The sequence below is a fragment of the Mus musculus genome, chromosome 11 (genome assembly GCF_000001635.26).
Source record: "Mus musculus strain C57BL/6J chromosome 11, GRCm38.p6 C57BL/6J".
Taxonomy (NCBI): Eukaryota; Metazoa; Chordata; class Mammalia; order Rodentia; family Muridae; genus Mus; species Mus musculus.
Genome location: NC_000077.6, coordinates 24,591,646 through 24,663,734, shown reverse-complemented (window position 1 = coordinate 24,663,734; position 72,089 = coordinate 24,591,646).

Genomic DNA, 72,089 nt, shown 5'->3' with positions numbered 1-72,089 from the left:
ACCATCACTCTGACTTTATTCCCACTGTTGATCTGTTTCTCAGGCCTCTGCTCTAAATGTGGTTTCTTTGATTATTTTTAAAATCTGTTTGGGCCTTTCCGGTTGGTGCCAGCTCCCTGTCACCTTGGGCATGAACTCAGTGGAAAGTCCCACAGTCCCCAGAGTACTCTCCACGCCATCTTAGGATCACTGGTGAGTACAACACAACATTGGTTCCAATCCAATCATGCCAGGCCTGTGCCAGCAGTAGAGAAGAAGAAAACCCGCTGGACCAGGGGCACAAGTCCCTTCCGGTCAGCGCCAGCTCCGGGTCATCTTGGGTGCAAACTCAGCCGAAGGTCTCACAGTTCCCAGAGGACTCTCCACTCTCCTATGATTCCAGGATGTTTTGATGACTGGAGAGTGGAATACAACATCTGTTACAAACCAATTGTGACAGGCCTGTGACAGCAGGAGCAAGGACACTGGAGCCCTACCTGACCAGCAGCTCAGGTTCCTTCTGATCAGTACTGGTATACCTTGGTTTCAAACACACTAGACAGGCCCACGGTCCTCAGAGGAGAAACCACTTCTAGGCACTGTAATACGCCCAGGATCTTAGGATTCCAGGATACCAGGATACCAGGAGCTTGGCCACACCAGGATCTCAGGGTCTCAGAGGAAGCTTGACTGCCAAGAATGCTAACACACCCAGAATCTCAGGTTCACAGGAGCCCAGAATCACAGCATCACAGGAGGAGTCCTGAATCAACCAGGATTATAGGAAGGACAGGCTCCAATCAGATAAATTGACAGCAGCAAGCACTTGAGATAATCATATGACAGGAGGCAAGTATAAGAAGAGAAGCAACAGAACCAAAGTTACTTGGCATCATCAGAACCAAACTCCCCCACGATAGCAAGTCCTAGATACACCATCACACCAGAAAAGCAAGACATGGATCTAAAGTAACTTCTCATGATGATGATGGAGGACTTTAAGAAGAAAATATAGAAAAACACAGGTAAACAGCTAGAAGCCCTTAAAGGGAAGACACAAAAATCCCTTAAAGAGTTACAGGAAAACACTACCAAACAGGTGAAAGAATTGAACAAAACCATCCAGGATATAAAAAGGGAAGTAGAAACAATAAAGAAATCAAAAAAGAAGACAACTCTGGAGATAGAAATCCTAGTAAAGAAATCTGGAACCATAGATGTGAGCATCAGCAACAGAATTCAAGAGAAGGAAGAGAGAATCTCAGGTGCAGAAGATTGCATAGAAAACATGGGCACAACAATCAAAGAAAATGCAAAATGCAAAAAGATCCTAACTCAAAACATCCAGAAAATCCAGGACACAATGAGAAATCCAAACCTAAGGATAATAGTTATAGATGAGAATGAAGATTTGCAACTTAAAGGACCAGTAAATATCTTCAACAAAATTATAGAAGAAAACTTCCCTAACTTAAAGGAAGAACATACAAGAAGCCTTCAGAACTCCAAATAGACTGGAACAGAAAAGAAATTCCTTCTGACACATAATAATCAGAACAACAAAGGCACTAAATAAAAATAGAGTAGTAAAAGCAGTAAGGAAAAAAGGTCATGCAACATATAAAGGCAGGCCTATCAGAATTACACCAGACTTCTCACCAGAGACTATGAGAGCCAGAAGATCCTGGACAGATGTTATACAGACCCTAAGAGAACACAAATGCTAGCCCAGGCTACTATTCTCAGCAAAACTCTCAATTACCATAGATGGAGAAACCAAAGTATTCTATGACAAAACCAAATTCACACAATATCTTTCCACGAATCCAGCTCTTCAATGGATAATAAATGGAAAACTCCAATACAAAGAGGGAAATGATGCCCTAGAAAAAGTAAGAAAGCAGTCCTTCAACAAAACTAAAAGAAGATAGCCGCAAGAACAGAATCCCAATTCTAACAACAAAAATAAAAGGAAGTAACAATAACTTTTCCTTAATATCTCTTAATAACAATGAACTCAATTCCCCAATAAAAAGAAATAGACTAATAGAATGGCTACATAAACAAGACCCAACATTTTGCTGCATACAGGAAACCCACGTTGGGGACAAGACAGATACTACCTCAGAGTAAAAGGCTGGAAAACAATTTTCCAAGTAAATGGTCCAAAGAAACAAGCTGAAGTAGCTCTTCTAATATCGACTTCCAACCCAAAGTTATCAAAAAACAAACAAACAAACAAAAACAAAAAACAAAAAAACCAAAACAAAACAATACAAAACAAAAAAACAGGGCCACTTTATACTAATCAAAGGTAAAATCTTTAAAGACAAACTCTCAATTCTGAATATATATGCTTCAAATGCAAGGGCAGCCACATTCATTAAAGAAACTTTAGTAAAGCTCAAAGCACACGTTGCACCTCACACAGTAATAGTGAGAGACTTTAACACCACACTCTTATCAAAGGACAGATCCTGGAAACAGAAACTAAACAAAGAAAGAGTGAAACTAACAGAAGTTATGAAACAAATGGATTTGACAGATATCTACAGAACATTTTACCCTAAAACAAAAGGATATACTTTCTTCTCAGCACCTCCAAAATTGACAATATAATCGGTCACAAAACACGCCTCAACAGATACAAAATCAACCAAGTAGAAACAAAAAGAACTATACAAAGAATTAACCAAACCAGGAGCTGTGGGTTTTTTGTTTGTTTGTTTGTTTGTTTTGTTTTTGTTTTGTTTTGTTTTGTTTTTTGAGAAAATCAACAAGATTGGTAAACCCTTAGCCAGACTAACTAGAGGGCACAGGGACAGTATCCTAATTAACAAAATCAGAAATGAAACGGGAGACATAACAACAGATTCTGAAGAAATCCAAAACATCATCAGATCCTACTACAAAAGGCTATACTCAACAAAACTGGAAAACCTGGATGAAATGGAAATTTTTCTAGGCAAGTACCAGGTACCAAAGTTAAATCCAGATCAGATTATTGATCTAAACAGCCCATATCCCCTAAAGAAATAGAAGCAGTTATTAATAGTCTCCCAACCAAAAAAGGACCAGGACCAGATAGATGGGTTTAGTGCAGAGTTTTATCAAACATTCAAAGAAGACCTAATTCCAATACTCCTCAATCTATTCCACAAAATAGGAACAGAAGATACTCAATCCTATTTATTCTATGAAGCCACAATTACTCTGATACCTAAATCTCATAATGACCCAACAAAGAAAGAGAACTTACGACCAATTTCCCTTATGAATATTGATGCCAAAATACTCAATAAAATTCTTGCAAACCAAATCCAAGAACATATCAAAATGATCATCTATCAGGATCAAGTAGGCTTCATCGCAGGGATACAGGGATAGTTTAATATACAAAAATCCATCAACGTAATCCACTACATAAACAAACACAAAAACAAAAAAACACATGAGCAACTAGTCATATGCTGAGAAAGCATTTGACAAAATCCAACACTCATTCTTCTTTTTTTTATTACATATTTTCCTCATTTACATTTCCAATGCTATCCCAAAAGTCCCCCCCCACTCCCCTACCCACCCATTCTCATTTTTTGGCCCTGGCATTCCCCTGTACTGGGGCATATAAAGTTTGCCTGTCCAATGAGCATCTCTTTTCAGTGATGGCCAACTAGGCCATCTTTTGATACATATGCAGCTAAAGTCAAGAGCTCTGGGGTACTGGTTAGTTCATAATGTTGCACCTACAGGGTTGCAGATCTCTTTAGCTCCTTGGATACTTTCTCTAGCTCCTTCATTGGGGGCCCTGTGATCCATCCAATAGTTGACTGTGAGCATCCACTTCTGTGTTTGCTAGGCCCCAGCCTAGTCTCACAAGAGACAGCTATATCACGGTCCTTGCAACAAACGCTTGCTAGTGTATGCACTGGTGTCATCATTTGGAGGCTAATTATGGGATGGATCCCTGGATATGGCAGTCTCTAGATGGTCCATCCTTTTGTCTCAGCTCCAAACTTTGTCTCTGTAACTCCTTCCATGGGTGATTGTTTCCAATTCTAAGAAGGGGCAAAGTGTCCACACTTTGGTCTTCGTTCTTCTTCAGTTTCATGTGTTTTGCCTTATATCATGTGTTTTGCCAAATTGTACCTTATATCTCGCTATACTAAGTTTCTGGGCTAATATCCACTTATCAGTGAGTACATATCATTTGAGTTCTTTTGTGATTGTGTTACCTCACTCAGGATGATGCACTCCAGGTTCAACCATTTACCTAGGAATTTCACAAATTCATTCTTTTTAATAGCTGAGTAGTACTCCATTGTGTAAATGTACCACATTTTTTGTATCCATTCCTCTGTTGAGGGGCATCTGGGTTCTTTCTAGCTTCTGGCTAGTATAAATAAGGCTGCTATGAACATAGTGGAGCATGTGTCCTTCTTACCAGTTGGAACATCTGGATATATGCCCAGAAGAGGTATTGCGGGATTCTCCTGTAGTACTATGTCCAATTTTCTGAGGAACCGCCAGACTGATTTCCAGAGTGGTTGTACAAGCTTGCAATCCCACCAACAATGGAGGAGTGTTCCTCTTTCTCCACATCCTCACCAGCATCTGCTGTCACCTGAATTTTTGATATTAGCCATTCTGACTGGTGTGAGATGGAATCTCAGGGTTGTTTTGATTTGCATTTCTCTGATGATTAAGGATGTCGAACATTTTTTCAGGTGCTTCTCAGCCATTCGGTATTCCTCAGTTGAGAATTCTTTGTTTAGCTCTGAGCCCCATCTTTTAAGGGGGTTATTTGATTTTTCTGGAGTCTACCCTCTTGAGTTCTTTATATATATTGGATATTAGTCCCCTATCCGATTTAAGATAGGTAAAGATCCTTTCCCAATCTGTTGGTGGCCTTTTTGTCTTATTGACGGTGTCTTTTGCCTTGCAGAAGCTTTGCAGTTTCATGAGGTCCCATTTGTCAATCCTCGATCTTACAGCACAAGCCATTGCTGTTCCATTCAGGAATTTTTCCCCTGTGCCCATATCTTCGAGGCTTTTCCCCACTTTCTCCTCTATAAGTTTCAGTGTCTCTGGTTTTATGTGAAGTTCCCCAACACTCATTCTTGATTAAAAAAAAAAAGTCTTGGAAAGATCCTGAATTCAAGGCTCATACCTAAACATAATAAAAGCAATATACAGCAAACCAGTAGCCAACATCAAACTAAATGGAAAGAAACTTGATGCAATCCCACTAAAATCAGGGACTAGAAAAGGCTGACTACTCTCTCCCTACCTATTCAATATAGTACTTGAACTCCTAGCCAGAGCAGTTAGACAACAAAAGGAGAATAAGGTAATACAAATTGGAAAGGAAGAAGTCAAAACTTCATTATTTGCAGATGATATGATAGTATATATAAGTGAGCCTAAAAATTCCACCAGAGAATTCCTAAACCAGATAAACAGCTTCAGTGCGGTAGCTGGATATAAAATTAACTCAAACAAATCAGTGGCCTTTCTCTACACAAAGGATAAACAGGCTGAGAAAGAAATTAGGGAAACAACACCCTTCACAATTGTCACAAATAATATAGAATACCTTTGTGTGATTCTATCTAAGGAAGTGAAAGATCTGTATGATAAGAACTTCAAGTCTCTGAAGAAAGAAGATCTCAGAAGATGGAAAGATCTCTCATGCTCATCGATTGGCAGGATTAACATTGTAAAAATGGCTATCTTGCCAAAAGCAATGTACAGATTCAATGCTATACCCATCAAAATTCCAACTCAATTCTTCACGGAGTTAGAAAGGGCAATTTGAAAATTCATCTGAAATATCAAAAAACATAGGATAGCAAAACTATTCTCAACAATAAAAGAACCTCTGGTGGAATCACTATGCCTGACCTCAAGCTGTACTACAGAGCAAGTGTGATAAAAAAACAAAAAAAACAAAAACAAAACAAAACAAAACAAAACAAAACCAAAACTGCATGGGGCTGGTACAACGACAGACAGGTGGTAGACCAATGGAATAGATTTGAAGACCCAGAAATGAACACGAACACCTATGGTCACTTGATTTTTGACAAAGGAGCTAAAATCATCCAGTGGAAAAAAGACAGCATTTTCAACGAATGGTGCTGGCACAACTGGCAGTTATCATGTAGAAGAATGCAAATTGATCCATTCTTATCTCCTTATAAAAAGCTCAAGTCTAAGTGGATCAAGGAACTCCACATAAAACCAGAGACTCTGAAACTTATAGAGGAGAAAGTGGGGAAAAACCTCAAAGATATGGGCACAAAGGAAAATATCCCTGAACAGAAGAGCAATCAATGGCTTGTGCTGTAAGATCAAGAATCAACAAATGGGACTTCATAAAATTGAAAAGCTTCTGTAAGGCAAAAGACACTGTCAATAAGACAAAAAGGCCACCAACAGATTGGGAAAGGAAATTTACTAATCTTAAATCTGATAGGGGACTAATATCCAATATATAAAAAGAACTCAAGAAGATGGACTCCAGAAAATTAAATAAACTTATTAAAAAATGGAGTACAGAGCTAAACAAAGAATTCTCAACTGAGGAATACTGAATGGCTGAGAAGCACCTGAAACTGATGTTCAACATCCTTAATCATCAGGGAAATGCAAATCAAAACAACCCTGACTTTCCACCTCACACCAGTCAGAATGGCTAAAATCCAAAATTCAAGTGATATCCGATGCTGGGGAGGATATGGAGAAAGAGGAACACTCTTCCATTGCTGGTGGGATTGCAAGGTGGTACAAACACTCTGGAAATCAGTCTGGGAGTTTCTCAGAAAATTGGACATAGTACTACTGTAAGATCCAGCAATACCTCTCCTGGGCATATACTCAGAAGATGTTCCAACTTGTAATAAGGACACATGCTTCCCTATTTTCATAGCAGCCTTATTTATACTAGCCAGAAGCTAGAAAGAACCCAGATGTCCCTCAACAGAAGAATGGATACAGAAAATGTGGTACATTTACACAATGGAGTACTACTCAGCTATTAAAAACAATTAATTCTTGAAATTCTTAGGCAATGGATGGGTCTGGAAGATATCATTCTGAGTGAGGTAACCCAATCACAAAAGAACACACATGATCCGCACTCACTGATAAGTGGATATTAGCCCAGAAAATTAGAATAGCCAAAATACAATTTGCAAAACACATGAAACTCAAGAACAAGGAAGAACAAAGTGTGGATACTTCATTCCTTCTTAGAATGGGAACAAAATACGCATGGATGGAGTTACAGAGACAATGTTTTGAGCAAAGCCTGAAGAAATGACCATCCAGAGACTGCCTCACTTGGGGATCCACCCCATAAACAACCACCAAACCCAGACACTAGGCAGATACCAACAAGAGCCTGCTGACAGGAGCCTGATATAGCTGACTCCTTCGAGGCTCTGCCAGTGCCTGGCAAATACAGAAGTGGATGCTCACAGTCATCCATTGGACAGAGCACAAGGTCCCCAGTGTAGGAGCCAGAGAACTACCCAGGGAGATGAAGGGGACTGAAGCCCCATTGAAGGAACATCAATATGAACTAACAAGTACCCTCAGAGCTTCTTGGAACTATACCAACAATCAAGTAAACACATGGTGGAACTTGTGGCTCTAGCTACATTTATAGCAGAGGATGGCCTAGTCAGTCATCAATGGGAGGAGAGGCCCTTGGTCCTGTGAAGGCTCTATGCCCCAATATAGGGGAATTCCAGGACCAGGAATGGGAGTGTGAGGGTTGGGGTGCAGGGGAGAGGGAGGGAATAGAGGATTTTTGAAGGGAAAACTAGGAAAGGGGATAACATTTGAAATGTAAATAAAGAAAATATCTAAGAAAAAAAGAAAAAAAACTGTTTAGACCTATATCAACTCTTCAGAGGCAGCTTTAGCCACTAAATAGAGTGGGGATCTTGTTGAACAACAGCATGTATGGCCCCATTCCTGAAGAAACAAGCAGTCCCTGAAAGAACTATCCCTCATATATACCAGGATAGTCTTAAAATCATCTCAAACATGAAAGTTCTCAAGAAGAGATAGTTTTTGTAACCCAAAGGAGAATAGAAGAGATTAGGCTAATTGTAATGATCAGGAGGTAACCCTAAAAGCAAAATACTTTTGGAAGGAATCTTGTTTCGTTTATAAATAAATGTATGATTGCAAAAAATAAATATTCTCAGCCAATGCATAGAACTTCTTCTTGATAATAATAACACTTAGCACTTAAACAAGCACTCTACATCTGCAAACTACTTTACAAACATTAACTAATTAATTGTTAACAACACCCCAGTGAGACAGGTAAGTATTATTCAAGTATTCTCTTGAATGTTCAGGCCAGAATTACAGCAAATCCAGAGTGGGCTGTTATTGCTAGTGTGTGTGCCTGTGTGTGTCCAGCTCGATTCTTACTAAATGAAGGACTTAAGAATATCTTATAATTACAAAAGACTGGGAATGACTGAAGCCTTTCCAGGACTCCCCCACCCCCCAGCCCCCGCCCCCGGAGTTTCTCTAGTAGAAACAAAATAGTCTCAGAGATGGCTTCTCTGAACTTGCAAGGGTTTGATATAACTGGGTAAGGACCAGGTGGGAGTCTGAAAGCTAGCCAGTTGCTCTCCACACCCTCCACCTCTCTTCACCTTTGATAGGAAAGATAAAACTCACCTCAAAAAGGACTTTTATCATTAGTGACAGAGCTAGTTGACACAGAAAACATCTCAGACCAGGAGAGACCGTCATTCTTTCAGACAGCAAGACATGTGCTCCTAAGATGGCAGGCCCATCCCTGCATGGGATTGCTGGGAGCTAAAGCAATAAGAACAAGACAAGCAAAGAAAGGCCATGTAGGGCCTTGCTGGGGCTATATGTTCAAACTGTCCCAACAAAACAGCCAAGGTGGATATTCTAAGAAACTGTAGGGAACACTGCTCTCATACTCTCTTTTGGCTGAAGGGCTGTAACCTCTTCCAGTGAAGGCCCCAGCATTGGTCTCTGTCCTGGGTTAGATAACTTAATGGCAGACATGACCTTGGGTCTCCATTGATTCTTTAAATCACTCATTAATAATGGCTGGTATGTACTGAGTGTTTCATCTGTGAAGGTCACTCTGTCAAATTCTTTAGTTTTATTTGGTTATTTAATCTTCACCACAATCCCCTCAGGAATGTTCCACTGTCAACCACATTTGAATCTCTGTAAAATAAGGACTAGAAAGGTAGCTGAGCTGGCCAAAGCCACACGGCTACTGATATACTGAGATATTGCACTAAAACTTGCACTCTGAGATTCTTGATTTCACTGTTTGAACCATCTTTCTCAGTACTTTTTAGTATATTCTTAGCCTAGAACTAAATGTTGGGGATAAATAGTGAGCCAATAGACATGAGTTTTCAGTGGTAGACAGACACAAAAACAAAACCTCCCAATTCAATATGTCATTTCAAACTGTAACTGAGATTGTAGAAGAAAAAAGATGAGAGTTTTGAGAGAGAAGCAGAAAACAGGATGCAGAGGAGAGAAGCTGAGCACGCCCCTCCCAATAAATGACACTAAAATTCAGACCTGAAAGATAACAGGGGTGAGCCAAGCAGGAGGTGTAGAAGAGCATCCAGCCAGACAAAGATGAATGGAAGGCCCAAGGTGGCAAAGACATCAAGAAACTGACAGAAGACCAGTGAGTGGAGGTGACCCTAGGTGAGGTCCACAGGAGCTGAGGTCAAGAGGGGGGAGAGACAGGACTGTGGAAGCCATAGGCATCAGCAAACATTAAGTTCAGCACCTGAAAACCAAAGTGTTCAGCAAGAGCGACGTGGAGAAAACAGAAGGGTATTTTTCTCCTGTAAAAGAAATCCAGAGAGGGACATCCCATCATCATAAATAGAGCTTTATGGCCTGCAGGACTGGGCTTTCTTTCATCTTTCTACAGTGTCATACAGCCTGTGATAAGTCCTACATGAATTATAGAAGAACAATGGAAAGCCAGCCCTCAGTTTGGCATTCCAGGTATTTAAGAGGTGAGAAGGAAGGACAAGCCAAAAGCATTCCCAAATCAACTGCCTTGAAACTCCTTCACGCCTCTTCCAAAACTTTCCCTCATTTAGATCTTTTGTCATATGTGTTAAAGAGCCATATCTGTTTACAAGGAAGTGGGTACATAGAATCCAGCACAAGGCAGAGCCTGCCGCTAGAGGAAGGGAGAAGGAGCATTAGGAAGGGCTACAGCAGATGCCACATCACGATAGTTTGGATTCCGTTGAAAGGATGATAGCCCGTGAAAGTTTGGGGTATTGTTGCTTTGTTTGTTTGTTTGTTTGTTTGTTTAAGTAACCTCACCCAGTGAACATCTTAGTATCTCTGGCTGTCTCTTTTTGTAAATAGACTAAAGATCAAGTAAGAGCTTGCACAGGACATGAGCTATAATGACATAAATTATAGGCCACTGTGGTTGTCCAGGGGAGGGTAGAGGTGGCATGGTTTTGATGAAAGCAGATCTTTCAAAATAAGAAAACACGGTGGAGATTGAGATATATGTTGAGAGCCAAAGAGTGGAAATGTTTATGAATTTGACAGGGGCCTGTAGCTGTGGGGCTCTCCAGGATAATGCCTCAGTTAGCAGTACCTACACTTATGGCAGAAGGTGCCAGTCACAGAGGAGAAACACTAGAGGCAAGGAAGACGTGGGTGTGGAAGGAAGGGAGATTTTAGTTCTATATATCTTAAATTTAAAATGCAAGTGAGAGATCCAACAGAAGATGTAGACAGTCGACAGTTGGACATGCAGGCCTAGAACTCACAAAAGAAGTGATAACTAGAGATAAATATTTGGGAGCCATTGCCTATAGCTGATGTTTAAATCACTGGGATTAAAATAAGTTCTCTTTAAGAGAGAATATCAGATACAAATGGTAGAAATTATAGAATCCAGTGGGAGGGAAGGGCTGCACTCAAAGCCTGAAGAAGACAGAAAAATGAGATACAAAACACAAATGAGGAAACCCATTTCCACTGAAAAGGCCATTTTCAATGGCACAGGTAAGAAGATAAGAATAAGTATGAAAGAGATAAATGTGTGAAGTCTTCTTCAGTGGCTTCAGTTGTCTCTGGGGGAATGCAAATTTCCACAACAATAAGAAGTGAGCTTACCCCATCTATCCCATGAGCAGAGAGGAAAGAGGTGAAGAGCATGCTGGGACAGCAAGCCTGAAGATGGAGGCATTCTTGCACACTGCGGAGGGAGTGTAAATTGGTGTGAACTCTGTGGAGAGGGATTCAACAACATCTATTAAACAGCAAATAATGCACAATTTGCCCCATCTACAATACTTTTAGGAATTTATCTTGCAAGTATATTAACACATATGTGCAATGGCATAGCTATTAACATAATCATTATCACACAATTTATAATAATAAAACATTGAAAATAACCATCACTAGTAGGCTGCTTGAATAAATTCACATTCACGTTTTAGTGGAATGGAATCATATTTAAAGGAGTGAGAATGCTAGGTATTCTGAAGTGGGTTTATCTATGGTTCAAGCATAATTAAGAAAAAACTAAAACCAAAATCATATCACATACGTGACAGTAAAGAGAATAGGAAAATATACACATTTGTTTTTATATTCATATTATCTCTGGAGATGTAAGCTAAGAACTTTAGTAGTTGTTTGGGAAGAGAGCTAGGAGTTTGTAAGATGATACAATGTTGATTCTCAGATTCTTTGAATTTTGATTGATTTCATCATCTAGCTTGGCTTAAAATCAATAGTATTATATTAAAGTTAGATGGAGAAAACCCTACATTGTGTGTTATAAGTTTTGGTAATTCATTGAGGTAGAAACAAGACAGTATAGAAGTCTGATGGTAACACTATTTATCCATATTATAATAATCTCTCTCTCTCTCTCTCTCTCTCTCTCTCTCTCTCTCTCTCTCTCTCTCTTTCTGCCTTTGTAATGGCAGATATAAAGACAGTAGGTTTCTATACTCCTCTAAGATATAACTTCTTGGCAAGTTATGAATGTTTTATGAATTGTGAATATATTAAGATAAGTAAGTGATGTGTGAGATGAAAGGCAAACATGGAAAAAGAGTGATAGATACAAGTCATTATGAAGTCCTAAGACTTTAGTGACGTGCAGACATAAACAGGCATGCTGTAAGCAGAGGTTACACTTTCTGATCCCTGAATTAGCCAAGAATATTTTTTTCTGCTAGAGGAAGTAATTAATAAGAAATAATTACATTAAAAATAACACAAGTAAAGGACTTATGGTTCAGTAGGTAAAGGCATTTGTTCTTTAAGCTTGAGTTTGATCCCCAGATCCTTGTAAGGTAAAATGAAAGAACTGATTAAACAAAGTTGTCCTCTGAGCTCCACATATACATTGTGGCACACAAGTCCCTACCTACCCACACAAAATAATAATAATATTTTAAAAATAATATCACATAGAGTGTGAGGAGAAAATGGAAGAACAAGTGAGTCATAAAGACATGGCTGAAGAAGAGATGCAAGATGAGAAGAATCAATTTTGTTTATTGATTTTTTTAATGGTGTGTATATGCACATATGAGTGCCAGTGCCTGAAGAGTTCAAAAGAGGGTATTAGAGTGGAGCTAGAGTTACAGTCAGTTGTGAGCTGTTCATTGTGGGTGTTGAGAATCCAACTCCGGTCCTCTGGAAGAGTAGTCCCTGCTTTTAACAACTAAGACATCTCTTCAGCCCTACAAGGTTCTCCTGAGGAAGTTGAGGCACTTCTGTGGATTAATATCACAGACAGGTATCCTGTCTTCAGACACCAGAGCACAGACTCTGTAAGACAAGGCTGGCAAGGCTTTGTGCTTAGAATGAGTAGAGCTCAGCAGCTCAAGTGGAATATAGGAAACTGATCTTTGCCAATGCTCTGGGCATAGCATTTCCTTAAAAAATATATTTGGAACTATACTCTAGTCCACTGAAAGACTAGCAAGTGTGCTTAACCTTTAACCATGACAATTTCTTTATTATGAATAAAATCATTGGCTTTTGCTCATGAGAAAGCACCCAGAAGAAATTCTTCTGAATATATTGTCCTGATAACCACTACCCAATTCACAGTTCTGAAGCTATGATAATCCTGAAACCCCCAAATACACAGGCTTTCAATGCCTCTAGATAACCCATAGAATACAGACTATTATGACAAGAAGTCCTTCTTCCTAGATCCACTTTTCTCCATCCAGGGTCAACAACTCTAAATATCTTCTTACACTCAGGTGGATGAATTTTTATGGCTAGAATATTTGTCTTATGCCTGCTTCTATAATTATTCTGGCAGGGAAAAGGATATTCTAAATAGAAACACTTGTGCCCCTCCTTTTGGCTATAAGACTATCAGTAGGGACCCCAGGGAATTGAGAATTCCCCAGGAGCATAATCCTAAATAAGAAAAAGTCTGGGGCCATGATGCCAGACGTAGTATACGATTTCATACAATTCTGACAACTTGTCAGGCCATCTAGCATAAAAGACTAGAGACCAGAGAATGACAGGTCAACCATGGCATAGTGACCATGACCAGGACTGCTTTGGTATGCATACCTCTTGCCCTCTGTGCAAACATAAACCTCACATTAAAACGACAAAGGTGAACTTGGACCTCAATGAACCTCTTTATTTGTTCTTTCTCCCAATGTGGCCATGTTCAATACAACTTTCTTTTCATTCACTCTTATGTATGAAAAGTAAGATGGGGGGAGGGAAGGAGGAAGAGAGAGAGAGGAGAGAGAGAGAAAAACCAAATTTAATTGTCATATCTAGGACTGGTGGCCATGAGCACTAACATTGCCTCATGCCTTCACATTTTACTTATGACCCTTGCTTATTTAAAATAATCATGCTTTCTTCTACCTCAAGTTTAAATCCATCCTTCGTATCTAGCACCTCCTATCCAGACATGAAGTCCAAGAATACAAAAACTTGCTAAGCTTCCAGAAGGGGTGCCAGAAACCAAGGAAGCAAACTCTACTCCTTCATTTGTGTTGAAAGAAAATCAAGCACTGTATTTGGGTCCCCCAGAGGCAAGAGAAGGGCTTTCCATTTTTAGAGGCTCCTGATGATCAAGTTTAAACAATTTCCTGACCAGTTCCCCATGACTCTAGCCAGGTTCAAATACTCTGGAAGTCTCAAATGTAGTTTCTGAATTAATAATTTCTCATAGCTTTGATGTCTTCATTTGTGAGTTTCAGAACAAAGGTGTGTTTGTTTGTTTGTTTGTTTGTTTGTTTGTTTGTTTTGAAATGGGAGAAGGTATGCTCAAGGGGGGCATTATGACAGAGAGACAAGCTGTAACTTTCAAAAACGCATCTGGTTGAATGAGACTTAACTTCCTCTGACTAAGGTCCCTCAAACACTAAGCTAATGATTAAATTAAAAAATGCAAATCCCCAAGATGTCATATGCTGCTGGGAGAACCAAAGGAAAGGAGCCTTGCAAACAGCCCCTACATTGTGTGGTGAACTGAGAGGAGGTATGAATCAAAATAACAGAGAGCCATACAGTGCTAACCAATGGCAAGAGAGAGAAAAAAATCCCACTCAGAGGAGAGAGAAAACCTAAAAAAAACAAAACCAAAATGCAGTGAGCCTCCCCCACCCTTCAAATTCTGACAGTTCTCTGGAAATTCTTAAGTGATAAAGGATTGGAAACAGAGCAATTTGTCAAGAAGAAAACCTACAGTCATCACCCATGCAGACCTGCTCAGCAGGCAGTATGGCTTCCCTAAGCACAGAGACTTAGCCAGGTCTCTACACTCATCCTTTCCGTATCCTTGAGAAATGGGACCAGTCCTCCAAAATCATGTAGAACATAGTGATGGAAGGTTACCCCAGAATGCCCAAGTGAAGCTCACTTGGAGCCTTCTGTATCCTGATACCAACGATTTCTGTTTGGAAGATGCAGGAGAACTAGCTTCCTCGTGTCACCTTGGGGTCTAGAGTGGTTATGTCTTGAATTTGTGCTACATATTACCTTTTCATTTCAAACTATCTTGGAGCAAAGAGCTGATTGTGCTCTGTCTTCATCAGTGTATCTTTAACTATATGGCAGTGGTCCTCAACATGGAATTTAGGAATTTCTGGAAATTCAAGGATCTTCTTACATTATATACAATTTCTTACATATGTGGTATAGGCACTTTTGGGAAAAAGGAGTCATTGATTTTTGCTTAATTTTCAAACAGATCTATTACCAAAAAATTAGTTTAAAGCCACCAATCTGCCTCATGTAACCAAAAAATGGTAGTCTCAGTTGCACAGAATATGACATTATGCTTTCCAGATGTGTGAGGAACTTGGAGGGAACACCATTAGAATCTGGTATTTGGAATACAGAGACACCCACTTTATAGCCCCTCCTTTTCAGAGTAGAAGAGATATGATATACATTCTTCTCTGAGGGCATATAACTTGATCAGAACTGTGCTGGAAATAAAGGCTCTTTATTGTGGTCTTATTTCTAAGTGTGATTAATGAATGAAATGCCCAGACTCACCCAGAAGTCATCCTCATTACTTTATAAACACTATTAAATTACAGGCCTTACAGGAGACATAACAAACTAACAACTATCATTCAATGCACATATATCTTTGTAGTGTATTATATGTTATTAATATAGCCATACAAACATAGAAGAGACCACAGAATCATCCCCCTCATGGAACTGAAGAAGAAAATAAAAGCTGGGGTCACAGAGCACATCTTGTTCTAGAACATCGACTGACTGGGGCTCCAAAGAAGCATAGTCAAGGGTTTGGAGCTAGTGAGAAGCTGGGCCTAAGGATAGCCTGGCATTTGTTTCATGTGACACAGCTTTGTGCCCTTTCTGCCATATATAGAGTGTGCTTTCCCTAGACAAGCTGTGCTAAGCGTGACAAGTCAGTATGTAAGAGTGTGTCCTAGATTTCAATGCTTTCTGTCTGAAAACTGATTTCATGAAGAAGGTGTAGGTGATCTGGCCATATAATCATCTCCCGATATCCTGAAAAAGGTGAACAGAGAGTCTCCTATCCGGTGTAGGAGTCTATCTATCTAGGGTGTCTGCTCCTATTTTCCATCACCATGTAGGACTTCAGTTCACACAGAAAGTCTTGGGATCTTCCCAAAGGAAATGAGCATCCGGTCAACAGAGACCTGGCCTGATCTAGCTGCCAGGGTGTTCAACTGGGATGACAGTTTTGAAAAAATGTGGGTCAATTATTTGTGGACAGTTCCTTGATTTTGCTCTCACTGCCGTTTCTCATGGCCAGAACTGGATTATACCACTGAGGCAGGAATTGAGGCTTTGCTGTTGTTTCGTCCTCCTTCCAACATTCTCAGACTCAAGCTATGTATTAGGGCCAAGTGAGGTGAAACCCCAGGAGCCAGAATCCTGTAGCATACCAGGCTTCTCGCTCACTACTGAGAAATAAAGGTGTCCTGGATCTGAGCCCTTACTTGGGAGCCAAGGAGCTAAGGAGTTGGATTCTCAATTCCTTCCCTGTCTCTTGGAGTGTCTGCCCATCACCAGTGCTTTGCATTTGCAGGCTGGTAGATGACAACAACATCCACAGAGCAGTCATTGTTGTCTTGGAGTTACAGCTAGGCCTTGCATCCTGTGTCATTGACTGAGATAACATGGAAGTAAAGGACCAACTTGCTCCTGTCTTTTTCCTATTCAAACCCAGAAAGTTGAAGGGCCTGCAGGATGACCCTTGGCAGGGATGGACATCTACAGTCATCTGAGTAACTTGCTACCAACCACAGATCACCCAATACTTCTCAGGCTTCCCAATCCATTATTCATCCGGCAGAACCAGCAGAGGGCCAGAAGGGGTCGGCTGGAATCACCAGAACAAACTAGCCTTAGGCAAAACAGGAGAAGCCAAATGGCTTGTTTTCCACGACCTCTGCTCTTGCAGAATACACTCTCCCTTTTCAAAACTAATTTTCTCCCTGGGGCCTTGGGCTCCCCAGCCCTTTCTGACTGAAACTACCTCATTCACACTAAAATGGTGTATGTTTTCTGCATATTCAGAGTTGTAAACACAGTTTTTAAAAAATGCCCTGGTATTTTTCTGTGGCACAATTATTATCTAAAATCCAGTTGAGACAGGGGGGGGATGTTTGGGGCTTTTTAAACACCTCTCAAATAATTCCAAGGATCCCGCCCTTGGACCACTGCTAGATGTCTCTGAAGCCACAGTAAGTGTTCCTCTTAGGAACCTCTCCCTCAGAGCTGCTGTTCTTTCCAACAGTCTCAAGTCCCAGAGACTCCTGCTCAGGAGTGAGAGGAAACATTAGCAGTGTACTCAAGAGCTCTGGGTTAAGCAGAGTCCACTCTGTAACTCAATCTGCCTAATATGTTGCTAACTCGGGATCAGTGTGACTCGTGAATGAGTATTTGGCTAGCATGTTGGAGCCCCGGATTTTATCTCTAGCACTGTAAAGTAGTAGAAAAACCCAAACAAATGAAAAAAATACAAAATAATGAGCCTACCAGTTTATCACACAAAAACTCTTCTGAATTGGAGTTTTATTGTTAGACCAACTATGATCAAAGAATTAAGAAAAGCTAAGAATGAGAAATTGAAGTCGCTTAAATTTGTTTTTCTTTGTTTTGTTTTGTTTGTTTGTTTGTTTGTTTTAAGACAGGGTTTCTATATATAGCCCTGGTTGTCCTGGAACTCACTCTGTAGACCAAGCTGGCCTCGAACTTAGAAATCCACCTGCCTATGCCTCCGAAGTGCTGGGATTAATGGTGTGTGCCACCCCTACCTGGCTAAAGTTGGTTTTTCTTAAGCACAATACTTCTACTGATTATTTGGAAATTTTACATAATGCACCCTAGCGGCATTCACTTCCCAGCCCCACACCCTACCCTTATGACAAAACAAGAAGAAAATAGCAAAATAAACAAACAAACAAAAAACCAAAACAAGTCCAATTTTTGTTGCCCATGTACTCACTGGAGTATGGTCAATTTCCCAGTGGCCAGCCCCTTAGTGTTAAGGCCTGTGGTCCATGCTGCCACGGGGGCCATGCTGATGTCCATGCCCAGCTGTGACCAGGAGCTATACTGATGTCTGTGGTCCATACCACCAAAGGCCATGGGGATGTCTACAGTCTGTGCTGCCACCTGAAGCCATGTTAATGTCCATGGACTGTGCTGTAGCCAGAAACCATGTGGACATCCATGATCCTTGCTGTCACTGACTGTAAAGGGCAAGCATGCTTCTTTTGCAATGGTGGCGATGATTGCAGACTCACAGTTGAGAATGAGAGACACTGAAGGATTCGGTGACTACCCCCACCCCCCAAAGAAACAGCCTAGACAAGAAGCCACTGAGGAAAACTCTTAAACATTGTGATAGGGATACTGAAGGGTTGTTTTTCATGGCTGATGGCTTCTGGCAGGTATAAAACAAGAGAAAGACTCCATTGTCTTTATGGAGCTTAAAGGTTTTTTTTTTTTATGTTTATGTTTATTTAATGGAGGGAGGGAATTTGGATGCTTTGGCTAAGTGAGGAAAACATCAAGTGATTCTCCAGTTTCTGTCCCATAGGAGCTGGGTTAGAGACATGCACAGTATGCCTTGCTCATGCATGAACAGTATGTTATGTGACAGTTGGCATCTAAACTCCAGTCCTCAAGATTGTTCAGTCAGTGAAGCTAACCACTGAGTAACCTCTATAGCCTATCTTGAAGTTTCAAAGAAAATACCTTGCATTGTTAATTGCTAGTACTACAAATGTATATGACCTATAATGTGTATTTTGAGTACCATGCCCATTTAAAATAAGCAAAACTGAGGTACAGTTTGCTTCCCTCAGAGTAGTGTAAAGTAGGAATCTTACCCCAAATGGGGCAATTGTTCATGGTCTGAAAAACCACACAATCATACCCTTCAACATCAAAAGATTTTTGCCAGAGAGGAATGAGACAGATTGAGTGGAGCTGAAGCCCTGAAGCATGCCGATGAGAAGGGTGGTCTAACTCTCCTAACTGAGGTTCATGCACCAGAGGGGGATGATGGCAAGAGATCTGAGCAGAGGGGCAGAGCCCAGGCTGTCTGCTCTGTGGAATTAGCTCTCTTGCTGACAGCTTAAATCTCTGAAAGCTGTGGATGGATGTCTGGGAGCAGAGCTACAGAGAGAGGATTCTCAAGTCAGCTCTACAAGCTTGTGCTCAAAGACCTGCACCCACCAGCCACTTCCAAACCAGCCCTTTCTGGACATCCACTGTGGGGCCCAAAGTCCCCAAGGACTCACTTCAAGGGTTGGTCTGGACCTTTTTACCTTTGGCGTTCTATCTAGACTCCACTACACATGACTCGGGCTCTTACAAATCTCCATAAAGAGCACCGTGAAAGTCATCCGGCTAATAAGCAAAGGCACGTGTGTTGTTGTGGGTTGTGCATGTTCATGGGGCTCTGCTAGAGACAGACAAGACACACAGGGTTGACTTAAATAGCCTGGAAGCTGGTTTAAAGCTTCCAATTTAGATAAATGCAGATGCTACCATGGTGTTTGCGAGGCTGTCGGTATCTTAAAATCGTGTTTTAGACTCATCTAACTTTTGCAGTTCTTTTTTTTTTTTTTTTTTTTTTTTTTTTTTTTTCCCCTTCTGGTTACAGTCTGGCATAAACGTGTCAGTTTGTTATGTGGGCGGGTAATGGTATGCTTTTAATTACGGAGGTAGAGACTAAATGAAACCACATCAAGTGGCTAGTGTTTCTTTAATTTCAGATTGTGTGTCCCGGACCCTGAGCACAAGGAGTTGGGCTACATCACGATTCCCCTTTAATGGTTATGGCTGAGAACTCCATCTCGTGACCAGCTTCATAATTGATTAAACACAACTGTGGACTCCCAAGATCAGGAAGTGTAATTTTGCCGGTGTCGGTTCAAGTCTAAAATACCTCCAGGGTAATTACAGGCTGTGAAACTACTCCGAGGCTTTGAAGTAGGAGAAGAAAAGCTTAGAGCACCCAGAGGATCTGCCTGTTCCTTTGTCCTTCATGGCAAAATCTTGAAAGCCTTTGGGTAAGATGCCTGTGTCTGGGGGAAGGGGCGGGCCCCTGGATCTGGGGCCCCTCTCTGGCTGCAGATGTGCAAAACAGGGCTATATCCCCACCATAGCAAGATGCAAGGGTCGCCATGGCACCCCCTAAGTTAGGTCATCTTTTCCTGATTGCTCCAGATGTTTTATGTAGCTCTGGCTCCCTTTGCTTTGGGACAGAGTGCCCAGCTGGCTGCCACTTCAGTTGTCCACTCCACTCGAGGCAGGGAGATGTGCACTCTGCCTGTTCATCTAAATTATTTACCTCCACAGCAATTATCAAACACTACAAGCCACACTCTAAAGGCCTCTTTTATTTGCAGCTCATGCAGCAAGGATATAAATCTCATTCAGTAGTGGAGAGAGTAGAAGACTGTTTCTTGTTTTTTAATTAATAATAGGTTAGAAATAAAACATATGGTTAAGGGCAGTCCACAATGGGAATGCAAGACCTGTGCTGCTAAGAGACCCATGGCAAGAAATGTTAATGAATGGAATTGGAAGTTCCTCGTAGTCAACCTAGAGACAACTAATGGTTTCCAAGTGGAAATGTGAAGAGTTACTAAATGCTGTATATTTATCGCACTAATAACCAAATTGCCAGAGGTGAGGAGAGATGCAAATATGGGTCCAAATCCTGTTGAACACTGTAGAAATGTAAGAGATTCACTAGGGGGAAGTTACTGCACACAAACATTTGCCAATACCACTGTGATGAATAGCTTGTGGATTAGGACCGTCACTGCTCCAATCCATTCCCATTTCAGCAGAGGATAGAATCATAACTTAATTTTTTACTGGGACTTGGAAAGAGATGAGGTTAATATTTCTGGCAGCTACCATTTTACATAGTCTGGCATTTTGGTTTTTTTTAGACATATAAAGCTTTTCCCATTGCCCAAGCTCTCTCCGAGGTGGAGGTAAAACCTCCTTAAATCCTGCCATATAGGGCAGAGCACTTTCTATTGTAGAAGACTTCCTAACCCCGGGTAGTACTGTAAAGATCTTCTTGTTGAGCTTTATGTGTCTAATCCTACTGCAACTTGACATGCCACGGTGGGTAGATATGCATGGGAGAGGCATCTTCTCTGGGGAGAAAAGCAAGGAGAGGAGGGTAGAAGAAAGGAATGAGGGAAGAGGAGGGGTGGAAAACTGCCACCCAGATGTTAATTAATTAGCTAATTCATTAATATTAAAAATGATTCCCCAGGTTGGAGGGCTATGGTGTCTCATTCCTTCAACCCCAGCATTCAGGAGGCAGATGTCTGAGTTTGAACCCAGCTTGGTCTACAGAGTGAGCTCCAGGATAGCCAGGGCTACAGAGAGAAATCTTGTCTCCAAAAACCAAACAGAGATAGATAGATAGATAGATAGATAGATAGATAGATAGATAGATAGATAGATAGATAATAGACAGACAGGCAGAAGACTTTCCAGGAAGAACAACTGACTTGACTTGGACCCAGACCTCATTGATCAAAGCAAGTGTGACACTAGACACAAATCTTTGGCAAAGCTGGTAATCCTTTGGAACCATAACTAGCTCACCTGCAAAATACTGTTACCTGGCTTTCAGGATCAGTCAAAGATTTCACATAAGATTATGAAAAGGACCTAATACAGCAGGTACTAGTCAAGAATTCAGGAGCTTTCTGGAGGATCAGTGCATGTCTGTGTCTTCTTAGAGCAATGGGGAAAGCAGGATAAAAGGAGGAGGGTAAGTTAGGTCCAGAGTTCCAAGAAAGCAGGAAACATATTTCTGGGTCTATCAGTAATTGACTAAGGCCTCCTCAAAGGAATTTAAATTTCTAGAAACTTTCCAACTCTCCAACCCTGAGAAAGTGTGCCTGGGATCGTTCTCCAGAACAGTGGTAATCTCTGCTTGTTGGCAGCAAAGGGTCTGCTGCTGTACCGAAGTGACATAGAAAGCTATCACAGCATCTGATCTGAGTACTAGCAACACCCCACGGTTTTATTGCCATCCTGAGATAAGTTCATAAAATCTTTCAGTAATCTTTCAATTGTGTCCAGAGAGACAGGCATCTTCCCTGGACTCAACATTTGCTGTGTGATGTCACCATATGAGGTTCTATGAGATACACAGAGGATGCAAAGGGTCCTCCCAACCCAGAGCAGAGAGAAAATTCTCATTGTTTGGGAGCAACAGAACAAAAGCAAGGTGCAAAGTAGTTCCTAACTCTGTTATCACCAGTGAGGAAAATTGAAAGCAGCAGAGGATGCACAGAAAGCAGGATTTGCTCAAAGGGTAAATGAAGTCTCCAAACCGCACCAGCCAATGCTATGTAGGAGATGGCTTATTGAAGCAGTAAGCAGAGAGTAGTGAAGCAATGCTCTCCTACTCTCATGGACAATCCAGTCCCAATGTCACTTCTGCCATCAAAAGCCCTACATGAAATGAAGACGGGAAGATTTTTCTTGGAAAATAATTATAAAGAATGAACATTTAGAGTTACCCACACTTGAAAGAAATTAGAGTTTCCAAATTGCAGGATCCTTAGAGAGAGTCTAGACTAAATCACTTCTTTACTAATAAGGAAATGAAGGATGGGGTTAGCCAACGTATGCTGCTACAAAACTCAAGTTAGAGACCATATCTCTCTCAAAGTAATGGTCTCTGTGTTATCCTGTGTGAAATCTAGAAAGACGAGAATTGCTTTTTTTTTCCCTTTTTAAAATAATATTTTTGAGAATACTATACATTGACACTGCATCTACATCACTTTCATCCCTCTCTCCCCAAAATTAATTATATCTTCTTTAATTGCTATTGCTATTTAAATATGTGTCTGTTTTATTCATTGGTTGGGGCTTTGTTTGCTTGCTTGCTTGCTTTTGGCATGTTTTGAGATAGTGTATCTGTGTGTAGCCTATGCTGGCCTCTTGATTTTATTGCCTGGGCCTACTGAACACTGAGAATAAAGGTGTTGGTCACAGTGCTTGACTATAAATACAAGATTGTAAGTGCTAAAGATAGAATCTTTCAGCCCTATAGGACAGAGGTCATCAGACTATGGCCTGCAGGACAAATCATGCTTATTGTTTGTTTTGGTAATTAAGTTTTATTGGGACATGTCTATAACTACTGATTTGTGATGGAAGAATTGAGTAACTGTGGCCAAGAGTGTAGGACCACCAAGGCCATAATCACTATGTCTACTGGCTCTGCCACAGTCTGGTAGGAGGTCAGCATTCCTGAGTATTCAGCCTTCTGTCCATGAGGGTGGGTCCGTAATTCAGGCAGCTGTTTAAATGCTTTGTGGGGTAGTCAGAAAAATGGAAAGTAATATGGTTGGTTAGTTGATTACATTAAGATGACAGTCTACCCTGCATTCCCAAGGACAGCCTCTCTAAGGAAGGGATGCCTCCCTCCCCACATAGGCTATTGGTTACTCTTTCATGTATAGAGCCCTCAAAAGTACTGTGTAAGTCAGCTTTTCATAGCTGTTACAAACACCTGAAACCATCAACTTATAAAATGAAAGTAATTATTCTGGCTTACAGTTTACATTCATCAGTCCATGTCACATATCTACTGATTTGGAGCCTGATGCAAGATGAGACAATATAACCAAATAGCTGCTTATCATGTAGCAGCAAAGGGCAAGAGATAAGAGGAAGGACCATAGCTAACCCTCACTTCAAAAGCATGCCAATGGCAGTAAGACTTCCCACTAGGTGCCACTTCTAACAGTCCAGTCCAGGAACCAAGAGACCAAGCCTTCAACATGTAGGCTTTCTAGCTCTGCCATCCCAATTCCCGTCAACTTCACCCCTCTTTTCCTCGCTCATGCTGCTTTTCTCCCAGTCATCCATGAAATAAAACTTAAACAGATCCATAAATGTGTCAAGGACTCTTGCTTCGGTACTGCCAGACTCAGGGATTCTATTCTCATAGAATAATTATACATACTTAGCAATGACTGTCTATAAATATAATTGTTCTAACAGGAAAAACAAATGACCCTCACTCAAACCACACAAACCCAAGAGTTTAGAGTTCAGATCTCTGAGCATTCAGTCTGCACAATAACAGTTCACATTTTGTCACAGCCCCAGATGCTGTTATCTTTCTAGCAGATAAATATGACTCTGTATTGAGAAATTATTGCACTTATGAGGTAGTTGTTAGTTGGTCAATAGGGTAAGCTCAGGAGCTGGGAAAAAACAAGCCATTTGCAGGTATCATTGTAGTTGGATTGTTATGAAGAAATGTTTTATTTGTCAAACCTAGAATACTCCTCCTCTCCATATATTAAGGAGAGTATTCCTTGGTTGTCTTGAAAATAGTATCATCATCAGAATTAGACAGGTTCTCTATGCAGTATAATTAACATATATAAGATATAAATCATATGTTCCTCATAGTCACAAATTTAAAGTGGAAATAATGAACATTTTGTCAGAAGACCAACCATTGCCTACGTTCGACTGAGACTCTGCTTTCAAAGGAAGTCTGGCATGGCCCCGCCCCCCAGCACCTCTGAAGATGAGGTCAAATGAGGCCTGGCAGCCTTAAGTGAGTCTCAGGTGGAATCTGCTCTCACACCCTCAGCAACCCTCTAACAAGACAGAACACAATGGTGAGTGGGAAGCTGACACTCTAAACGGGAGAGGGTAAGAAAATATCCTGCAGTCTCAGCCAGAAGGGCTCCTTGGAGACCCACGCCTACAGCAGCAAGCAGGGAAAAGCCAAACTCTTCTCAGCAACACTGATAATCTGCTATGTGCACAGCTGCTCCCCTGAAAGCCATGATGAGGCCTGGCAGGCTGGTGCTCTCTGGACTCAGCCACATAGGTACCAGCCCTCAGAGGTGTTGGTTGTCCAGCAGATTCACTAGTAGATGATGCAGGTAGCGCCAAATCTCTGGGACATCTAAATGCCTAAAACACTCAAGTATGCATATGCCTCCAATGCTGGGCAGTTGAATAAAGACAATTTTGAAGATGATGGAAATGACTTTTGAAGAAGCCCAGCCCCATTTGTACATGACCAGTTCCAGTGTTTCCCCAGAGCCGAGTACTAGTCAATAGATGCTGCTGGAAGACGAACATGAGGTTCTTCAGCAGGACTATTTATCAGAGCTTTTATCCAATTTTTTGGAGAAAACCAAGTCTTTCTCTATGGACAGTGAATTTGCCTTGTGGAATAAATACAAAGATTTCAGAAACCTGCCTAGCTCACAAGGTGAGGCTTGTGCTGAGTACTATCACACAGGATTCAAATGAGGTGAGGCCACAGTCATGAGTCTACCTTTCCTGATTGTCCCCTGTTCTGGTTCTGAACATGGGTAGGAAAGGCCATGCCCTTCATGGCAGCTTGAGCTTCTCCAAAGGCCTTGTTTTTCATTAGAGGTCACAAAGTCACAGCCTAAGGGGACAAATCCATCCTGTCAGATGACCATCATCTGTCTTATAAATAAAGCTTTATTGTAGCCTGGCCACACCTCTTTGTTTATCTATGAACCTCCACTGCTCTCACCCCACAATGGTGCAGCATTGAGCAACTGCCACAAAGAATTCATTGCCAGAAAAATCTAAAATATTTACTCCTGACTCTTCATAGGAAAAACTTAGCAACACCTGTCCTTTCCTTTCTGTTTGTGTCTGCTTCAGAGACTAATTAAAATAGGAACCTATAATGAGTCGTCTTTTCTCTCTAATCCTCCTCAGTAGCATTTGAATGTTTTTATTCCTAACAAAAGATGGTGACGGGGAACATGCTGTGTAATTGCGTCCATCGCCTAGCACCGTGGTAATAAATTATTATAACTGGGAGGCTTGCAGACCAGTTTCAGTAGCTGCAAGTCCAACCACAGACAGCATGTTGGCAGTGTGGCTAGTTACTCTCCTCTGTCACTGGGATAAAGATACCTGGGTACAAGAGCAACCTAAAGGAAGAGAGGTTTACTTCAGCTCACAATTCAGAGGGGCGCAGTTCATTGTGGTGGGGAAGACATGACAGCTGTAGTTGCAAGGACAAAGGCTTGTGTAGTGATGATTTCATCTCTGCGGGGATCAGGGAGTTTATGTTAGAACAGGCTAAAGTAACCTGAAGACCCATCCCACACAATGGCTCACTTCCTCTAGCTGAATCTCACCTCCTTCAGGTGGCAAAGCCTCTGAAAATAGTGCTACCAGCTGGGGATCAAGTGTTCAAAGTCATGAAGCTATAGGGGACATTTCATTTAAACCATAGAAGAGCCTGCTCCCTCTGAAGCTCTTGGGAGAGTTTCCGTTGCACCTCTCAGCTTCTGATAGCCAGAGAGTTTGATGCTTCATGTCCTGTAGACTCAGCACTCCAACTTCTCACTCCATCTTTGTTTATCTCCCCTATATCAGTGTCTCTGCATCCAAACTTCACTCCTCTAAAGACACCAATCACACTGGGCCTTGTTTGGTATCTCTGATTCTCTATGACTTCACCTTAACTAAATCATGTCTTTAAAGATCCTGTCTGCAACTAAGGTTATACCCACAGGGTCTGAATGGACTTAAATTGTGGTGGGGGGCGGGGCGGGAGGGAGTAGGGAGTATGGGTACTATTTAACCCTAAGCAATTTATTACTTGGTACTAAATATATGTTATTTCATGGCCCATCATGATATATTCTGACTAGTTTTCAAGCCAATTTACTCCCTTTGTCTCCACAGTAGTCCTGGGGTGTTGCCAGTTCCACCCCCACAGCAGTCTTGTGTTGTCAGCCTGCCCACCCCTACACACACAAACAGTCCTGGTTGTTGTCAGTCTGTCCTGTCTATTCATGCTTGCTTTCATCTACTTTGAACCATTTCTCTTTCCAGCCATCCAATGTCCCCTAAAGCAACCCTGTCGGGGGCGCTCATCCTTGGCATTCCTTTTTATTTTCAGTATTTTTACCACTCTGAGCTTTCTGGCCTCACTGGCTTCTTTTGGTTTATCTTGTAGACAAGACACAAAAACCTAGTGTATTCTTGGTATGAACCCAGCCACCATCTAACAAAGAAAAGCAAAGCTGAGACAATTCTCTACTGTTCTCTTTCTTCCTGTGATTTTATGGTCATAATTATTTATTTTGCATTTTAATAGTACTTGCCTTTGTGTAGTGTTATGAAGGAGTCATGAATGTTAAAGGAAAATCCTGTCTACCAACAGACAGCCTCAACCCTACCACTGACAGGTAAGGCAAAGGGCTTCCAGGTTAGCTGCAATTTTATACAAACAACAGGTAATTTTGTAGTATAACTATATTGTATGCAATATTTATGACATATTTATGCTAGAAATATTTATTGTTTATCTGAAATTCAGAATAATGTGTGTCACATAGTTTTATTTGCTAAGTCATAAATAATGGTCATTTGCTATGTAGAGGTACAAAGGATTTCACTAACTACTAAAAGACATCCACCTTCCTTCTACTGTCAGTAGCTTTGAGGGGTTGGTTTTTAAGGCCAGTTTTTTAGCAAATAACACTGAAGCCTGTATCTCTCTTTCTGAATCAGAGGAGATTTCTATAACAATTCTAGAAGTCTATAGTCTTGATACTAGTCAGAGACTCTCAACATTCAGTAGACATGTGACTTTGAACCAACCATTTCATCTGTCCCTCTGGACTTTGGCATATCCATTGGCAAGCAGGAATACAGCTGGCTGTGGTGAGGAGTAAATTTCATATAAAAGAGTACTAGTTTGCATATGGCAGTTAGAAAATACAATTCCGTGGCTTATAATTATCATCAGCCATTGCAACTGACTGCACGTGTCAGGGGTACATTCTGCCAGGACATCAGGTTGTCAAAGTAACCAAATATAGACTTTTCCAGGTAAAATTATACCAAATCAAGACAAAGCTGAAAGAACATGTTTACTGTATAATTTAAATATGTGTCCCATCACATTCCACAGATAACTATTTTAAGCCAAAGTCTGTGCTGACCACTAGTGAAAAATCTATAAATCGACCACCAAGAAAGATAATCAATGGCATAGTTCATCCTAACATAGAGCTTCTAGCCAATGACCACACAGGTATGTTTCATATGGGTCATGGGTGTGGCCTTGGAAAAACAGGTGGGACCAGAGCCCTGGACCAGTTCCACAGCCACAGACATCTCATTAATTACCAACAGAGTCATACATAGGAAAAGCACTATTTTAGCCTCCAGGGTAAGCTCATGGCTTTGCTGCCTCGGTTCTAAAAATCCACTTTTGATGAGGACAAGGAGTCTAAAATGAATCATAATAACTGGAGTCTTTAGTGATGTGTAACTGAAGACCCTCTTTCAGGTACAGCCTATGATGAGTGGAGTGGAGTGTAAATAAAACCAGATGGAGGGAAATCTTGCTCAATATGTGTCTAACTAGAGCAACTAGCCAGGTGCTTCTCACCCAGTACTGACTTAAGGTTGGGGGCCAGAGGGAAAGTAGCACCGAGATGGCCAGAGCTACATCCTTCAAAAGGAGACTTGCTTTTCCAACAAGCAGAGTTCCTGTTTCCAGGTGGGCCAGATCTGGCAGTGTATGGGCAATGTGGGTGGTGGATATTTACTGTCTCCCAGGCTCTAATCTCCTGAACAATAGACAATGATCAGGCATGCCAATGTAATGCTGTCGGTTGAGGGAGGAAAGCACGGGTTTAAGGCTCAAACAATTCTTCAGATAAAACCCAACATGAAAGCTGCCTCTCTAATTTGGACAGAGTCACTTAAAGTCTTTGAACCTCATCTCTTTCCCATGAAAAGTAGACATAATAGCACCTTCCTTGCTGGAATGTTAGAGGGATTTATGGAGTTAACATAAAAAAGGGAAAGTTAACATCATCCTGCCTGTCAGAGGGAATGGAGTGATGGCTTCCTGCTCCTTCTCAAAGGCGGGTTTCACTGGCCCACTGTCTCTGGAGGCTCCCCCCACCCCCAGCCCCCAGGTTCAGCCTTCCAGGAGTTCGACTTTGAACACTGCTCGAACACACACACATACACAACATAACTAACTCTCTCTTTCTCTCTCTCTCTCTCTCTCTCTCTCTCTCTCTCTCTCTCTCTCTCACACACACACACACACACACACACACACACACACACCATTCCCCCAGTGATTTGTGCTGGTAGTTTCCCTTCTCAGTATTCCCAAAGCAATGAATTTTTTCTGTCTTGGGTAGTATCAATTTAAATAATAATAAAATAATCACTCAAAATCTTGTGTAGACCTTACACATCCACTGTCTCTTCTAACATCACATCTGTGGTCTCACCTAATTATCCCCTCAAAGACAGAGGCTTTATTTCTTATTTGTCTCCATGCTCCAAGAGGTGAAACCATGTGTAATAAAAAGTTGATGAAGAAATGAATAAATAGATAAATCTCAAGAGATAATCTTCCATGAGGGGTGAAATGCAGTTAAGAACAAGCTCAGTGGTTTGAAGGATCCCCAAGCAGTCTTTAAAAGAGAGTGGTCTGATTATTTTAATGCTGTGCCCTTGTTCCCTACACGTTTAATCTCCACAGACTATGTTGAGGCTAGATGGAGGCAAGAGATGCCTGAGTTTCCAGAACTGAATTCTGAGTCTAGCCGAGATGGCACATAGCATCCTGGCATTCGTGAGCATCAAGCATTAGTGAGTCATGTCAGCGGATTCCATCAAAGTTCTGAGTGTAGAAATAAAGCTCTCCTTCCTCTACACCTGCCTATGAGATGACGGATTCCAAGATGGCTAGATCTTAAGCAACAGAGGGAAATAGAACTTTTAATAGGGTTCAATGGCTAATTGTTTCCTCATATGTAAAATGGGAATAAAATCAGCTCTTCCACCAGGTTCCCAAGAGAATTCAAGTGCAAAGGACTCTGTCCCCTTGTGGGACCACAATCTGTCCCAGTGGTGGCCGAGATATTATTATTAAAACATACCCTTAATGAGACAGTAGCCTGATTAGAAAGAATATACTAAAAAGACTTTAAAAAAAAGGAAGAATAAGAAAAAATATCCTAACTGCAATAGACTGTAAGAAGTGTGCTGACTGTAAATACCTAAGTTGCTTTGGAAATATTTCCAAGAATTGAGGAAATATGAGATTCTTTCTCTCTCTCTCTCTCTCTCTCTCTCTCTCTCTCTCTCTCTCTCTCTCTCTCTCTCTTATTTTTGTTGAAATAGGGCTTTTCTGTGTAGCTCTGGCTATCCTAAAACTTGCTCAGTAGACTAGGTTAGCCTCAAAGTCCATCCTGCCTCTTCCTGAGGAGTGCTAGGATCGAAGGTGTGAGCCAAGGTCACCTGGCTAGTTTCTTTAGAATTTAAACCCAAACCCAGGTTCTTAGAAGTCAGAGACTCTGGACAATTTTAACCTGATGAAAAGGGTCCTGTACCCCAAAGAAGAGAAGGACCCTTAAGCCCAAGCACATGCCTTCCGTATATGAAAACTTGAGAGCAAACCACTCTTCTCAGGAAACATGTTCATTGTCTGAGCAGAATTGTGTTCTTTTGGAATTAAATCTGTGAGTGGGAGTGCTTGCATCCTGGAATAGAGGCTTTTTTCCTCTAGCCACCATCCTATGTTCCTTGGCTACATGCTATTATGTGATATTCAGGACTGTCAAACCTTCTGGAGCCATAGGCATGCTTCAGACAACAAGTCTCGATATGTGTTATCAAAATTAGATCTTTTCTCTGAAGATGGCAATTATGTATTATATGGTTAGATGCTTATGAGTCTGTGACATCGTATTGTTAGGCTCAGGGTATTGACTTTTAACAATATGTTACCTTTTCTATTTGGTGTCACATTCTGCCTGGATTGCAGCAGCATTTGTCCCATGGCCCCACTCAGGCAGCAATTAGCTTCTCAGTAAGTGTCAAACAGGGTTGGGTAGGGGGAGAGAATTGGGTGAAAGGTAACTTGCAAATGTTTTTTGTTTTTTGTTTTTTGTTTTTCATTTTTATTTTTTTAAACTGTCACTTACTATCCTGCTTCTCCACAAAAGAAATTCAACCTTCCTGGAAAACCCAAAGTTGTGTGTTTATCAATGACATTGCCTCTGAGCAGAGTGGTGACTTCAGTTGGGAGTTCAAACATTTCAAAGGTCTTGGATACTACCCCATGGTCATAAGGAAGGAAGAGGAAGAAGAGAGAAAGAGAGAGAAAGAGAAAGAGAGAGAGAGAGAGAGAGAGAGAGAAACAAGAAATCCCTCTATTCATTTCTATAAAATAAGCTCAATGTAGTTTGAACTCATAAACATGCTAAAAAGAGCTAGAGGTAGCCTGTTACTTTGTCATATATTTTTATAGACCTTTCTGAATGGTTTCAGACTTGACATAGTAACTGCTTGTTACTAGAAATAAACTGTAAGTCAATTCTATGCTGCCATAATTCACTGCTCAGGGTTGTTCACAAAGATTTAGTGATGCCCATGATGGACATCGAGCCTCTTGATGTTTTCATTTTCACTTCATGTTTTTGTCATGCTTCTGGCTCTCTGACCTCAAGAAACCTGGAAGGAGAAGGCGTTCCCAAGGTGCCACTATTCCTACCCCATCAGGAAAAGACTTGTCCTTGCCAGAAAGCAAATGAGGCATCCTCTCATTGTCTCTTTGGGTCTGACTGCCTCCCTGATTTTATTTCTAGGGGTTGACAATCCTTGCTCCTATAGAGTGACCTGTTTCTGTGAGAATAAATTACAGCAAGGTCACACATAGCACCCAGCAGGAATTAGGTACCGCAAAGTAGCAGCACCTCATCTCCTTGGCTGGCATTTTCTCTTGGCTCAAGGCTTTGGCTGCATCTCCACCATGTCACGCACCCAGATGGAAAGTGAAAAATCCATTCAGCCATCTGGCTGTTTCTGTCTACACAGTGCCATGCATCTGGAGCCATCTGGGAGAAGGACTGGATTTTGTCACTTGCTGCCTGGTATTTGGTGTGGTGTAGATGCAGCCCTGTAGAGGACAGAAGAGCCTAATAGTCCCCCACCCCATGTGAGAGGCTAAGAGGAAGATTCTCGGATAATGAGGCCTAGTATACTATTCTGGAAAACAAATGAAAATAGTGGATTGCAGGATAATAAAGCAGTAGGGAATACTGAGTGAGTCACCATTGTTTATTAAACAGAGCAAACTCTGAGAGCTGAATCCTGCGATTATTTGTCAACTTAGTTTGTCCCAGACAGTTAACAAAATATTCCTGGGGGCATATTGTTACAATTCTTTTCTAGAGTTGGACATTACTCTAAAAGACATCTCAAATGAACTCTATGCTGGAAAGTATGACTGAGCTTTAAAAAGTATGGCTTCTAAGCCTTGATTGGATATCTTCCCTATTTCTCAGAGTTTGTCATAAAATAAATAATGACAACAATTATAACACCTCCCAGAGATGATGATCAGTGTTGGAGTTTCCCATTCAAGAGCCTTTCAGAAATCTTAAGACATTAGTGCTAGTGACATGGACATGTGGGTACAAAAGGAATGTGAATTCTGCTGAAACTGGAGTGGGAATTATACAAATGAGGGTTTCCCTGATGTTGTAATTAAACATATTGGAATTCTGGGGTTCTTCTTTCTATCCAACTTATCTCTGAAGCTTGTCTCAGCTGGGATTGGCAGATTTGGATTTGCTTCAATCTCTGACAGACGCAAACTTTCAATATTTTTATCCCATGCACAGTGAGGTACGATGTAAAACTGGTTAACAAAGAATAGCTCACATCTAAAAGAATCAAGATTAGAATCTTTGACCCAGGGAAGAAGCAGGGCAGGGGATAAGCTGGCAGATCAATGTAAGGTTCCCCAGGGTTTGAGCCCAACCTTACTCCTGAGACTGACCTGCCAGGAAAGGATGGAGTGCTCTAGGACACCAAGGAAAGTGAGGTCAGCACAGGTGGGTTCCAAAGACAAAGGAATCCTGCAGCTCCACCCACACAAACAGGAATCTCACTACACATTTAAATGCTGTGCTCATGTTTTATGAATCAGACTCTTAATTTTAATTGCTTCTTTTACTATAGGCCAATTAAGGATGGGTCTGGAGGGCAGGGATCATTCCCACAGTCTCTGGGTTAGAAAGAAAGGGCTGAATTCGCCTAAGGCACCCATTCACACTTCTATTTAAATTAAAAAAAAAGCCCAAGCACACCATTAAACACCTCCAGCAGGCAGGAGGGGATGCTGGGCTTATAAGGCTGAAAGCAAATACTAAAAACTAAAAGTTTCCCTTTGCCCCCATCTTTTGCTTCCAAATAAATCAACATTGCCCCTTGTCTGAATCCTGCAAAGCTAAATACCAGTAGATACAGAGCCAGCGCTGGGTCTTGAGAAACTGCCAGTAAATTGGAGAGTTCTCCAAGAGGGCCACTCCTTTTATCTATAATTGATCCCTCCATCTTCATACCATACTAGGGCAAAAGATTGAGAGTTACAAAAATATATACACATCCATATGGATATTTTATGTGGACGTATGATTCACATCTTGGTTTTTACAGAACAAATCCAGAACTGTGTATCACTGAAGTATGTACTGGAGAAAAGTAGAAATGGAAGGTCTGTTTTTAAGCTATCCATTATATCTGACATCCTTTGACATACATATGAACTATTTTTCCCTGTTTTGTTTTCAAAGAAAACAGAAACTCATGGAATGTATACAAATACTACACTCTGCCAAGCATTTCCGAAGCTTTTAAAATCAGTCCTAGACCCAACCATCAGAGTGAGTGGGACAGTCATCTGCACCCCATATTTCAGAGACAAACAAGTCTAAATGTTAATTTTGAGGAGCCAGTGGGGGGGGGGGGTGAGAGGGTCAAGCTAAAGAGTGTATGCACTAAGCAAGAGCAAAGAGCATTTCTCACTTACATCACTGGTTCAAATCCCACTCCAGTCAGCAGGACCCCAAAGCTGTGACCATTTAGTTGCTTGGGGATCTGGTGAGTTGAGTTGCTCCTGGAAGTCTAGGTACCATCCCAGCTGGATATCTAATCAGAGCAAACCGATTGTTCCAAACTCACCCCTGGTCACACACCTCCGCCCCACCCCCAGCTTCCTTCCCTTCCCCCATCCTGTCTTGGAAGTGTAACTTTAACCCAGAAACCCCAAGAGACTGGATCTAGAGCAGACACCCTGCCCTCGCATTTACAGAAGTATAAGTTATCAAGGTATGGAAACAGACAGGCACACTCATACACACATACACGAGTCATGTACCCCAGTCACTGTCTGTAGTCTCACACCCTCTGTTGTGAAATTACTACCTTCTCTTGACACCAGATTTGCTTGCATTTTTTTTTCCTCTCAGGTATACACATCATATCACTCTTTGGGTAACCAACCAATTTTATAATATAAAAAAGAACTTTTATAACTTAGGCTACAATAAAGCATCCTCACTTTCCCAATGAAGGAAGCAAGCATCCAAATAAAAGTAAAACTATTTATTAGATTTTTGTTCCTGCTCCACTGAAATAAAATAGTAAACCAGCTTGGCAGTTTCCACAGGGACTCAGCATGTGCTCATTAACTCTTTGCCAGGTACAAAGGTGCCCTAACAGCTCTGTTTTAATTCCATGATCTGGCCCACAATCTAGTGCTAAACAATAATTAGTATTGACTTGTTAAACAGTAGTGGAAGGCTTCTTTTAAGCACCTCCAATATGCTTTAAGTTCCACAGACAGAATCAAAGGGATGGGCAGGCATAGTTAGAGAAGGAGGGAGAGCATGCAGGCATTTGGAGTGTTTCTGACTGTGGAGGACAGAACGGATTGTCCTCATGCCTGGTCACGTTGCATGAATGCATGCATTCTTTCCAGACCTACACAGGCTCTTTCTCTCACACCATGCCTGTTCATTGTCGGAGGAAGCCTTATAGTCCTTAATAGCTGGCCCTACCCCACAATCCTTTTTCCTCATCAGACTGACCAAATGCAGGACAATTTTCTCCCCCCCTTATAATGTGGCTTAAGTTCTTTCCTGCTAATGGCTCTTTTCATCCTATGCATCTGCGGAGCAGTGGGCGCCAGGGAAATAAAGGGAGTGGGAGAAAACCCGGGTCCAGCCAGAGTTCCCGTGCTATGGGCGGGCAGATGTGGAAGGACTGCCACACTCTTTCCATGCTCTCCCAGGTGGGTGTCTGGCTGTGTGAAGCCACTTGACCCCAGCTTGGCAGGTTGTGGACAAGGGGCAGTCCTAGGTACCAGGTTCTCAGCCTCGGGCATCCCAGACACCACTGGACACTGTGGAAGAGCTGAGAACAGAATGGGGGTCCTGGGGGTGGCTCGGTCAGCCCCAGGGCCAAAGGGGAGAGAGGGCAGGGGGAGAGAGGAGCGTTGTGAGGTTCTCACGCCGGTATGTGGCTGCAGTGCAGGAAGGCCTTCTAACCGGAGGTTAAACGCCGCTCCTTAGGGGAAAGCCTATCCCATCGCTCAAGCACAGAGTGGGCCTTGATGAGCAGAGACAGTCTATGGTTTTAGAGCGTTATTGTTTAAAAAAAAAAAAAAAAAAAGCAGGGGGAAAGAGAGAAAGTAGAAAGAGGGAGGCCAGCCATGGCCACGTGGATAGAGGGGGGAAGGGAGAGAGAGAGAAGGAAAGCTAGAGAGCAGAGTAAGAAAGGTGAGAATTTAGAGAGATCAAGGAGGGGCCACGCAGCCCCTTTTATAGTGGGCTAGGCTATCAGGTAACTATGGGGAAGAGCATACCTGGCTATAGTCAGGTAACTGTGGGGGTGGAGTCTAGCCAGAATGCTAGAAGCTTGGGACATTGTCTGCGTGACTTATAGTCACAGAGTTATTGAGTTGAGGGCTCTGTGGTGTCAGGCACCTGACTCTGGGAATGTGGCTCGCTTTTCTGTCCCTTGTAGAGTTTTCTACTGGGTCGCCGGAACAAGCCTCATTCAACCAACATAGGCTGCCTATCATGGCCTCACATGCATCAAGTTTCATTTAAAATTGACAATGAATAAGGAACCCTGATGCTGGGCTTTCTGGTGTGTCATTTATTGTCCAATTATGTATTTGGATAAACAAACAAACAAACAAAACTCCACTGACCACACTTGCTGCGAAGTGTACCCATCTGGCCAGGGGGAAACAAGAGTTTCCAAACCTGGGATGTTCTGGCCAAAGAAGAAAGGCTTGCTCTCAGTTTGCCTGCTGTACATTTCCCTCCTACAACTATCTTCGCATTTGCCTCCTGGTACACCACTACCTGAAGAAAGGGAAGTCCAAGGTGTGGGAAGTGCCAAAAGAATAATTTGGGTTTGAGGGATTTGTCATTGTTCCATTCCCTCTACATGGGTCCAGGATCCAGATGCTCTGATAGCTGGGTTTCAGGGGTGCAGGAATGTAGGAATAGGTCAGACTGCCTGTACTGGTCACAGTGTGCCAGATTTGCAACTACAAACCAAGTCAACAGGCTACCAAAGGGTCCTTCGCTTGCTCCCTTTTCTCTCTTTCCCTCCCCTTCTTTCCCATCTAATCAGTTTGAATATATCTGAACATACTTTAGCCAAATAAGATATGTTCTTATCCTGCAAACAGCCCTCCCTTCCATCATAAGAAATCAGCCATGAATCCAGAATTCAAAAAGCAATTCCAGAGTGTAATTAATTAATAAGCACAGGGGTTAGGAGAGAAGGCACTGCAGTCGGGAATAGCTGGTCAGTTTGTACTCCTAGAAGATCTGGATTTGTGTCAGAGCTTGAAGTGGAGGAAATGTCATTATTTTTTTTAACAGAAGAGAACTCAGATGGCTGAAGTGAGAGGATTACTTGAGACTAAGAGTTCAAGGCCAGCAGACTAGTTGAGAAACAGAGGAAATCATATCTCTAATGAAAAAAGAGAAAAAAAGAATAGAGAAAAATGACCACAGCAGATATGGGAAGCACCCCAAAGGCTCAGAAGCCAGAATACACACTTCACCTTTCCAAACCACAACACACAGAAAAGCGCACTAGTCAAGATTCTACAGCTCCGATGGCTACACCTCCACTTCTTTCCTCTCCCACTAAAACTCCAGGTTGGGAACAATAGGAAGTTCTGATGGAAGTAGCACTAGATAGTGGGAGCTTCATGTCATTTTTGTAATAAGTTACAAGGGATAGGATTGTGGGACTTGAGGGCCTGGACAGATAAAAGCAAGGTTTAAGAGAAAGAATAAGTATATAGCACTTGTGGGTAACCAGGGGTGGTTGAGGGCACTCATTATGGATATAGTCACAGAGGAAGAAGAGTAGGCAGGGAAGGATGGAAATAATGATTTCATTTTGCATTCAATCAATGTCGTAGTGCTTCACAGGGCTGCAGTGGAAATGGCCAGGAAACAGATATGTGTACACAACTGTACTCAAATTGGGGACCAAATGGAAGCATTGCTTTAGGTGCCATCAGCAGAATTGTGGGGTCACCAGGATATCCCACAAGAAATAACAAGAGTTAAACTTAGGGAACTTCATTTATGGAGCAGAAAAGGCACTCAGTGATGAAGACCCATTCTATATAGAACCCTTCTTGGAATCATGCTCAGAGGTTCATGGACCACAGAAAGAAGATGAAGTTAAGAGAGATGGGGTCTCAGTGTCTGTTCAGTGCCTCTACTCCTTCATTCTCCAAGGAGGAGAACAATAGTGGAGAAAATGGCTGCACCATATTTTATCAGTACATTAGCATCTAAAGATGTCCATGTGTATATGGAATGCTTCAGTTAGCTAGGCAGGAAACATAAGACTTAGCCTGGGAGGCAAGAATATCAGAGTTACACTTTCTTCTGATCACTGGACTTACATATCCGTTGAGGAATTAGCTCAGATAGAATGGGAGGAAAAGTCCAGATACCATCTATTCTGGGCAAAAAAAAAAAAACCAAAAAACAAAAAACAAAAAAACCAGGAATGGGGAGCCAAGTTACAGAAACCTTATGAAAAATGGAAGTAAAGCAGAGAGAGAGCTGATCATGATCCTTTAACATAAGTGTGGTGGTATTGTGAAAAGCCCAGACAAATCTGGATGATCAAAGGACTCTATCTAGTTCTGATTATCATCAACTCTGAATTCTCAAGATTATTAAATTATAGGCATCTCATATTTACTCAGAGACATTCCATAGTTACTCGGAGGCATAAAGATAGGATTCCTCCACCTCATGAAATTCTACAACCAATGCTGAGTGTTTCAAATATTTAGAATCTGACCTCAAACACATCTAAGATGAGTGCTGTGAATTTGGACAGGTCAAGTGGCCCAGAACACTTGGGAAAACCTTAACAAGCACTTGTGTTAAATGATAAAACTTAACAATCTTATGGTTCTTCAGAAGATAAAGTAATGGATGAAGCTGTCTGGTTCAAAATAAACTATCAGTTCAGATAAATTATCTTCTCAAAATTACTTCTTAACAGGATATTCAATTCCCATACAGACATATACATCATTCATAGTTTTCAATAAACTATTTCTATATTAAAGAGAAAGAGCCTGCAACAAATCCATATACCAGAACTCGAGTAGAATGTTTGTGATAGATTCTATTTTTGTCATATGTAGGAGAACTCTACTGATGTCACTAATAATAATGCAGAAAGCAAAGAAGGGACTCAGGACAGCAACTGATAAGTTAAATAAACGCAAGCAAGCAAGCGTGTGCACACACACACACACACACACACACACACACTACTTAGTCACCCTGAAGAAGGTTTAAAGATTAAATGTCCAGTATAACTTCCTCTTCTATGGGTGGAATTTTTGTACCTGCAATTAACTCCCTAAGCCTTCAATCTAAGAATCAGCTGGTTAATTGTGCATGTAAGTGGCTAATAGCTCCAAGTGGGGGATGGTGCAAGCCTAAAGGGTCACACACCTTCTTCCCCACACATTTCATTCTTGCACATTATAGACCCACATACCCACATACAAAGGAACTGTGATAGATAGAAAGAAATGAGTATCATGTAATAATAGAAGCAGAAGAACAGTATGGAATGATTGAGGCACATGTATTTCAAAAAGTGACAGTCTAGGAAATGCCCTCTCCTGTGTCTCATGACAGTAGGGTCCAATGACTATCTTCAAATAATTTTTAGTTTAAATGGATTCCAAGATTTTTTTTTAAGGGGAGCAGGGAATGGTAGACAATAATGTAAAGAATTTCCTCAAACAGCCACAGGACTACACTGAGCTTTGGAAAGAGTTACTCACACACTTTACAGAGAACAGAGATGCCCCAGGTCTTTTTGAGGAAGGAAGAGCATGCCAAAGTTCTAGAAGAGGGAGCAAGTACTGTATATGAGGCGCACCCATCATACTCTCTAACATCAAGTCAATCTCTGGTGGAGATTCCATCATCCGGATGAAGAGCACTGTGTTTTGAAGCCTCCACCGATATTCTGGACTTCAGACCTATAGCCCCAGCTTGAGGCTTCCCTAGAAAATTCTGATTAGATTTCCACAACAGGATGCATGAAGTACCTCTGCACTATACTTGTGTCCGACCTTGAATCTATAAGCCAATTCATTCTTCCAGCAAAGCTCTCCATAAACCTACCTTATGGGGGAAAAGACTACTCAGCAATTTCAATCTTAGGCATTTATGAAATGCTCAATTAAAAGCAACACTGACAATAAGCCTTCCTTGTCCTTATGTCTGGTTGTTCTATTGAAATGAAATTCTAAGCTACACCCCAAATGTTCAAAGCCTCAAGTGACCCAAGAAGTCTATCTGGTTGGACAATTGGGGACTAAAAGTCCACCAGACCCGGCAGAGTGGATTTGAATGGCAAGTGCTTCCCTGTAAATCATATTGAACTCTCACATAGACTTAGTATAATGAAGTGCTGAACAGGGACTTCGCCAGGTAGTATTTTCCTACATTAAGCAATAAAGAGGGCTGGCTTGTGAGTCAGAACTGGAAGGCAAAAGGGCTGATTTGAGGGCTACATAAGGAGGGCAGACCAAAGTAGACAAAGGGCACTTAATATTTTGGTGAGTCTCTTAATCTTTTCAAGTCTCAATTTTTTTATGTACAAAAATGGGAGGGAAACCAACCCCCTCCCCCAGGGTGCTTACTCTGAAAGATGCATGTAAATGTGTCAGGCCAATCATAAAACTAATCGAAGGGGACACAAACAGAAATGCTTTGCCTGTCTTCATATATGTTTAATACACTTCAGAATTTTAATTTATTGGCTCAAGGTTAATTACTAATAGGCCAAAATTCAGAAATATTTTGAAATTTTAGGACTAAATTCTAGGAACAAGACTTTTTGAATTGTTCATTCCACTTGAAAGGTAACTATGGGGCATTGGTTTTCCTATCCCTTTGCTTTTCTTTGATCCTTTTTTGGTGCACCCTCCCCTAACCCATGGAAGGAGTTACAGAGACAAAGTTTGGAGCTGATATGAAAGGATGGACCATCTAGACACTGCCACACCTGGGGATCCATCCCATAATCAGCCTCCAAATGCTGACACCATTGCATACGCCAGCAACATTTTGCTGAAAGGACCCTGATATAGCTGTCTCTTGTGAGACTATGCTAGTGCCCGGCAAACACAGAAGTGGATGCTCACAGTCAGCTATTGGATAGATCACAGGGCCCCCAATGGAGGAGCTAAAGAAAGTACCCAAGGAGCTGAAGGGATCTGCAACCCTATAGGTGGAACAACAATATGAACTAATCAGTACCCCCAGAGCTCATGTTTCTAGCTGCTTATGTAGCAGAAGATGGCCTAGTTGGCCATCATTGGGAAGAGAGGCCCCTTGGTCTTCCAAACTTTATATGCCTCAGTACAGGGAAACACCAGGGCCAAGAAGTGGGAGTGGGTGGGTGGGTAGGGGAGTGGGGGTGGGGTATGGGGGACTTTTGGGATAGCATTTAAAATGTAAATGAAGGAAAATACCTAATTTAAAAAAAAAAAAAGAAATCCTACTCATGAAAGTTGCTCTGTTTCACTTTTTTAGGGTCTTGATGGTTAGCTCCCTAAATCCTGATGACACTCATTCTCACCATGGTGTTAATGACTGATAAATATCTATACCCTTTCTCTTGGTCATTTGCATTTCAAATGGGGATTCCTAGAGAGTCCCTGCTTTGAGGGAAATAACATGTTGATGAGGGCCATGCCTAACAGAAACACCAGCCATGTCATCCTGAAAGTTGTTTTATGTGCAAAAATCATACCAGAGGAAAAATTGCCAAATTTAGCTATTTTTCAGCCTATGTAAGGCTGCTAGCTCTGGTTCCCCCAAGGATGTCATACTTGGGCAAAGTGAAGAGTGGAGAACAGAGAGAAGGACACTGGGCTACCTGGAAAATGTACCCTGATTTGAGGTGTCACCTAGTAGAACTTCATTGTGCCCAGTCACTGCCCTGCACAGGTCTAAAGTGGGCCCACGCAGCAAGTTACTAGAGCGCATGTGCTTCCTTTCCACAAGTTTCACTGTGCATGGGCATTTCTTGTTACAATTTAATTTTTCTCAGTTGCACACTGGGGTTCTAATCTTCAACACAGCAGGAGTAGAAACGTTTGTAGGAATCATTTCCCCAGAAACTCCAAATACATTTCCAGTAAACCATAACCCAGCCTGTCCAGCTGACTCTGTCATTTAGCAATGGCACGCCCACTGTCTTAGCTACATTTCAATTGCTGGGACAAAACACCATGACCAAAACAACTCACAAGAGAGGGCTTTAATTTGCAGCTCATGGTTTCAGAGGGTGAATCCATGACTTGCCTGGTGAGGAGCATGACAGCAGGCACAAAGGTATGGGGGTAGGGCACAACGCTGAGAATGGGGTAGGTTGAAACCCCAAGGCCCACTCCAGTGACACACCTCCTCCAACAAGGCCACACATCCTATCCCTATCCAACTGGAGGGTAAATATTCAAGTATATGAGCCTATGGAGGCCATTCTCATTCCATTCACAATACCCACTGCGATCTGAGAGCCCAGGAAGTTAAATTTGGTGCTCTTTTCTTTTCTAGGAAAGAGCTGCATCAATGTGCGGATAAAAGTTTTCTACTAAGCATGTGTGGAGGAAACAATGCAAAATGTCCATTCCAGAGGGTGGAACAAATGAGTTTTATTGCCTGTCAGCTAGGCTGTACACAAAGTTAAATTAAAGGGGGTTGAAATTCCACACTAAAATTATGTCCACTTTGGGGACAATAGGATTACATATATATATATATATATATATGTATATATCACTTCTATAAATATATATACACACACATATATATACACATATATACAAATCTGCATATAACACCTATATAGTGAATATATATATATACATACATATACAACATACACACACCAAATATGTATATGTATATGCATATGCATACACTTATGTATATGTATATGTATAATTTCCAGGAAGTTCTTTAAATACCTCTAAAGAGGCAGTATAGTTTATCAAGTCTGTTTTTAGGCGTCCAGGCCTGTGTCCCCGTCCCCTGCCCCTGCCAAATGTTACAAAAGTACTCATAGGAAAGAGCCAAGGAATAGTGACCCCCAAATCTACGAAATCAGAAGGAAAATATAACTAATCATAATTCTGTCTTAGTCTAGTAGCTGAAATAATACTGATGAGAAAAAGACTGGAGAGTCAGTGTGTGGGACCGTGAAAGGCAGGCTGTGTTCTGGTTGAGTGAGGCTTACCCCAGAGACCCAGTAGTTAATTCTACAAGGGACAGAACAGTGAGCTATTCCCCCAGACACAAACCCCTGACACCATGAGCCCTCAACTCCATCATTCTGTGGCCATCAGTCACATACTGTCCAGACTCAACCCCTACAGTTACCCTGCAACAGCAAGGTAGCCTAGCCCACTATAAAAGGGACTGCTTGGCCCCTCCTTGCTCTCTTGTCTCTCTTGCCTCTCTCGTTTCTCTTGCTTCTCTTGCTTTCTCTCTAGCCCTTTTGCTCCCTCTCTCCCCTTCCCTTCATCCCTCTGTCCATGTGGCCATGGCTGCCCTCTGCCTCTTTACCCTTCTCTTCTCTTCTTCCCCTTACCCCCTTCCTTCCCCCTTACCCCCTTCCTTCCCCCTCCCCTCCTTGCCCTCCCCCTCCCTCCTCCTCCTCCTCCTCTTTCTTCTTCTTCTTCTTCTTCTTCTTCTTCTTCTTCTTCTTCTTCTTCTTCTTCTTCCTCCTTCTTCTTCCTCTCTCTCTCTCCTCTCTCTCTCTCTCTCTCTCTCTCTCTCTCTCTCTCTCTCTCTCTCTCTCCCCTTTTCTACAATAAAGCTCCAAAACCATGGACTGTCTCCGCTCATCGAAAAGTGCCATGCTGAAGCAATGGAGCAGGTCTCCCTCTAAGGAGCTTCTCATCTAACCTCCCTCCGGGAGGCCTTCCATGGCCACCAGTCAACCCAAGCCACCTGCTAAGCTAGCAGCCTGAGCTAGCCAGAATCTTGTCCCAAGGTAACCTGCTAGAGCTCCCCCTACCTTTCCTTCGTCCTCAGGGCCAGAGTCTGCCTGAGGGTCTGTTCTCAGCTCTTTCACAACATACAGGGGTCTGGAATATCCGAGAGCTAAAACCTGTCATCCCTGGCCCCATGTGGCCCAGGGACCCCAAAACTGGTTCTTTAGTGGTACCCAGCAATCTGTGATGCCCGAGAGTCAGAGCCAACACTGAACCCTTCCCACCCCTACCCACACTGGAGCGGGGTTGTGTGGCCTGTGAGGTCTGACACCTGTGCAGCAGTGGTTCCGTGGGGTCTCGCAGCAGTCTCTCTGAGCTCTGGTGGGATGCGGGTCCTCCCACCCCTTTATTTCCCCACAATCAGCACCCCACATCAAAAGCAGCGTGAGGAACAAGAGTTTCCCTTCTCCCCAGGACTAGAGTTTGTGTTTGTGCCACTTAATGCGAGCCCGTAAAACAAACAAAAATTTTGTTGTTGTAGGTTTTTGTTGTAGGTTGTTTTCATTTTTCATAATTCAGTTTCTTTGTCCTTTATTTTTCTGATTGTGAAGGATAAGGGAGCTTTTGGCCCAAACATTCCTCCAAAATGCAATTGATGAGAGTAAAGGCTAAGGGCCAGGCAGGGCAGCACAGCGCACCCACAGCACAGTAGCAGGCTCTACTCCCTCTCCTTAGCACCCACACTCCTCTGCTTTCCTCTCTCGTTTTCTTGTCTATCCTCTTTTTTAAAGTCTCTGCTTCAGACACTGGAAACTAGTCAAAGACTGAATACCAGGTTTTGTTTCCTACTGGAAAGTGGCCTGCTTGAACACATCTTTGGGTCCCCTTGGAAAGACTGAAAATTACATTCGTTTTAAGAAATACTTGGACAGCCCTTCCTGTGGAAGGCTGATTCTGTCGCTGTCATCTGCAAGCCCACCCTCATCAAATTTCCCAGAGCTTTGATGTCCCACAGGGCACACTGCAGTAGGCATCTGTCCCAGTGCAAACTCAGGGGCTCCCTATCTACTCACAGAGGACCTTGGAAAAGGACAGACAGCAAAGACTCCCCGCACCTGCCACATCCTCTTCATCTGGTCCACGACACTTCTGAATCAGTGGCATCTTTGTTGCAGCCTTTTGTCAATGCCATTTAAATGAATTTAGAATAATAATTTTATTAAAATGTTTTAGATGCCATATCTCCAATCCATAAAATTTATTGTACTTTTATGCAGAATTATACTGGAGTTGAAACATATAAATCAATTTATAAGGTCTAATGACACACAAACGCTTAAAAACTAAAGGCAATGTAGTAAATTCAAATTACCATTACAAATGTAAGCTTTGTAGTCAGTGTGTGACCTGCTAAGGATTATATTTAACTCCCCTGAGAGTGGTTTATCATAAAACTTTATACTTTTATTACAGTGAATTATTAAGTCCTCCATGACATGAGTCATTCCTCGTACTGACTATGGCTTTTTTAATGACACTATAATAGACATCTTGCTAATGGCAGGAGGGTTGCTACTCTGCTGCAAGAGAAGGGGTGGGAGGAGGGGAAAAGGAAAGACAATCTGGGACATGTGAATGGAAGAACAGATTCCCCAAAGGACTGGCATTAACAATTGTACTCAGAGGTGTTCTAGCAAAAGCATAAAAAGGCATACCTCTGCATGTTCTGTCCTGGGTAAACAATAACTTACTGCCTGAGAGAAATTCCATTTCAAAGTCACAGGTGGGGAAGAGGAAACTGTCTCGATTGTCTACAGCAATTTTAGCTTTCCATTAAAACTTTAAAACCCTTTCCCTGCTGCTGTGCCAGAGGTAGGCTCCTTTTTGTGCCAATAAGCTCATTTTAATAACAGATGCTTGCCATCCCATAAAGTAGAATGACCTACAGCTCATAGATACAGCTTCCCTGCACACACCCCTCCTTTGTGAGCCCTGTCCACATGAAGGCTCCTTAGCAGGATCCTCTGTGGTCTATATGAATCCAAGGACCTTCATGGTAAAGTCTTCAGCTTGATCAGACAATGCTCTGAATGTTCTCCATGGAGTCTGCAGGCTTCAGGAAGACAGTCTCTGCTTACTAGATGCTGATAGGCACAAATCTACTTGAGGCTCAAGAAACTTGTATCCAACAACCATTCACACACTTCACCATTTCTATAGAACTAGGATGGCAGAACTTAGGAATGCCAAGCCAAAGAGAACAGTAAGTTCTAATAAAAGATACTCTGTATGCAGTGGGGTGGGAGGATAAATGAACTATCAATGAGACAGGGGCAGTTGATCAATAGAGGGCTGGCCTAGCTCCTTGTGCATCTCTGTGAAAGAATTACTTCTTTGTATGCTTTTCTCATGTGTTCTGTGATTGCTCCTAAATTCTTCTGTTAGTTACCATAGTGAGCCCCTCCCTGTGACCATTTGGTCATTTTTGAGTCTGTGATGCAAGAGCTGTAGGCGTCTACTTTTTCATCCAGTGGCTTGATGGTGGCTCTCAGGCACTCATTTACTAACATGATCCTCCTCCTCCTCCTCCTCCTCCTCCTCCTCCTCCTCCTCCTCCTCCTCCTTTTTATGGCCATCAAGGCTAGAATTACAGAGAAAGCACATATCTCCTCTATAGTTCACTCTGGTCTATACAACACAGAGACTGTGTTAGCAAGAGCTTGCCAATACAAAGGTCTAATAGTCTGGGCAATTCAGTCGACTCAGAGCAGACTTGACAGGCACCACAAGGTGACCAACTCATAGAAATCCTCCTGGATGTTTGGAATTTTATAGTCACAGACACGCTTCATATGAAATCAATTCATTCTCAAGCTATTTGTCTATTTTTCTATCATTGTCTTTGTTTCTCCTTTCTTTCCCCTTCTAATATATAAGCATGTTCACACATACATGCTTAGTATGAGTTCATTTGAAAAGTTTTACTAATGAGTTCAACAAAATTTAACAAACTTAAATAGAATTTTAGCTTAATTATCTCAAATTTTTTAACCATAAATAGTTTCCATGCCAAATTCTGCCATTTACACTCCCCTCACCAAGACTTACTACTCTGCTTTCTTGGGTATTTCTCCATAAGTACAAGGTCACTGGGTTCAGTCTAATTTAGTATTTATGAAGTGTTTATTTCATGCCAGGCCACGATGCTAAGGGACCTAGAATCGAATTTCACAAACACAGCACCATGTCCTATAAAAATGCTAGCCTAGATCTGAGAGCAGGGTCAGAAAACTTTAGTCCAAGAGCTAAATACAGCTTGTCACTTGTTTAAATAAACAAAGTTTCCCTGGGACAGAGTCACACTCGTTCATCAATGACTCGTTAATACTCATTCACAGTGGCAAAGTTGAGTGGTTGTAACCAAATTGTATGGCCAACAAAACTTGAAATATTTATGGTCTGGCCCATTAGGAGTAAATTGCTAGTCCCTCATTTGAGCAACGATTCTACATTCTACATGCAGTGGGTAGCTCTGTACATAGAAGTGCTGGCTGCTCAGCTAGATTACATGTGTACTATTCTTAGGGCACACATGGTACAAATAGAGGAGCAATTCTTGAGAGTTGTCCCCTGACCTGTATAAATGCATAATTAATTAATTAATTAATAGATAGATAGATAAATCTTATAAAACACTTTAAAAATACCATTGATATTCACACTAATTGTTTAATTAGAAATTAAAGAACTAAACATACACAACAACAACAACCACAAAACAAATAAAACAAACAAACAAAAACAGATTCCCTACATCCTTCTGAGCCAGAACCTCACAGATAATGACTTTACAGATCCATGGATGAAAACAATGGTGTGTGTTCACCCAGCAGTGCTGCACTGTCTGAGCCAGCTTCCGAAGTCAGCTTCTCCAGGAGGTGCTCTCGGCTGCTCTCAGATCTTTAGAATCTTTAGATTTCTTCTTATTACTAGGTTGTGAGTATATACACATGAGTCTCACTGAGTACCAATGTGAGTTCGGCGGCAGAGGCCGATCCTCCTGAAGCTGGAGTTACAAACAACTGTAAGCTGCAGGTACAAGTGCTGAGAATCATATTCAGGTTCTCAGCAAGAACAGCGCAGGCTCTTAATCACCAATCCACTTCTCCAGCCCTTCCTGCTTTCCTAAGATCTTTTTCCTTAGTGGCACAAGTTGTCTACAACACACATTGCCACCAGGAGCAGCAAAAATCTAATTTCTTTATTGAGAAAACAATCAGACATTTGTGCATCTATTTCTTCCCACTCTGTGCATGCTATAACTGAACTGAATATTATTGATATTATTATTATTATTATTATTATTATTATTATTATCATTATTTTAGTGGCCATAAAAGAAAACTGGCCTCATTTACTGGTTGGGAGGACCAATCTATTTCAACACACACACACACACACACACACACACACACACACTACAAATCCAGCAGCAGTATCTAATTTGAGAGGCCCTCAAGCCCTAGAGTGCCTATCAAAATGTCTGGAGACAGGCATCTCTGATCAGCTCTAGGATGGAACAGAGGACCCAGACTGGAAGCTTTCATTAGTTCTTGATTTCCCTTGGGTACCCAGGCATACTATGCAGTTGGTATTAAGAGAGTGGAGCAGCTACTTAAACATGCAGACATTCTAATAACACCCCAGTAAACCAGCCTCAGACAGCAAATTCAGAGTGTGCACTAGCCTACGAGCTATTCAGAGACAAATGCAGGCAATCTGTATAGCCCAACTTAGTTTTTCCTAAGCAAGTACTTATCAGTTACTAACTTTGGGCTCAGAACTGGCCAAGTATTGAGCGAATAATAGATCGAAGACTGTAGTGTAGATGTACACACACACACACACACACACACACACATACACACACACAGGGGGTGGGCATATATGTACTAAATCACGAAAGAATTCCAGAACTAAAGGGAGGGAAGGGGAGTCCTCAAAGCTGCTAGCCATCATATGTAAAAAAGGACCTAGGAATTTTCAGACAATAGCTGAACTTGGGAAAAGAAGAGAATTCCATACCAAAGGCAGATCCTCTGGAAGAAATACAGAGGCAAAGAATCCCTGGGACCAAGAAATCATTTGGCCTTTTTCCTTAGCCTTCAATATCTTCTCCAATAAGGTCTTTGGGAGCACCAAGGACCTTTGAGTGAGTGATCTGGAGAACACTCTAGCGTCATTCTCCACAGTCACACATTCACAAAGCACTCTTCTGTCAGTTGTTCCTCAGCAGCCCCACAATTAAAAGCTATTAATTGTCACCATTTTAGAGAGTAGGCTGCTTTGCCTGGCTTTCAAAGAGGTTAACTGAACACACACACACACACAGAGTAATAAAGTTAGCAAATAGTTGAGCTGGAATCTGTTTTTAATTGGATATTTTCTTTATTTACATTTCAAATGTTATCCTCTTTCCCAGTTGAATCTTTATCCAGTTTTCCAAGGCTCTTTTCACAGAGAGAATATGGGAGAAAGTGAAAAAAAATGCTTTCTTATCATAAAAAGCTACACGCCTGAGCCAGGGTCCTAAATGGGCTTCCTTAGCCCTAAGGCCCCCACCTCTAAATGACAATAGCATCTAATCATTAGAAGACAAAGACAAAAGCCATGGTGTCTCTTATGTGCCCTGTGATAAATTAGAGCTTCTCTCCGTTATACACACACTCAAGAACTGCAAGGATGTTAAGGGAAATAAATGAAAAATCCGTATATTGCCCCAAGGCAGATTTTAGCTTGTTTTGCACAATCAATTCATATTTCAGTTCCTTGGCCTTTCGCTAAATCTTAGAGGGAAGAAACGAGAGGGAACAAGAAATCACACATGGAAGTTGTAAAGCAGAGACCACTTTTCGGTGGTCAAGCTGGGTCATGTCAGATATAAAGGGCCAAAAAAAAAAAAAAAAAAGAACCAAGGTTGGGCAACTGTGACAAAAACCAGAGCCTAAGTCTGGCCCTCCCCCATTTGGTGATAGGGACTTAAAAATGTTTGAGGTATAGGGAAAAGAAAGGAGAGATGGGACAGAAAGGGAGACAGGGAAAGGGGGAGGCTTGGAAAGGAGGGAAATATAGATACAGAAACAGAAAATGAGCACAAGGCAAATAGGAGATAGTCACAAGCTAGTGGAAGGGCCTGGGAGCCAGTCACTGGGAGAATCATACAACAGTGCTATTTACACCCTGAATAAGAGCTTATCCTGGGAGCAGCCTTGTAACTGTCCTAGAAGGAACACCTGGAGGTCTGTAGTGGAATCAAAACAAGAGCTAGCTGGTCAGTCAACGCTCGGGATTGACAGTACAAGAAGACCCAGCTTTCCAGGTCTGAAAGCTACCCAAAGGTGAGCTTTTCACCACCCTTCTTTACCCATTTCAAGCTCCCAGTTACATCCATCCCAAAGGGAGAACTGGAGTCTCTTGGGACGCTTGTACTCACTCCCTCCTGCCCCCGAGATTTGCACTGTCTTTCATCACCAGATGACCTGTTGGCGAGTTCTGCACTTACACCCTCCAGATTGCTAGATGACATGTGCATACTGGCTGACCCCTCCCTCTGGGGCTCTCAGCAGTTCCCACACAGCACTTGAGACAAGTATTTAGCACGGTAATGATGAGACACTGAATCAGCTTTCTGTCTCCACAGCACTTTCTATTCTGCCCCTTCCCTCGGTCCACACTTACTATACTACTTACTTCTGTGTCACTATGAGCAAATACAGAAAGAAATGACTCAGGAAAGATTTAGTTGGGCTCATGGTGTGGGGAGATTTCAGCCCCTTATGTCAGAGAGGCATGGCCAAACAGCTCTGCCAGTGGCAGCAAAGAGTGTGGTGAAGTTGTCTACCAGTAAGATAAGCAAAGTGAGGCATGGACTTGTAGCCCAGTTAAGGCTTTCAATAGCTTCTATCCAGGGACCCATTTCTGCCAACAATGTACCATGTCCCAAAGATTACCCAGCTTCCCAAAATGACACCACAGAATGGAACATGCATTTCAAAGCATAAGCCTGTGTCTTAGTCAGGGTTTCTATTCCTGAACAAACATCATGACCAAGAAGCAAATTGGGGAGGAAAGGGTTTATTCAGCTTATATTTCCACATTGCTGTTCATCACTGAAAGAAGTCAGGACTGGAACTCAAGAAGGTCAGGGAGCAGAAGCTGATGCAGAGGCCATGGAGGGATGTTCTTTACTGGCTTGCTTCCCCTGGCTTGCTCAGTCTGCTCTCTCATAGAACCCAAGACTACCAGCCCAGAGATGGTCCCACCCACAAGGGGCCTTTCCTCCTTGATCACTAATTGAGAAAATGCATTACAGTTGAATCTCATGGAGGCATTTCCTCAACTGAAGCTCCTTTCTCTGTGATAACTCCAGCTGTGTCAAGTTGACACAAAACTAGCCAGTACAATTGACCCCTTGTCAACTTGACACACAAACACATCACTAGTAAGCCTCAACTCTTACATTCTTATTCATCCCCAAGATCTAAATAACTTTAAAAGTCCCACAGTCTTTACATATTCTTAAAATTTCAATCTCTTTAAAATATCCATCTCTTTTAAAACCCAAAGTCTTTTTACAATTAAAAGTCTCTTAACTGTGGGCTCCACTAAAATAATTTCTTCCTTCTCCACTAAAATAAAAATATCAGGGCACAGTCACAATCAAAAGCAAAAATCAACCTCCAACCATCCAATGTCTGGGATCCAACTCACGATCTTCTGGCTCCTCCAAGGGCTTGGGTCACTTCTCCAGCCATGCCCTTTGTAGTACATGCATCATCCTCTAGGCTCCAGATACCTGTACTCCACTGCTGCTGCTCTTGGTGATCATCTCACAGTACTGGCATATCCAAAACACTGCATGACCCCTTCAGTCTTGGGCCATCAATTGAAGCTGAGGCTGTACCTTCACCAATGACTTTCCATGGCCTCTCACAGTGCCGAGCCTCAGCTGCTCTGTGTGACCCCTTCATGCCTTCAAAACCAGTACCACCTGGGTGACCCTTGCACATTACCAAGTCCCGAAGCAGCAGGAGTACAACCTTGGCTATCTCTGGTACACAGCCTCTTTGTGCTTTCAGAAAACACTTCCCAGAAGATGTCACCTCAACGATGCTGGTCTCTTCTTAACCACAGCTAAATTCTTAGCTCTAGCTAACCAGCATCAATAGCCCCAGTAATGCAAAGGTTTTGCTTTAGTAGTTCTGGTATCTTGTTAATCACAGCTGATTCTTCAGCCCCAGATAACCAGAACCACAGAATAATCAAATTCCAAAATAGCAATGGCCCCGAAAAGGTCTTTAATTTTCCCTCTGAAATTTCACAAGCCAGGCCTCCATCTTCTGCACTGTTCTCAACATTATCTTCTAAGTTCCTACACAACATCTGACAGAGCTCTTAACAACGAATGGATCTTCTAGCCCAAAGTTCCAAAGTCCTTCCATAGTCCTCCCCAAAACCTTGTCAGGGGAACACCCCACTTCTGGTACCAATTTGTCTTAGTCAGGGTTTCTATTCCTGCACAAACATCATGACCAAGAAGCAAGCTGGGGAGGAAAGGGTTGATTCAGCTTACATTTCCACATTGCTGTTCATCACTGAAAGAAGTCAGGACTGGAACTCAAGAAGGTCAGGGAGCAGAAGCTGATGCAGAGGCCATGGAGGGATGTTCTTTACTGGCTTGCTTCCCCTGGCTTGTTCAGTCTGCTCTCTTATAGAACCCAAGGCTACCAGCCCAGAGATGGTCCCACCCACAAGGGGCCTTTCCTTCTTGATCACTAATTGAGAAAATGCCTTACAGCTGGATCTCATGGAGGCATTTCCTCAACTGAAGCTCCTTTCTCTGTAATAACTCCAGCTGTGTCAAGTTGACACAAAACTATCCAGGACAGCCTGTATAGACATTTCACATCCAAACCTGAATGCCTATTTTGTCTTCTTTTCTGATCTATTGACTTCAGAGAGTTCTATCATTAGTGCTTCTAATCAAGGTAGAATGGTTTGGGTCTCCTCTGTTCCACATTTGTTTTCCAGTCTTTTTATCTCTGCTATTATCTGCACTATCCCCCTTCTATTATCTTGGGCTCTATACTATTCCACTTTTCCAGCTTTTAAACCAGGAGGCTTAGTTCATTGATTTTCAGCATTTCTTATTTTCTAAGTCTGTAATGTATGTCTAGACATAGCATGAGCTATAGCACACAATTTGGGAACATGAATTATTATTATGTAATCCTAAACTTCTAAATTTCTAAACTTCTAAATGTCTAAGTCTATAAACTTATCTCTAGACATAGCATAAGCTATAGCACATAATTTGGAAATGTAAATAATTATTATGCAATCCTAAATGCCTTGTGTTTTTTCTGTGACATATTACTTACCTGGATTATAAGGTCATATTTGTGGGTTCTGCATATATAAGCTCAACCAACCAGAGATTTAAAACATGAACAAACTCATTTTATTATTCCCTAACCATCTAACAACTATTTACATACTATTTATACCTATAAAAGGTTTAAATTTAACATTTAAAACATACTGGAAAATGAATGTAGGTTATATCAAAAGACTATTCCACCTTCTGTATCTGCTTGAGACTCTTTGAATTTCCCTATCTACCAGGGTCTTGGGACCAATTCCTCACACAGTGGGGCAATCCTCTTGTGCATTTCCTTTAGGTAGCCCATGCTACTGTTTTATAGTAAATTTGCATTGTGTTCAGAAGATGTGGCTCTCTAGTAATGATATTTGACAGTACATGTTAGATGATAACACATTTTGTGTGCCTTCAAGAAAAAAAACAAAAAAACAAAAACAAAAACAAAAACAAAAAAAAACGTGTTCTAAACTGGCACACCGTTTCACTATGTCCATTGTGTCAAATTGTTAAGGTATGCATAAAATTGTTTTTGTTATATTCATGGTGTGTGCTTAGGGTGTCTATGCATGAGTGTGCAGATCATCGGACAACTCTGCAGTGCTAGTTATCTCAATCGATTTTAACTGGGTGCCAGGTCACCAGGTTTGAGCAGCAAGCACCTTTATACCCTGGCCATCTTACCAGCCCTGCCCTACTAACTTTCTTCCTCTTTTTAAATTCCCCTCCCTTCCTTTTTGAAGGTTAAGCTGTTCTTTCTCTGGTTCTCTATTGTCTCTGTCTGTGGACAGTAAATTGCCAAAGCTCAAAGTGGATTCCTACAGTTACTGTCCTCCACACAAACACACAATATCCACACAAACCTAGCTCATTTATGCTCTAACCCTTCATCCAACTCTTAATTACTTTATGTAACTCCATCCAGGATCCCAGACTTTGTAAATGACCATTTTCATTTTACCTGCGTCCTCCATTTTGGTAGTCTCAAATTAAGGTGATTTTTATTTAATTTATCTGGAACAGTTCTCTAGAGACTTTTTCTATGTAAAACTCCAAATAGAGGGCTCTGGGTTTGAGGTTTTTTTTCCCCCCAGTATGTAGAATACCTTAATATCTTATATTCTATTGCCTCTGTTGGAAAGTCTAAATACAATATTCCACAGAAAATATATAGTGTTCTCTGACTGCTTTTTAAGTCCTTTCATTGGCTTTGATACTTTATAGCTTTTCTGTCCAATATTTATCCTGCTCAATTTATGTTGAACTAGTGAAGATTTATGCTAAGTAAGTGATAAAAATTCTCAATTATTCATCTAATATGCCATTTTCTATTTTTCCTGTAACAACTGTCGATATCTTGATGAGATATATTTTAGGCCTTTTTATCCCATCCCACATCTTCCCTAACTTCTTGGACTCTGTCTGCATTATCTGTCTTCTAGGTTGGTCCTTGCTGGGATTTCTGGTGTCTCCTGTAGTCCACTTAACGAGATAAAATCCCTGCTTGATTCTGTCTGCTTTTTCATGGCATCCAGCAAGCTAATCTTTAGCATACTTTTCTCTTCAACAAATTCATCTCAATCATCTTAGTCTCTATCCCTTTCTCATATCTGAAGGTTTCCCATTTAAGTTTGTAATAGATTGAGCACAGCTATTTTAAGCTGAATGTCTGGTAATTTCAGCAAATGAAGATTCTCCAAGTCTAACTTGGAATTCAGCCTTTTCTCCCACCTATTACACATGTACACATGTACACATGCTTCCTAATGGGTTTGCTTATACCTGCCTTAATTCTTCAATGACTTCGCAGGGTCCTCTCTTGGAACTTTAGACTTGGCTTGGAGATGGCTTTCTTTAGACAAAGGAAGAAAGTCACCCAGCTTCGTATTTAAACAAGACCACTTTTGTAGGACAATGGGCTATGCACAGACAGCCTGGTCTCCAGTGAGCTTAGATCTTGAACCCCGGTGGGACCCGGTGAGTGTTTCTACCTACATGGGATGGAAGGCATTTGATCACGTCTCCTGGACCGCTGGTTCCTGTCAAAGTTGCTGCCCCCACAGCCCCCACAGCCCCCACAGTCCCCACAGCCTCCACAGGAGAGGTCTGTGGCAATTAGTCACAGAGACAATGTCCCAAGCTCCTGGCATTCTGGCTAGACTCCACCCCCACAGTTACCTGACTATAGCCAGGTATGCTCCTCCCCACAGTTACCAGGCAACAGCAAGATAGCCCAGCCCACCATGAGAGGGGCTGCTTAGCTCCACCTCTCTCTCTTTAAGGTTTTACCTTTCTTACTCTCTAGCCCTCCTTCTCTCTCTCTCTCTCTCTCTCTCTCTCTCTCTCTTCCCCCCTCTCTCCATGTGACCATGGCCAGCCTCTCTCTACCTTCTCCCCTTTCTCCCTGCCTTTCTACAATAAAGCTCTAAAATCATAGACTGTCTCTGATCATGAACCCCCGCTGTGATTGAACGATGGGATAGGCTTTCTCCTAACAAGCCATGCCTAACCTCCCACCAGAAGGCTGTGTGCTCCAGCCATGGACCTGACCAAGGACTCTCACCCGCCTGGGAACCATCCAGAGCCCCCTTTTCCCCCTGCCCTCTCTTCCCTTCCTCCCTGGAGCCTAGTGCTACCCCAGGGCCCCTATTCTGTTCTCAGCTCCTCCACCATATCGAACCTGGTACCTGGGGCTGCCCTTTGTCCACCACTCACCATGTGGGGTCAGTGGCTTAACACAGCCAGATGCCCACCTGGGGCCGCATGGAAAGTGTGCACAGTCCTCCCGTGTCTGCCCACCCAGAGCACTGGAACTCTTGCGGGATGCAGGTTCTCCCCCACTCCCTTCTTTCCCCCACACCCACGGCCCCGCACACTTTCAATGAAATTCTCTACTTAAACTCTAATTTAAATTACATAGGTAGCAGAAAGCTTGTAGAAGAGCTAGCTACTAGCCACTAACTGTCCAATAATATGATTTCCTTTCACTGAACCACAAAGGTGAACCTTTATCTCTATTTCCTTACTCTTCATATTTAGCCACAAGCCTTTGGACTTTGAAGTATATAACAAGGACTCTGTTAAACACCTCAAGGGAAGACCTTCCCATGTAGTTCACCATTGAGGTAAAATTCGGTGCCATTAAGGCTCCTCAGAAATCCTGAGTGAGCACACCATTGTCTGCCGGTGCTCATCTACTTTATACATCACCCTCCCTTCTATCTGGCATTAGCATTGTGTTTCTTTTAATGCTATCTCTGCAACCTAAATGAATAATAGATAAGTCAAAGTAAACTTTATTTGTAACTCATTTAGCACATTGTCCTACAGCCTTAGAATGACTTTGTAATTCATATAAGTATTGGAATATCTTCAACAAAAAGTAATGGATGAAAAGCAAAGATTATCCTGGCTCAAATACTAACATCACTGACATACAGAAAAAAAAAATCAATTCCCACTTCATTCTACAAGCAATCTGAAGCCTTGATTTGTGTGTGTGTGTGTGGGGGGGGTGTTGCAATAGCTTCTGAATCTAGTCATTATCTCTGATCTTATAGGTTCCCATACTTTGGATGTTTGCTCTGTTCTCAAACCTGGGATCTGGGAACTAGAATGACATCCTAATTCTAAGGTTACTTTCATTATTGATACTGTTAATGGTCCACATACTCCCCTTTTTCTTTTCGCCACAACATCAGTTCTTGCTAAAATTCATTCTTCATACATTTATTGGTCATCTATTATGTGTTAGCTACTATACTTGCTGAATAACAAAAATCACAGATCCTCATAGAACTTTCCAGGAGAGACCTCTAGAGATAAAAGTCCAGTTTTACTTAGAACTTATATACATCATCAACTTGGACCTGATTAAGAACATCTATGTGTTGGGGGCAATAATCAATATCATGTAGTTCTATAAACTCTCTGGGCAGAAATTAAATTTACCACTGTCTTATGTTTTTTTTCTGGCATCTAATTTATTTAATGATAAGGTCTGAATTTTACAGATTCTGATTTCTGTTCTTGAAGAAGGTCACCAATATCTTAAAACACCATTGAAAGGACTACTAACATTAACACAATTTCTCTCAGAATCCAGAAGGACTGATTGTGCAGACTGTGGTGCCTGTAGATCCAGGCATAAAGTATAATGTCTGTGGGGGTTTGATGAACTATCTATATCAGCAAAGCTGGCAGATTCCCCTTGTTTCCTCATCTGGCTGTTTGCACAAACATAGCTGATTTCCATGAGGGGATGCAACTCCCAGCCAATCTGCTCACTGTGTGGTTGCAAAGGGGAAGCAGGGCAAACAGCTACATGGTCTACCCGCATTTAAATCACAGTAGAAAGGGGTAATGTGATAATCAAAGCCCATGCCCAGAAGTAGCCTAAAGGCCATAAAAACAAAGGGAGGTAGAAATAAAGGAAATCAAGCTCAAAGGTACAGGTGGGCAGATACAACCGTGATATGGAGAAAGCAGCTCTCTGCAACAGTACTACGGACTCGGTTTCCTTCAGTATGGGAGCCAAACCTTACTCAAAAGGGAACAACATGATGAGGTAGGAAAGAAAAAAGCCAGTCAGTCCAAAGTGAGGTAATAATTCTTTTCTGGCAGAACTAGGAAAAAGGAAATCATTCGAAAGGAAGAAACATACTCAAAATGCACTTGTTCTAATAATTTAATGTGTGAGTTTTTTTTTTCTAATACCTTATGTGCCATGTCTCCATAACACATGGATGTGTGCTTGGCATGCTGAAACCGTACCTTTCTCTAGTCATCTCGGGAAAAGTCTGCTCCAACAGATGAGGTGGCAAGACACTGCTGGATAGCTGCTTGCACTGAAATTTATTTTCACAACTAAAATAAGAAAGGGGGTAAATTGGCTTTTGAGCTGCTGTCTAACTTACATGGTTAAAGCAATATTAAGAGTCAACACTGTACGACAGAATCTTGGGGAATCTAATAACTTCCTATTCCAGGATGAGAGGCATAGACTTTTGGGACCCTTTAGGGAGAAGATTCTCTGCATGGAAGCTCTTTGGATTCCCCTTGACACTTCTAGAAGGAAACTAAGCACAATGGTTCCACTCTGTGGTCTCGCTCAGAAAGCATCAGCACACTGGTAGCAGAAGAGAAGGTATCACCAGTCTCTATCATTGACACAGCATGTCACAGGGAACACACTTCTTTAGCTACCCTAGTCTCCAAACATGCAGTTTCTAGATAATTAGAAAGGATTATTCAGGTTGAGTAGTGAAATAAGGCATAGTAATGGAAGTGATTGCCAATTCACATTATATTCAAGGGGGAAAGAAGAAAGGAGGAGGAGGAAATGACAATAACAGCAATGAAGAAGAAAAGAAGAGGAGGAGGAGGAGGAAGACAGAAAGGGAAGAGTCCCCACAACTCTTGGGGTGGATAGAATACTGGGCCCTCAAGATCTCCATATTTGAATCTCTAGGATGAGTGAATATGTTACATTTCATGTGACAAATGGGAATTAATTAAGATTATTAATCAGCTGACTTTGAAGTAAGGCAATTATTCTGAATTACCATGGTGGTTCCAATGTAATCATGTGGTTCAAAAATGAAGAAGTAAAAGATAACAGCCAGGACAGAGGAACCAGCATGAGGACTCAGCTCTATAGCAAAGAAGGATGAAGCACAGAACATTAGCAGCCTCCAGGGGCTACTGTGGCAAGGAAAGCAGTTCCCTTCCCAACCTCCAGGTGACTGCACTGAATCACACCTCAATCAGGACTTCTGACCAATGGCACTGTAAGTCAGCAAAGTTGGTCTGTGTGAAGCCACTAACTTGGCAATATGTAACAATGACAACAAAAATGAGTACATCCTCGCTCCAGCACAGTCCCTCCTTCCCTCAAAGATCAAATACCATGGGTTGTATGCTCTTCCTTTTTAGACTTTTACTACAGGAAATCATACCATGCATTTGTGTCTGGATTCCCTGGTTCTTTAGCAGTTTTGGGTAGTTATACATAACATACATATTAATTGTTATAATGCCAATACTTAAAGACCTACTGGGGCTCTTATAAGCAGTATCGTGAGCATCAGCACATATATCCTTCAGTGTTGTGTTTATTGTCATAAACCTAGAAGCAGATCAGCTGAACGGCAGGAAATCACAGCTGAAGTCAGTAATGCCAGGGTATTTTCAGAACACTCTTACATGCAGGAACAGTTGTTCCAGATCAGCTTTCTTTGTCATTATTATCTTGTCCTACTTGTTGCTGCTGTCACTTTACCATTTTAATACTGAATTGGTTATTTTTCTATTGTTGTGACATTTGTCATGATCAAGACAACTTATGAAAAAAAAACATTTAGTTGGGTTTATAGTTTCAGAGAGTTACAGTCCATCATGGTGGAGCAAAGACATGATGGAAGAAAAAGCTGAGAGCTCACATCTTGATTTACAAGGAAAAGGCAGAGAGGGCACATTGGATATTGTACAAGACTTTTGAAACCTCAATGCCAGTAACAGATTTCTTCCAATAAGACCACACTTAATCTTTCCCAAACAGTTCTACCAACTGAGGATCAAGTATTTGAATACATGAGGGAGGTTATAGGGGGAGGGGGGTATTTCTATTTAAACCACCACAAAAGTGTGTATAATGACAGCTCTTTGTAATTTAAATTTTCATTTCTCTAATTGCTAATGAGGTAATATACTATTGTACAGGTTCATGGGCATTCATATTTCTTCCATTATGAAAGGCTTACCAAGTTGCATGTCTATTAGTCTAAAAGACATATTAGTCTATATCTTTTTCCATATTGATGTATGGGCACTCTTAGTGTAACTTGAACATGAACATTTTCTTGGTTCTAGATACTGAGAATATTATTCACCCTGTGGCTTGTGTTAAAAAGTTTATAGTATCAATAGATATGCATGATTTCTTAATTTTAATGTAGTTTGGTCTTTTCCTAAACATTTAGTGCTTTTCAGATGACTTTCCCCAACTCTAGATCATAAAAAGATTGTTCTAAACTATCTTCCAGAATTGTTAATAGTTTGGCTTTCACATTTAATCACACAAGTCACCTCTACCTGGTTTTTCTGTATAATGTATAGTAAAAGTCAAACTTCAATAGGAAGACATAGAATCAACACTGCTCTGTCGTTGAGCAAAGGTGCTAGACTCTTCCTGTGCTGACCTTCTACTCTTGGCCCAAATCAAGCATCAATACATGTGTATCTTATTCCTGTGGTCTCTTGATCACCTTGTGCAAATATATGCCAGCACCACACTGTTTTGTTAGCCATAGCTTCTCATATGTTTGCTATGCCACACAGTGTGTTTCCCACCTGGTTGTGTTATGAGATTATTTTAACTATCCACAACTTTTTGCATTTCTAGATAAATATTAGACTAAGGTTTTTCCATATACACAGGATAAACCTGTTGGGAGTTTTCTATAGCTTGTGTTGGCTCTGTATATAAATATAAGAACTACTAACTTAAAAGCGTTTTAAAGTGTTTTTTATAAATACCAAACAAATACTTCTTATCTCTATTAAAAGAGATTAATATTTTAATATTATTGTTATCTTTTCACCATTCATTTTATATTTTGGGAACATAAAAATACCTGTTAGGTGTACCAATATTGTGGCAGTCTTCCTAAGTTACTTTCTAAATTCTAATAATGTATATGAATATCTGGGTATTTTTTATTAATAAAATCATCTTTATAGCTGCCTATAAAGAGTAAGAGAATTACTTCTTTGGAACTGTGGGCTTGTGCAGGGGAGAACTCTAAAACAATGCTGAATGAAATAAAGCTATCCAGGTTCCTTGTCTCATTCCTAACTGCATAAGGATACATTGAACATTATGTCATTAAACATAGATGTACACAAAGTTTTGTTTTTCACAGACAGATCATATTAAGAAAACTATGTTTCTGTTTTTTTTTCCCTAGTAGATAAATGTGAATTCATGTTGAATTTTACCGAAACCATTCCATGTAAATATTCTTCACTAACATCCTCTAATACAGTAAATTTACTAATAAATACTCAGTCATATTTTCATTTTGAGGGAAAATACTGAGCAAAACATTAAAACAAACAATTATGCTGCCAGTAAGATCACCCTACAATGAACAGAACCAAAGTGATACACGGACAGAAGCAATAAAGGTTATAGGTCATATATCAGTCAAAGAGATGAAACTAGGTAAGATGACATCAATATAATTCAAAACAAAATATGAGGCACATTTAAGTCCAACTATATCAATAAGCACAGTTAATACAAATGGTGTAATAATGGGTTAAAGCCAGTCTGCGACTCTACCCAAGACAGATTGGGCACACTTCTCCCAGGAGGGCTGCCATAACTAAGGACACAGGTGAGACCCCCTGTCACAATACCTGCCACATCTAGGACCCCCAGAGAACCCAGTGGACAGATCTAGCTGCTTTGCCTGAGCCCCATCTTCCAATGGTCTGCAACTCCACCTGGGACAGATCAGGTGCCCTTGCCCCTATCCCACACCCAAAAACCTGTCTTTCAGGAGATCGGCCTTAATCAGGGGGATAGCCTGGCTGTCTATCAGGATATCTGGGATAATCAGGGACACAGGAGATCCCACCAAACCAGAGACAGCACTGCCTGCCTCTCAGCAGGCTTTCTCTAACTCAAGTCACAGAGCTATATCTCGCTCCAAGGAAGGACAGGTCCAGTCAGAGACACCCAGACCAGTTAACACTGGAGATAACCAGATGGTGAGAGGCAAGTGCAAGAATATAAGCAGCAGAAGCCACTGTACTTTGACACCATCAGGACCCAGTCCTCCCACCACAGCAAGCCCTGGATACCCTAAAACCTCTGAAAAGAAAGATTCTGACCTAAAATCCCATCACATGAAGATGATAGAGGCCTTTAAGAAAGATATAAATAACTCCCTTAAAGAAATATAGGGAAATACAAGCCAATAGGTAGAAGCCATTAAAGAGGAATCAAATAAACCCCTTAAAGAAACACAGGAAAACACAAACAGGTGACGGAATTAAACAAAACAGTCCAAGATAACAATAAAGAAATAACAAATGGAGGCAACCGTGGAGATGGAAAACCTAGGGAAGAGATCAGGAGCTACAAATACAAGCCTCCCCAACAGAATACAAGAAGTAGAAGAGAGAATATCATGCATAGAAGATACCATAAAAGATATTGACACAGATATTGACAATACAAAGTGCAAAATGCTTCTAACCCAAAACATCCATTAAATTCAGGACACAATGAAAAGACCAAATTTAAGATTAATAGTAATAGAAGAGAGAGAAGATTCCACGTTCAAAGGGACAAAAAAAATCTTCAACATAATCATAGAAGAAAACATCTCCAACCTAAAGAAAGAGATAGCCATAAATATACAAAAAAAAAAACCTACAGAATACCAAATAGATAGGATATAATAATCAAAACACAAAATGCACAGAACAAAGAAAGAATATTAAAAGCTGTTAGGTGAGAAGGCTTAGTTACATATAAAGGCACACCTATCAGAATTACACCAGACTTCTCAACAGAGCCTCTGAAAGACAGAAGATCCTGGACAGATGCCATCCAGGCCTAAGAGAACACAAATGCCAACCCAGGCTACTATACCCAACAAAACTCTCAATCACCATAGACGGAAAACCCAAGATATTCAGTGATAAAACCAAATTTAAAAATAGGTTCTACTAATTCAGTCCTACAAAAGATACTAGAAGGAAAATCTCTGACACAAGGAAGGTAACTACAGCCATGAAAACACAAGAAATTAATCATCTCACAATAAAACCAAGATGAAGAGAATCACACAAACATATTATCACCTCCAACAACAAAATTAACAGGAACCAACAATCATTGGTCTTCAATATTTCTCAACATCAATGGACTCAATTCCCCAATAAAAAGACATAGGGATAACAGAATTGGTACATAACAGAACCCAGCATCATGAGGCATATAAAAAAAATCCTCAGTCACAAAGGCAGTCACTACCTCAAAGTAAAAACTGGAAAAAAGGTTTCGAAGCAAATGGTCAAAAGAAATATGCTGGAGTAGCCATTCTAATAGCCAATAAAATAGACTTTCAACCAAAAGTTATCAAAAGAAATGGGGAAGGACATGTAATACTCATAAAAAGAAAAATCCACCAAGATGAAGTCTCATATCTGAACATCTATGCCCCAAATGCAAGGGCACTTTTATTCATAAAATAAACTTTACTAAAACTCAAAGCACACATTGAAACTCACACATTAATAGTAGGAGATGTCAATACCCCACTCTCACCAATGGACAGATCATTGAGACAGAAACTAAACAGAGACACAGAGAAACTAACAGAAATTATAAACAAAATGTATTTAACAGATATCTACAGAACATTTCGGTCTAAAACAAAATATACCTTTTTCTCATCACCTCATGGTACTTTCTCCAAAATTGACCATATAATCCCACACTAATCAAGCCTCAACAGATACAAGAAGATTGAAATAACCTCATGCATTCCATCAGATCATCATGGACTAACGCTGGTTATTAATAACAATAAAAACAACAGGAAACCCACATACTTGTGGAAACTGAACTACTCTCTGCTCAATAATAGCTTGGTCAGGGAATAAATAAAGAAAAAAATTAAATGCATTCTAGAATTTAATTAAAATGATGGCACAGCATATCCAAACTTATGGGGCACAATGAAAGCAGTGATAAGAGGAAAATTCATAGCAATAAGTGCCTTCAGAAAGAAATTGGAGAGATCCTACACTGACAACTTAACAGCACACCTGAAAGCTCTAGAACAAAAAGAAGCAAACACTCCCAAGAGAAGTAGATGGCAGAAAATAATCAAACTCAGCATTGAAATAAACCAACTACAAGCAAAAAGTTGTTCTTTGAGAAAAACAATAAAAAAGATAAACCCTTAACAAAACTAAAGGGCACAAAGACAATATCCAAATTAACAAAATGAAAAGGGAAACATAAAAACAGAAATTGAGGAAATTTAGAAAATCATCAGATCCCAAAATAAAAACCAATATTCAACGAAATTGGAAAAATCTAGATAGATCTAGATAAATGTAGAGAGATACCACATACTTAAGTTAAATCAAGATCAGGTAAACTATCTAAACAGTCCTATAACCCCCTAAGGAAATAGAAACAGTCATTAAAAGTATCCCAACCAAAAAAACCACAGGGTCAGATGGCTTCAGTGCAGAATTCAACCAGCCCTTCAAAGAAGAACTAATACCAATACTCCTCAAACTATTACACAAAATAGAAACAGAAGTAACACTACTTAATTCATTCTATGAAGCCACAGTTACTCTGATACCTAAACCACACAAAGTCCCAACAAAGAAAGAGAACTTCAGACCAATTTTGCTTATGAATATTGATGCAAAAATACTCAATAAAATTCTTATAAACCAAACCAAGAACATATCAAAAGAATTATTCACCATGATCAAGTAAGCTGCATCACAGGGATGCAGGAATTGTTTTCTATAAGAAAATCTATCAACATAGTCCACCATATGAACAAATGCAAAGAAAAAAATTGACATGATCATTTTTTCATTTTATTTATATTTATTTTTATCATTTCCAAATTTTTAAAAATTAGGTATTTTCTTCATTTACATTTCAAAATGCTATCCCAAAAGTCCCCCATACCCCCCCACACTCCCCTACCCACCCACTCCCACTTCTTGGCCCTGGTGTTCCCCTGTACTGAGGCATATAAAGTTTGCAAGACCAAAGGGCCTCTCTTCCCAATGATGGCTGACTAGGCCATCTTCTGCTACATATGCCGCTAGAGACACAAGCTCTGGGGGGTACTGGTTAGTTCATATTGTTGCTCCACCTATAGGGTTGCAGACCCCTTTAGCTCCTTGGGTACTTTCTCTAGCTCCTCCATTGAGTGCCCTGTGTCATCTTATTAGATGCTGAAAAAGCCTTTATCAAAATACAATACTCCTTCAAGTTAGGAGTCATGGGGAGATCAGGAATTCAAAGAACATATCTAAACATAATAAAAGCAATATACAAAAAAACCAACAGCCAACATCAAATTAAATGGAGAGAACCTTGAAACAGTCTCACTAAAGTCAGGGACAAGACAAGTTGCCTACTTTCTCCCTATGTATTTAATATAGTACTCGAAGTTCTAGCTAGAGCAATTAGACAACAAATTAGTTCAAAAGGATACAAATGGAAAGGAAGAAACCAAGGTATCACTATTTGCAGATGATATGATAGTATACATAAGAGATCTGAAAAATTCTACCAGAGAACACTGACAGCTGATAAACAAGTTCAGCAAAGTGACTGGATATTAAATTAACTCAAACAAATCAGTAGCCTTCATTTATACAAAGGAAAAACAGGCCAAGAATAGGGAAATAACACAATAGTCACAAATAATATAAAATAATTTGGTGTAACTCTAGCCAAGTAAGTGAAAGATCTGTATGACAAGTCCCTGAAGAAAGAAATTAAAGACTTCAGAAGATGGAAAGATCTCCCATGCCCATGGACTGATAGGATTAACAGTAAAAAAAATAGCCATCTTATTGAAAGCAATCAACAGATTCAATAAAATCCAAAATTCCAACACAATTTCTCACAGAAATGGAAAGAGCAATTCTCAACTTCATATGGAATAACAAGAAAACCAGGATCGTCAAAACAATTCTGAACAATAAAAGAACTTCTGGGGAAATCATCAACCCTGACCTCAAGCTATGCTACAGAGCAATTGTGACTTTCTTTTTAAAAGTGTGATATTGGCACAGAGACAGACAGGGAGATCAATGGAATAGAATTAAAGACCCAGAAATAAATCCACATAGCTATAGATACTTGACCTTGGACACAGAAGCCAAAACCACACAGTGAAGAAAAGAAAGCATCCTTAACAAATGATGCTGGTCTAATTGGTGATCTGCATGTAGAAGAATGCAAACTGATCCATATTTATCACTTTGTACTAAGCTTACATCCAAGTGGACCAAGTACCACTACTTAAAACTGAACAGATACACTGAACTTAATAGAAGAAAAAGTGGTAAATAACCTCAAATGCATTGGCACAGAAGAAAATTTTATGAAGAGAACACCAGTGGCTCAGGCTCTTAGATCAACAATTGACAAATGGGTCCTCACTGAACTGAAAAGGTTTTATAAAGCAAAGGACGTTGCCAATAAGACAAAACATCAACCTGCAGATTGGGAAAAAAATCTTTACTAACCCTACATCTGATAGAGGGTTAATATCCAAAGTGTACAAAGAACTCAAGAAATTAGACTCCAGAAAACCAAATAACCCAATTTAAAAATATGGCTGACAAACACAGAAGTGGATGCTCACAGTCATCTATAAGAAAGAACACAGGGCCCCCAATGGAGAAGCTAGAGAAAACACCCAAGGAGCTGAAGGGGTCTGCAACCCTATAGGTGGAACAACAATATGAACTCACCAGTACCCCCAGAGCTCGTGTCTCTAGCTGCATATGAAGCAGAAGATGGCCTAGTGGGCCACCACTGAGAAGAGAGGCCCCTTGGTATTGCAAACTTTATATGCCCCAGTACAGGGGAATGCCAGGGCCAAGAAGCAGGAGTGGGTGGGTAGGGGAGCAGGGCAGAGGGAGGATATAGGGAATTTTGGGGATAGCATTTGAAATGTATATAAAGAAAATATCTAATAAAATAAATTTTAAAAAGTAAAGAGAGAATTCTTAACTAAGGAATCTCAAATGGCAGAGAAGCACTTAAAGAAATGTTGGGATTCCCCACGGGATCCTAAGACCTCTGGTGAGTGGAACACAGCGCCGGCCCCAATCCAATCGCGAAGAACCTGAGACTGCAGTACATAGGGAAGCAGACTGCCCGGGCCTGACCCGGGACAAAAGCCCCTTCCGCTCCACTCCAGCCCAGGGCTTCCTGGCCAGCGGAGTTGCCTGACACCCGCAAGGGCCCACACAGGATTCCCCACGGGATCCTAAGACCTCTGGTGAGTGGAACACAGCGCCAGCCCCAATCCAATCGCGCGGAACCTGAGACTGCGGTACATAGGGAAGCAGACTACCCGGGCCTGACCCGGGGCAAAAGCCCCTTCCGCTCCACTCGAGCGCCGGGCTTCCTTGCCAACAGAGTCGCCTGACACCCGCAAGGGCCCACACAGGATTCCCCACGGGATCCTAAGACCTCTAGTGAGTGGAACACAACTTCTGCCAGGAGTCCGGTTCGAACACCAGATATCTGGGTACCTTCCCTGCAAGAAGAGAGCTTTCCTGCAGAGAATACTCTACCCACTGAAACCAAGGAGAGTGCTACCCTCCCAGGTCTGCTTATAGAGGCTAACAGAGTCACCTGAAGTACAAGCTCTTAACAGAGACAACTATAACAGCTAGCTTCAGAGATTACCAGATGGCGAAAGGCAAACGTAAGAATCCTACTAACAGAAATCAAGACCACTCACCATCATCAGAACGCAGCACTCCCACCCCACCTAGTCCTGGGCACCCCAACACAACCGAAAATCTAGACCCAGATTTAAAAGCATTTTTCATGATGATGATAGAGGACATCAAGAAGGACTTTCATAAGTCACTTAAAGAATTACAGGAGAGCACTGCTAAAGAGTTACAGGCCCTTAAAGAAAAGCAGGAAAACACACCCAAACAGGTAGAAGTCCTTAAAGAAAAACAGGAAAACACATCCAAACAGGTAATGGAAATGAACAAAACCATACTAGAACTAAAAAGGGAAGTAGACACAGTAAAGAAAACCCAAAGTTAGGCAACGCTGGAGATAGAAACCCTAGGAAAGAGATCTGGAACCATAGATGCGAGCATCAGCAACAGAATACAAGAAATGGAAGAGAGAATCTCAGGTGCAGAAGATTCCATAGAGAACATCGACACAACAGTCAAAGAAAACACAAAATGCAAAAGGATCCTAACTCAAAACATCCAGGAAATCCAGGACACAATGAGAAGACCAAACCTACGCATAATAGGAGTGGATGAGAATGAAGATTTTCAACTCAAAGGACCAGCAAACATCTTCAACAAAATAATTGAAGAAAACTTCCCAAACATAAAGAAAGAGATGCCCATGATCATACAAGAAGCCTACAGAACTCCAAATAGACTGGACCAGAAAAGAAATTCCTCCCGACACATAATAATCAGAACAACAAATGCACTAAATAAAGATAGAATATTAAAAGCAGTAAGGGAGAAAGGTCAAGTAACATATAAAGGCAGGCCTATCAGAATTACACCAGACTTTTCACCAGAGACTATGAAAGCCAGAAGAGCCTGGACAGATGTTATACAGACACTAAGAGAACACAAATGCCAGCCCAGGCTACTATACCCGGCCAAATTCTCAATTACCATAGATGGAGAAACCAAAGTATTCCACGACAAAACCAAATTCACACAATATCTTTCCACGAATCCAGCCCTTCAAAGGATAATAACAGAAAAGAAGCAATACAAGGACGGAAATCACGCCCTAGAACAAACAAGAAAGTAATCCCTCAACAAACCAAAAAGAAGACAGCCACAAGAACAGGAACAACATCTAACAACAAAAATAAAAGGAAGCAACAATTACTTTTCCTTAATATCTCTTAATATCAATGGACTCAATTCCCCAATAAAAAGACATAGACTAACAGACTGGCTACACAAACAGGACCCAACATTCTGCTGCTTACAGGAAACCCATCTCAGGGAAAAAGACAGACACTACCTCAGAGTGAAAGGCTGGAAAACAATTTTCCAAGCAAATGGTCTGAAGAAACAAGCTGGAGTAGCCATTCTAATATCGGATAAAATCGACTTCCAACCCAAAGTTATCAAAAAAGACAAGGAGGGACACTTCATACTCATCAAAGGTAAAATCCTCCAAGAGGAACTCTCAATTCTGAATATCTACGCTCCAAATGCAAGGGCAGCCACATTCATTAAAGACATTTTAGTAAAGCTCAAAGCACACATTGCACCTCACACAATAATAGTGGGAGACTTCAACACACCACTTTCATCAAGGGACAGATCGTGGAAACAGAAACTAAACAGGGACACAGTGAAACTAACAAAAGTTATGAAACAAATGGACCTAACAGATATCTACAGAACATTTTATCCTAAAACAAAAGGATATACCTTCTTCTCAGCACCTCACGGGACCTTCTCCAAAATTGACCATATAATTGGTCACAAAACAGGCCTCAACAGATACAAAAATATTGAAATTGTCCCATGTATCCTATCAGACCACCATGGCCTAAGACTGATCTTCAATAACAACATAAATAATGGAAAGCCAACATCCACGTGGAAACTGAACAACACTCTTCTCAATGATACCTTGGTCAAGGAAGGAATAAAGAAAGAAATTAAAGACTTTTTAGAGTTTAATGAAAATGAAGCCACAACGTACCCAAACCTTTGGGACACAATGAAAGCATTTCTAAGAGGGAAACTCATAGCTCTGAGTGCCTCCAAGAAGAAACGGGAGAGAGCACATACTAGCAGCTTGACAACACATCTAAAAGCTCTAGAAAAAAAGGAAGCAAATTCACCCAAGAGGAGTAGACGGCAGGAAATAATCAAACTCAGGGGTGAAATCAACCAAGTGGAAACAAGAAGAACTATTCAAAGAATTAACCAAACGAGGAGTTGGTTCTTTGAGAAAATCAACAAGATAGATAAACCCTTAGCTAGACTTACTAAAGGGCACAGGGACAAAATCCTAATTAACAAAATCAGAAATGAAAAGGGAGACATAACAACAGATCCTGAAGAAATCCAAAACACCATCAGATCCTTCTACAAAAGGTTATACTCAACAAAACTGGAAAACCTGGACGAAATGGACAAATTTCTGGACAGATACCAGGTACCAAAGTTGAGTCAGGATCAAGTTGACCATCTAAACAGTCCCATATCACCTAAAGAAATAGAAGCAGTTATTAATAGTCTCCCAGCCAAAAAAAGCCCAGGACCAGATGGGTTTAGTGCAGAGTTCTATCAGACCTTCAAAGAAGATCTAATTCCAGTTCTGCACAAACTATTTCACAAAATAGAAGTAGAAGGTACTCTACCCAACTCATTTTATGAAGCCACTATTACTCTGATACCTAAACCACAGAAAGATTCAACAAAGATAGAGAACTTCAGACCAATTTCTCTTATGATTATCAATGCAAAAATCCTCAATAAAATTCTTGCTAACCGAATCCAAGAACATATTAAAGCAATCATCCATCCTGACCAAGTAGGTTTTATTCCAGGAATGCAGGGATGGTTTAATATACGAAAATCCATCAATGTAATCCATTATATAAACAAACTCAAAGACAAAAACCACATGATCATCTCGTTAGATGCAGAAAAAGCATTTGACAAGATTCAACACCCATTCATGATAAAAGTTTTGGAAAGATCAGGAATTCAAGGCCCATACCTAAACATGATATAAGCAATCTACAGCAAACCAGTAGCCAACATCAAAGTAAATGGAGAGAAGCTGGAAGCAATCCCACTAAAATCAGGGACTAGACAAGGCTGCCCACTTTCTCCCTACCTTTTCAACATAGTACTTGAAGTATTAGCCAGAGCAATTCGACAACAAAAGGAGATCAAGGGGATACAAATTGGAAAAGAGGAAGTCAAAATATCACTTTTTGCAGATGATATGATAGTATATATAAGTGACCCTAAAAATTCTACCAGAGAACTCCTAAACCTGATAAGCAGCTTCGGTGAAGTAGCTGGATATAAAATAAACTTGAACAAGTCAATGGCCTTTCTCTATACAAAGAATAAACAGGCTGAGAAAGAAATTAGGGAAACAACACCATTCTCAATAGTCACAAATAGTATAAAATATCTTGGCATAACTCTAACTAAGGAACTGAAAGATCTGTATGATAAAAACTTCAAATCTCTGAAGAAAGAAATTAAAGAAGATCTCAGAAGATGGAAAGATCTCCCATGCTCATGGATTGGCAGGATCAACATTGTAAAAATGGCTATCTTGCCAAAAGCAATCTACAGATTCAATGCAATCCCCATCAAAATTCCAACTCAATTCTTCAACGAATTAGAAGGAGCAATTTGCAAATTCATCTGGAATAACAAAAAACCTAGGATAGCAAAAAGTCTTCTCAAGGATAAAAGAACCTCTGGTGGAATCACCATGCCTGACCTAAAGCTTTACTACAGAGCAATTGTGATAAAAACTGCATGGTACTGGTATAGACACAGACAAGTAGACCAATGGAATAGAATTGAAGACCCAGAAATGAACCCACACACCTATGGTCACTTGATCTTCGACAAGGGAGCTAAAACCATCCAGTGGAAGAAAGACAGCATTTTCAACAATTGGTGCTGGCACAACTGGTTGTTATCATGTAGAAGAATGCGAATCGATCCATACTTATCTCCTTGTACTAAGGTCAAATCTAAGTGGATCAAAGAACTTCACATAAAACCAGAGACACTGAAACTTATAGAGGAGAAAGTGGGGAAAAGCCTTGAAGATATGGGCACAGGGGAAAAATTCCTGAACAGAACAGCAATGGCATGTGCTGTAAGATCGAGAATTGACAAATGGGACCTAATGAAACTCCAAAGTTTCTGCAAGGCAAAAGACACCGTCAACAAGACAAAAAGACCACCAACAGATTGGGAAAGGATCTTTACCTATCCTAAATCAGATAGGGGGCTAATATCCAACATATATAAAGAACTCAAGAAGGTGGACTTCAGAAAATCGAACAACCCCATTAAAAAATGGGGCTCAGAACTGAACAAAGAATTCTCACCTGAGGAATACCGAATGGCAGAGAAGCACCTGAAAAAATGTTCAACATCCTTAATCATCAGGGAAATGCAAATCAAAACAACCCTGAGATTCCACCTCACACCAGTCAGAATGGCTAAGATCAAAAATTCAGGAGACAGCAGATGCTGGCGTGGATGTGGAGAAAGAGGAACACTCCTCCATTGTTGGTGGGATTGCAGGCTTGTACAACCACTCTGGAAATCAGTCTGGCGGTTCCTCAGAAAATTGGACATAGTACTACCGGAGGATTCAGCAATACCTCTCCTGGG